The sequence below is a fragment of the Cajanus cajan genome, chromosome 1 (genome assembly GCF_000230855.2).
Source record: "Cajanus cajan strain Asha chromosome 1, NIPB_CcT2T_4, whole genome shotgun sequence".
In the NCBI taxonomy this organism is placed as follows: domain Eukaryota; kingdom Viridiplantae; phylum Streptophyta; class Magnoliopsida; order Fabales; family Fabaceae; genus Cajanus; species Cajanus cajan.
In genome coordinates, this window is record NC_138517.1 from 5625835 (window position 1) to 5697923 (window position 72089).

The following is a 72089-nucleotide window of genomic DNA, read 5'->3' on the forward strand; positions in this document are numbered from 1 at the left end:
ATATATATATATATATATATATATATATATATATATATGGTTTGATTTTTACACATTTGTAGCTGCAACTTTATCATCTATTTTTTCTTATCATATCTTTTATTTTTTCTTTTTCATTCTTATATATTAGGAGTTTGTTTAGCATCTCAAATCTCTTGTATATCTATATGTACACAACATGAAAAAGGCAAATTTTCGATAGAAATAATCCGTCAGTAAAAAGGAATATTCGTTAGAAATAGAGAATTTTTTACGGATTTTTGACAGAGACAAATCCGTCGGAAAAAGAAGGGTCGAAAAAAAAATCTGTCGGAAACAATTTAATCTGTTAGAAATTTTTGACGGACATTTTCATCGGTAAGTATTTGTCAGAAATTGTTTGAAAATCTTTATGTGATTCCGACGGATAAATCAAGGTCACCTGTGACACCCTTACTATCCCAACACATATATATTGTAATAATGTAATTAAACTAAATAAATAAATTTTTCAATATTAGCAAAAGGGTTCACATAAAAAAAAAACCTTCATAAATATTCTTCAATATCCAAAATGAATAAAAATTGAAAAATAAAACATAAGAGTTTACAAATTGTTTTAGAATAATAAGTACAACTCCAAATTCATATAAAAATTTCATGTCCTAGAAGTCCTCTACCCCGATGTCACAATATCAGAGTATACCCACAATTCAACTGTTGGCATTCTAGATGACATTCATAGCCGGATCTTCCTCACCCAAAACATCCACAAATTATACGGTGAGAAAAGAAAACATCTATATGTAAAGCACATACAAACACACCACAATGTAATATCATCATAACTCATTACATAATGAAATATTTACAATCATTTCTACATATCATAGTTCTATCAATCATGCATCAACTTCACATCACAATTTCACAATCACACAAATCTTATAATTAACACTATGTCAAGGCCACGCCACAACTAACATAAGTGATACGGGTCAATTGCCTCACTCATCCCACACTATGTTAGGGGCACGTCGTCCTTGTAGCATCACTTACCCAAGGGTCGCACTAGTGCAAAAACAGGCTTTTACGTCACGTAAATTACGTCGGAAATAGGAAAAGGCGACGTTATAAAAATGCGGTGGCAGTATCGTAAATATAGAGAGGCTAATTTACGTCGGACAGATGGGGGTCCGACGTAAATTAGCTATTCTACGTCGGACGAATATCTTAGCCAACGTAGATTGGCTAATTTACGTTGGATCCCATCTGTCCGACGTAAATTAGCCTCTATTCCTGCCCCACCTTTCAATATTCTCATTCCCACGCGCCCCTTCTACTCTAAGTTACGAAAGCATATAATATCTCTAAGTTCTTCTACGTACTCTAAGTCTCGAAGCCCCTTGTTTGCACACATTACTCTAAGTCTAACTCCTGTAAGAGTCTGCACTGAGGTAACTTTCGTCTACCCATTATTTTGTTTATTTTCTATTTTATGTTCATCTGGAACGGGACGTTCTGCTTCATTTTTTGTTTGTTAAATGTTAATCTGGAACGGGCCGTTCCGGAACCAGAACGGGCCGTTCCAGATAAACAATTAACACAGAAGTTTTGTAGCTGGAACGGGCCGTTCTGATTTTACAACGGGCCGTTCCAGACGCATAAATCTGTGTTAATTGTGTATCTGGAACAACTCGTTCTGGTTTCAGTACGGGCCGTTCCAGATGCATTAAAGAAGGCTTTTTTTATTAGTTATTTTGTTGTTATATTGTTATTATCTTTTTTACTTTAATTGTCTATTCAGTTAATTCATTGTTTTAATAATGAAAGTTTAACTTTTTCAGGATTATGGAGGATTCAGGGTCTGGCAGTGGAAGGAGGGAAGGTAGATCTGTCACCCGATTGTCTGGGTTGACAACTAGACGCATTGCCAAGGAGAGGACACCGGTTGAGGTGGATCCTCGTTCTGGCAAGGCATCAGGCTCAAATGCTGCCAAGTTTAAGAGCTATTTGGGAGTCCTAGCTCGACGACATGTTTCTATTATCATTCCATCATGGGATGAGGTTCAGGAGGCTTACAAGAACCTCATGTGGCAGGATATTCAGGTTTATACTTTCACATCCCTTCAATATTATATAACTTGAATACATTATTTATTATTTGTTGTTATTTTCATAGCAAAATTTTGACATTCCCAACACTGAGGTCATGAGGAGGAAGATGTTATCTACCCTTGCCACCAGGTGGAGAGACTTCAAGACTTTCTTGACACGGGAGTATGTATTTGGAGAGAGACAAAATGAGACTCCCTGTCTAAAGTACCAGATCACTGATGAGGAGTGGATGCAATTTCGTGCCACTCGATTGGACCCTTCTTGGCAGGTTAGTTATTGATAACTCTTACATTGACACAAATACTTAAGTTATATTTTAATTAATCTCATTTTCTTTTTTGTATTATTGCAGGACAAAAGAATAACTGCCCAAGAACGACAGAACAAGAATGATGCACCCCATCTATTGTCAAGAGGGGGATATGAATTAAAAAAAAAACAAAATGAAGAAGGCTAGGGCAGAGGCAGCAGGGGTTGAGTCTGCTGACCGTGTGGAGTCACCTCCCTGCCATGAGATGTGGATAGCAGCCCGGACAAAATCAGATGGGCAAATGACTTCTGAGTCTGCAAGGGTCGTTGTTGATAAAATAGTAAGTAAAAATATACAAACTAAGACTTTTCATTTCAACTCATTTAATTTATAAGTGTAGTTTAGGGTATACTTATTGTTAATATGTTGCAGTAGGGTTTAGTTGAGCAGACCACCCAGGGCTCATTTGTTTTCGATGGTCAGAATGATATCCTCACAACGGCCATAGGAAGGCCAGAGCACGTAGGCCGTGTGCGTGGTGTTGGTGGTTCTTGGAGCCACCGAGATTTCTTTGGTGCACGATCATCGAGGAGCACTGTTGACTCTTGTAGTCAAGAGGCTATGCAAAGAATGGAGATGTAATTTGAAGAGAAATTGAAGAACATTCAAGAAGAGTTTGAACAGAAATTTGAACTTTTGGCTCGTTCTCAACAACAGACTGCAGTTGCTCATGATGGTGTTCGAGTCAGCACTAAAGGGAGTTGTGCTGCTCCAGATCCCTCATCGGAACAGACTCACACTAATGTACCAAACCAGTGTGAGTTATATGTTGAGGATGACCCCCCACAGTTATTTGAGGGTGGCTCAACCATCCATGGTGTCCCTCTACAGCCAGACTGGACACGGGTTGTGGTTGACCAAGTTCAAGATGCAGCTGCTCCAGTGCCTTTGCCCAATATAGAGTTCAACTAGTGGGGCAGGCAACCGACACATTCTTAGCTTGGCCAAAGCGTTTGGTCATGCTGCTTTCAGCACGGGCAAAGGTAATACTATTATTACTCTTTTATATTCTTATAATTATATTATTGTTTAACTAATTTTGATTATTTCTTTAGGATTTTATCAATCGTGGTAAGGAGGTCATGCGAGAACCTCATGTTGATCATGCTAATATCACAGAAGTTGAGGATGATCCCATATCTAGGCTTCTATCCATATTACCACGATTAAAGAAGAAACCAATTCAATTGTAGTGGGACATTAGAGTTTTTAGAGTTGATAGCTCTGATGTTCCACTATACATATCCCTGCCTGATGCATTAGAAATTGTTGGCGGAAACTCCATGTTAAATATATCTATCATACAGTTGTGGGCCATGTAAGTCATATTTTCTTTTATGAGTCTAAATTTACAATAATTACCTTTAACTTATAATAATTATTTGTTTTAGGTACATGGACAAATTGAGTGTGGAGCAAGCACAAGCAGAAGTATATGTTTATTGAGCCTCAATCCATCCAAAAATCAGGAAACACTTAGGTCCATATCCAACAATATATGCAAACATGGATGAGTGACTCACGAAGAGATATATACATGGCTCCATACATTGACGAGTTAGTTTTTTAATTGGTTTTTTAATCATGGTAATTTTATACCTAATTTGTTTGTCATACAATGTAGGTCTCATTGGCAGTTAATGGTAATCATTTCTAAGGAATACACCGTGGTGTGGTTTTGTTCACTACATCGAAAACCAAGCCACGAAATTAAATGCCAATTACAAGGGTAACTAAAATTTTTCATTATCTTTTAAAACTGTAATTATATATATTGGCTAACATTGGTTTTTATTTCAATTAATTAGAATCGTGTTTGGAGCTAATATTTTAAGTGAAAGAAGCAGATCATCAAAGACATTGCACTTCATATACTCTAAGGTTAGCAAATTAATTAATACAGCCAATAATATTTAAATTTATTGACTTTGGAAATAATAGTTATTTGTTTCTCATTTTAGTGTAATAAGCAACAAGACTCGTTTGAATGTGGCTATTACATCATGTATTGGATGAGAGCCATAGTTTCTGCGGGTATTACTGATTCTTGGGCGCAGGTAATTCATATCAAAATTTATTTAAGTATATTTACCTTTACGATAATTAACATTGCATATTAATGACACTTAAATTAATGTTTCAGGTCTTTCAAGATCCATCTCCATTGCCCGAAGATGAGATGATCAAGATAAGAGAACAATGGGCAACTTTTTTTCTTCAAAGTATATAATAGTTAGATTTCTAAGTTTAGTTAGTTAGATATTATGTTTATAGTTTGATAGCATTGACAAACATATGTTTTATAGTTTTTTTAGGATAATAGGATTTACATTGTCATAATTTATGCTTTTTAAGATTTATATATTATTTTCTTTTTGTCATTCAATTTTGAAATATAATTTGAATTTCTATTCTGGACTGCCTGATTTAGGTTTGATATTTTGGACTATATATATATGCAGGTGTTGGGTATATCAAAAAACAATAAACGTTTTAAAAAAAATGCCAGAATTTACGTCGGACAAGACCATGTCCGACGTAAATTTATGTCAGGCCTAGCATTGGCCGACGTAACGTCAGACATGGTCTTGTTCGACGTAAATTCTGGCATGTTTTTGTCCTTTTTAGGCCCCTTTTTGCGTCGGGCTAGGTAAATCTCCGACGTAAATTTACATCATCTTTGACAGGCAACGTAAATTTATGTCTCCCGTATTAACGTCGGATGCTTTTCCGACGTAAAAGGCTTCAAATACCCAACGTAAAAGGAGTCTTTTGTACTAGTGTCGTCTCATCCTTGGTCATATGTGTGAGGAACCACAATCACATTCACAATCCACACAAATCTTACAATTAACGCTATGTCAAGGCCACGCCACATTTGACATAAGTGATACGTGTTAATTGCCTCACTCATCCCACACTATGCCACGGGCATGCCATCCCTGTAGCATCACTTACCCAAGGGTCGTCTCATCCCTGGTCATATGTGTGAGGAACCATAATCACATTCATATTCATATTCAATACAACATCCCATCTCATAACTCAAGTTCCATATTACATACAGATAAGTCCACACAATACACCATGAATACACATATATAACAATAATATAACAATAATATTTATAAATTAATATAAAACCCAATTAATTTACCAATTTAATACAATATTAATTCAAATAGTAAAACTCCTAATTTTTCCTAACTCACCGGCACTTTTCTACAATTTCGTTCTCTCTCCTAGATCATCATTTTCAAAAATTAAATATATATTTCTAATCCTCAATACATGTAAAATCTAATGGGATCATCAATTCCTCAAACAGAAATAATTATAAAATTACCTTCCAAAACTTAACTCACAGACACTTTTCTACAATTTCGTTCTCTCTCCCAGATCATCATTTTTAAAAATTAATTGCATATTCCTAATCCTCAGTACATGCAAAATCTAATGGGATCATCAATTCCTTAAATAGAAATAATTATAAAATTATTAAAAATTCCACAGGAACTCTTCTCCATCCATTCTCTCATGTGACTACATATAAATCTCCCCTTTTCCCCAGTACCTGGATAATAGTAGCTGAAACTAAGCAGGATCTGGTTGGTCTCCTTCTCTAGGTTCCCCTCGGCCTTCAGATTTTTTGACATATTTGTATCCGTCGAAAATATAAATTTTCTGATAGATTTGTATCCGTTAAAAATTACCGACGGATATATCCGTTGGAAAAAAAATTTCCGTTAAATTTATATCCGTCGGTAATATAACTTTTCCTACGAATTTTTTTTCCGTAAAAATATAAATTTTCCAACAGATTTGCATCCGTAAAAAATTATTCGTCAGTAATTTGCATTTTTCTTATAGTGTATGTACTCACTCTTCAATGTATGTAATGGAAATACATTTTTTTTAAATGGTATTAGAACATAAGTCCTAAACTAAGAAACCTATTTAGACTTTTATAATATTAAAAAAATTAAGATAATTTTCATATTTTAGAGTTTAATCTAGAGATATTTAAGTTTTATTTATTTTTATATTTTTATACAATATTTTTATTATTATTATAATATTGATGTGAAGATTTTTAAACATGTCTTTTATTTCATTGTTTTTGTAATTTTGTTGCAAACATAATTACATTTATCTCTCTATTTTGACAAAATATGTAAGTATTGTTGTTTTTTCAAGTTTTTTTCCTTTTATAATCAAGTATCTTTATTTTTTTATATTATGTTAATATATCTGCATTAAAACTATAAATCGTTTATTATCACTATTATAATTTCTCTTATTACATGTGATTTTTCTTTCGAATTTTTCATAAAAATTTGCAGGAAACGTTGTTTTTACAAATTTTTCTGCGAAATTTTATCTCTAGGTAATACCTTCCTGGATAATATGTTTCTGCGAATTTTAAAATTTGCAAGAAATTTTCCTGCGAAAAAATTCGCAGAAAAGATTTTTTGCGAAAAAAATTTCGTAGGAAAGTTTTATAGAAAAAAAAATTCGCAAGAAAGTTTCCTGTGAATTATCCTACAAATTTTTTGCAAGAAAAAAAATCAAAGAAATTTTTTTGCAAGAAAAAAATCAAAGAAATTACTATTCAAAGGTAATTTTTGTATAATTTTTATTATAATATTCTTCAACTTCAAATGCTTACAATGAATTCATTTGAAACATGTAAATTATAGGTCTAACACTCAACCATACAAAATCTACTTGTAAGGTGAGTGTTGTTCCATCTTATATATATTTTTAATTGTTTTATTTCTAGTCGATGTGGAACTTGAGGTAAATCTGTTAATTCTTAAACTTATATATATATATATATATATATATATATATATATATATATATATATATATTCCTGCGAATTAAAACTGACAGGAAAATTTGCAAGAATAGTTACCTGCGAATTTTTTATACCATTTAGTAAATATTACTTGCGAATTTATTTTTACAAGAAAATTTGCAAGAAACAAGATAAAATTCTTACAACATTTTATGCAAATTTTTATCATGGAAAAAATTTCTATGATCATTAAAATTGTAGCAAAATTTGCAAAAAAAATAATTGTGAAATTTTTCATATGAAAATTTGTAAGAAATTTCTGTAAATTATTTTTCGCAAATAAATTTGTAAAATTATTATTACAAGAAAATTCACAAAAAAAATCTGCAAATATTTTTTTGTAGGAAAATTTGCAGGAAAATGACACTTTTTTAGTAGTGTATTAATCTTGGTAAATGATGCAAATTTGCAAATATTATATAAGAAATTCTTAGCACAATTACATTTTTTGCTCCTAAATTTTCCTCGTAGATTGTGTCCTTAATTTTTAAAATATGAATCTTGTTTCACGTGGAAAACTGTAGCATTTAAAGATTAAAAAATATTATCACAAAATTATCTTAATTATGATGATTCAAGAAAAAATAACCACATTTTTTTTAATTATGACACCATTTTACGTCAAAATATAATAGATAATAGTTTTTCTTTTAAAAAAATAAATTAAAACATTATAAAAACATAATTGAACTAACTAAAGAGTTCCCATATTCATCTCAATAAAACTTTTAAAAATAATCAAAACCAAGTACAAATTGCTTGCTTATAGAAACTCCAATAAAAATAAAATTGCTATAAAATAGAATTTACTATAACTATAAATGCAAAATAATAAATTATATGTCCTGATGTCACATTATCAGAGCAAGAACCCGAAGTAACCATGGAAGTCCTAAGTTTTTCCTTCATTTCCTCCTCTTGTAGCTGATCTAGTCCTACAAGTGGCGATCAATCCAAACACACACGATAACAAACAAAGAGTGATAATACATCTCATCCATGTATAGCACATATAAGACATAGGATCACACTAATAAAAACATAAAAACAACTTTAAGATCATTCATACAAGTACATTCATGATCACAACATCAAGCCTCATTCATATTCAATTACCAATCATATCACATATACTCATGATCAACTACAATCATTCATTCTACTCAAGATATTCTAGTTATAAAATAGTATTCTTACAAATGTATGTAAATATGCATGTGATACCAATCACCTCATCATCACAGCATAAGAGTCATGAAATGGAACCACCACACACTGGGTGATCCCCCTGGTCCATCCTCAACAAGGGGACACCTATTAGGATACATTCAAAGTGTTACAATCGACCACAACTACCTCATACTGCCTGTGAGAAGTTATCTACCATAATACCCAAGGTCTAGGTAGATGATCTTCGAGACCCTCCTACATAGACTCATACTACCTTGCAAAAAAATGTATGAATGGACTTCACAAACAATAACAATACAACACTATATATGCAACAAATATTAGGTGATACTTGCCAGACTGCAGCCCTAGAGTTATCAACAACACACCAAGCTTTACTTAGATCACAATATTGTCAATCTCAAACCAAAGTTACATACGTAGCCATATGTTTTCACATTTTCTAGAGAAGTTGTATGTTGATATGTGTAAGACAGACTTTAACAACTTTTTCTACTATACAAACTAACTTTGTTGTCTAAGAATTTTTTGTCTATACTTTTGGAATTATCGACTCCATTTCTAAGCCATTAAGAACTTATTGTGATGTTTAGCATATATCTACTTAGGAAATGCTTGTTGATCCCCTAATTGATGGGCTTATACTTATTGTGATTATGAAACATTTTAAGAATGTTGGTATTATAAGGTCATTATTTGATGTATTTAGTTAGTGAGAATCATAATAATTATTAAATATTTTATATTGAGATGATTTAGTTCCTTTTGGGAATTATTTCATGAGAAACATGATTTATATATAATCTCCTTGAGAAGATTGGTTGTGCTTTCCTAGAAAGACACAATATAAGATCCATACACAATAGCATGAAACGATCACGTGAATTATGCTATGATGTGTACCTGCATTTCACACTTGTGTTATGATCATGCTGATGAGATTGTTAATTATGTGATCATTGGCGAATTAAACTTTGAATAATTTGTCCTTACCATGGTTCTTGGATTGTGATTTTATGAATGGTAATGATCAATTTTATGGTAATTATATTCAAGTTGTTTTATGGCCACACTAGCTCAACCCAAGGGTTATTTTCAAAATGAATTTTCAAAATAAATAAAACTCAATTAATATTGGCCAATTGAGAGATTGTTAAAATTTTTATTTATTTGGGCTACTATGAATTGGTATAATTTTGTTTTATAAAAATAGGTTGATTGTTACTTAATATATATTTTCCCTATAAACTCATTTTATTAAGTGATCTATTTTGAATTTGGGAATATCATGTAAGTATATTTAATTATTGAGTCAATTCCAATAAACAAGTGTGTTAAGTTTTTTATTTTTATTTTTATGGGAGATCTAATTGATTTAATATCTCTAATGAATAAATTATTATTACGTTGTTGTTTCAGAAATTGAAAGGACATGATTCCATTATACTTTTATAAATTCTATGACCGTCATTTTTACTCCTTCAAAGAAATAATGGTGACACAGAAGAGTTCTGGTGGAAGAATTATTTTTTATGTACCCAAATAAATACATAATCACATTATGATAATATATTCACTATGAAATATTTACTAAAATAAATAATTTATAGCAATTAATAAACATATGATATTCTATGTTTAAATATGCATCCAATGTATAATCTATCATTTATTTATTGTATATGTAATGTTTGTTGATCACTATTCTACATATGCTTGGTGTACCGTATAAAAATAAGTTATATGTACTTTCAATTCAAATCTCTTGTGAATAATACTTCAACATTTCCATTATTACTTTGTTCATCGATAACCATGGTCATGAATTCTTGAAATTAAGAACTTTTCTATTAAATATTGGAATGAGTGATCACCTCACATCCCCTCGACACACTTAGTTGGATTAAATGGGATAGTTAATAAAAGACCATAATTAATTATATTGTTGAGACGGGCCAAATAATCCTTCACCATGCCCACTTACCCACACATCTTTGGAACTATGTCTTTCTCACAGCCACCTATTTATTTATAATTTGCATATTCACACCAAACCTCAACATATGCTCACTATTTTTATTTTTATTTTTATTTTGTTAAAAAATAAAGTCAAATGTAAACTTAAATATTTGATATTATCACATTAGAATATACAACTTCATTAAATGGATAGATTTGAGAAAATAAACCCCCTATATATACTTATAAAAACATTAGAGTAAATTATATAATTATCGTTATAATTTCATGATATTACACAAATACCCCATATTTGTTTACTCCTATGATAACCTATTAATCGTTAGAAAAACAATACACTAGCATGTTAGAATAGATGATCTATTCAAGAGAAGGGTGCGTTGATATCACTCACAATTGTCTTATGGATCTTTTAAAAATAATTTTTAATAACCATCATAATCTTCAAGGAACTTGAGCAATTGATCAACAAATGAAAAAAAAAATTCTTAAAAATCTATGCTTTTAAAATTCTTATTAATGCACATGTAATGACAATGATAAAATGCAATAAGTTTAAAGTGTTAAAGGAAAAGAAAAGGAAGGTTAAGAATTTCGAACTAGCTTATTTATTACAATCATCGAGAGCTGCATCCAATCAACAATAATCCACTGAGATTTTTCCACTAGAATTACAAGAATTCATTACAATTAATTTCAAGCTAGAAATTTGATTAAAAACTCTCAAACTCTATGAGAAAGTCTTTTTCCTTATCCAATTGAAAATCCTATTCTATCTATGCAAAAACCTTCAAAGGAATCAATTCTCTTAAGACCAATAGCTAAGCTCACTGCAAGGGTACAAGGAAAGAAAGTACCCGATCGTATAGACCTTCCTCAATGATAACTCTTGTACTTTTACTTTTAGAAAACTATTAAAAAGTTCTGAGGTAAAAATGATGATCAGCTATATGAAGTCATGATTTTTTTCTTTAATCTTGAAAAACTTTAGAAAATGATCCTTGAATTATTTTTTATAATAAAACAAATTCGTAACAAATTACTCAATTAAACTATTTTATAATTTATTAATTTGATCATCATAATAAGTTACACACTTGTTATATAATAGTTTTAATTAATTAAACCACCTTGTTGTCGATTAAAACAACAATGAGTAATTTTTCAAAGAGTCAAATTGATCGATTAAAATAAAACCGTAATCGATAAACTTGTTCTTCCAATAATCGATTCATAACTCTCAACATGATTTAATCAATTAAAAATTAATCATAATCTATTAAAATATAACACCTTAGATTTCAAATATAACAAGACTTCACTTAATTGATTAAAAACATTTGTAATCAAATAAATTTGGAAGTAATGAATTTCACAAAACGAAAAAAGTTTTCAATTATTCGATTAAAAACATTTCTATAAATTGATTAAACGATGAAACATGTTTTTTTTTTTAAAAACACATTTTAAACATTGTACTCCATTAATCAACCTTGTAATCAATCGATTTCTCTCTGTTTTTGGAAACACATGTTTATTAAGTAAACATTATTGGTTTAACTTCCTGAAACTTTTGTGGGCTCGATTGAATTTAACTTGATGAAAACTTATTATTTTCCTTAGTTTGAGTTTTTAAATGTCATTCTAGCTAGCTTTCTTTGTTTCAAGCACGCACACAACCTATCTAAACTAAGGACTAGCACCCACCCATATTAACAACTTGAAACTTACAAAAGACAAAAAATCCAGAATCACTAGTTAAAACTAGTTTATGTTCTCCTCTTTATCTCTTTTTCTTTTATCGGTGCCAACTTAGCATTCCTTAGACCATACAATTACCCCCTAAACAATTTGAAAACATTTCACCGTCATCTTGTTATAAGGGAGATTATGGTAAATGTTATAAAGTAGGGAGTGTCGGTACAATTTAACAAAATTTGATAAATACCAATTTAATTTACTCAAAATATTAATATATTAGATGAAAAGAAAATTGCCATGTTTTGAAAATTGAATTGAATTGATTGGGCAAATAAAAAATTAGTGAATTAATTCGTTAAAAACTAGTTCAAATAAATCACAAAAATGATCTTGAGAAAACCCTATCAAAGAATTGAAAAAAAATGACCAAAAGTTGACCAAATCAGTTAAATATATGCAATTGCGTAAATACTCATATGGGTGACTTTGTAGTCCAAAGTAATCTGAATCAACGGAAGTAATATTACTTCCTACAAAAGAAGAAAAAAAAAGTAAATATAATAATATTTTTACAAGAAATAAAAATATATATAATTAGTTTAAAATTTAAAATGTTAATCATTTTTATATTAAAAAATACCTTCACTTATCACTATAAAAAATATTATATACAGTGACATATAAAAAATATCATTATAAATATAATATATATAAATACAAATCTATTTAATATATACTTATACATAATTTAAATGTTAATTTTAAATAAGATTCAACAACATATTTTGTATATTACTATAATTTATATTTATACTTCTTAACAATATACCAATATATATTATATGTATGGTGTAAGTAAAAATAATTTTTAATAAAAAGTAATGTGTTACTATGCAAACTTTTTTGTTTTTTGTTTTTGTTTTTTAAGTATATTAATATCTCACCTAAATACATATATAGTTTCGATATACATTTCAGCTCTTTTAGGAAAGATATGTTTTTTTTTAAAGATAATTATTTTAATATTAATTTGCATAGTCAAATTTTTCTTCTAAAAAACAAATAATAAGAGGGAAGGAGTAATTTATTCATGAGTAATTTTATATATGTCTAGTGATTTAACATTATAAATTATTTTATTAATTTATTTGATAAAAACAAAGATATATAATAAGTTAATTTCGCAAAGTTTTTCCAAAAGTTACAATAACAAATTAAGCTTAGACAAATGATAAGGTGGGCCAGGCCACTCATAGACATAATTTATATCCCTTAGATTTACCTAATCATCAAATTATCAAGTTGTATCTTATATAGGTCACTTTGCATCTTAGATTCTTATCATCTTTTCTTCTCCCTAGTCATGACTACCATGCATCACTGCAAGAGCTAGCATTGCCATCCACTGTGTACCACTACTGAAGACGATTTTTCATTCCCCTTTTCACTTCTTTCCTATCCCTCTTTTTCTTCCTCTTACCCTCTTCGTTTTTGGGTCTGGTTTTATTACCAGGTTTGACGCAAAGAAGGCATGGAGTATCATGTGCTTGTCTGGTATAGTAGTTTCGTTGATGAGTTATGCTATGTAGTATTTTTGGCGAAGGTTGCCAGAACAATTGAAAATAGACCATAAATGGAACCATAGGTTATAACATAAGACTGTGGAAACAGGCAAAAAAAATTAGAAGATGTAATTTATTTATTTTGGAAGTTTGCTAGAGCCATGTCCTTGTATCAGGATTTTCTTGTTGTCTTCAATTTAATCTTGCTTCGTTTCAATTGTCAGGAATCTGATATGAGAATTAGACTACGAATCTTCCTTGGAGTGCATGGCGAAGTAAGCTTATGTAATTTCTAAAGTGTTTGATATGCTTTCATGCTCGTATATACAACCAAATAGTGCACAGTATATAGTATAATTGATAGAATTTTCAACTAAAAAGTAAAAAACTGTTATACATCTTTTTTATATAAAAAATATTAACATTATTAGTTATGAATAATGTTTTGATTTTTTTTTAATCAACAAAAGACTAACCTTTTTAAAATGCATGGCATCTTTAGCCCGATTTGAACAATGGCATAGACATAGATGCAAGTATATATTATTGGTAATAACAAGAAAACCTAATTATCCATTGATTTTCATATCAGAATCACACACCAGACGTGAAATTAGTCCCGTACATAATATTGTAACAATGAAGACCGAATTGGATTTAATTTAGCTTTAGATTGAAAAAGACTTGCAACTTCAAACAAGGACCACATACATCTAAGGAGAATGTCCAAAAGTCAAAGTTGACCCAATGAAAGTTAACATTAGATAAAATATGAGCGAGTTCATCCCCATTTTGCGAGGCTGGAATTTACGATGTCTTCCTTTTATCGTAAAATCTATACAAAGATTTTCTACAGTGTATTGTAGTTATATGTTGTCATGAGCTACACCCTAGCTTTGCACGTTCTTGAATGTAGCTGGCATTACTAATGATAAGCTCTATGTTGAGAGAGATACCATAGGATGCATGTCGTACATATAATAAATAAATACAATAGTTGAAATTAATGTAATCGGAGTATACTCCTTTGTTTTTTTAAAAAAAAAATCAGAATTCACTTTAGTTTTCAGTTATAGAATTCTATTATTAATTTAAATTCATGCATGACTTTAAAAAGTCATTTATTTTATTTTTTTTTATATATATTTTTTACTGATGTTTTATATTAAAAGGCTAAATAACATTTTTAATCTCTTACAATATCTAATCTATGATTTTAATTTACTAATTAATTTCTTACTTAAAATTTTGAATTTTAAATTTTATAAAATCTACAATTTTTAATTCATTAATGATTAAATATTTATTATCAATTATTAAAATTACAAGAATAATAATGATATTAAGTAAATGATCTGATAATAAATAATGTTAAATGATATTGAAAGACTTAAAAAAATATTAAAAACTTGAAAGGAATTTTATTATTGAGATGAATTTAAGTAGAAAATATTCATAATTTATGAAAAAATATTAGCTAGTTGAAGACTATTATTATAGAATGCTTGTTCACGTATGATCATGTAGTTGAGGATTATTGATTATCTCCAACAAATTGAAATTTTGAGTACTTATGAGGTAGAGATGGAATAGAGTACTTATGAGGTGGAGATAGAATAGGATCATAAACAGGTGGTGATAGTATAGAATTAGCTAATAATTTATGGGAGTGGACTAAAAGTTAGAAAAAGCAAAGAATGAATTAATTATTTAAAAGTGTGTGATGGAGGTAATTAATTAATATTGAATGCAAGGCCCTTTAACCCCCGACAAGTTACATCAAATTCTGTTGCATGTACATGGTGTTATTGTGGTCACTGAATCAACATGAATTTCGGGTTTTGATCCATCCCATTCCTATTAGCAGCAGCAGGAACTCGTGACTGCTATATCCCATCTCTTTCTAGTTTCCCATAAAGCTGCAAACTGTGGAGCTGTATGCCATCATGCATGCAATGCAATGCATATATGTACAAATGTAAACTAAACAATCTCTGACCCAATCCCTTCACTTTTGTTGTTTTAATTTCTGCATTTCTAAAACCGTTAGCCATAGAAAGAAACACAGAATATGAATGATATGAATGACAATCTCTCTCTCTTTAACTTTATTTTACTCCTAAGACCTACCCTTCTTAGGCCGGCTGCTTCGTCTTCACCTACACTCTTTCTGTGTATGCCTACTCATTCCTCTCTCTTATTCATCATAATAGTATATATGTAGGCAGAGACAGAGTCAGTCACGGAGACATACTTTATGGGATTTTGTTATATTATCAGTTTTTTCAAATACAATCTAGTACTGTTTTTATTGTTGTTATATTACTATCTGCAACTAATAAGCTGGTATTGACATAAGTGATGTTATATTCAAAATTTTAAGATAAAGTTTTGGACACCAAAGAAATATGTTTGAGAGGAAATATGGTTGAACAAAGTTAATCAACTAAGTTTTTTTTTTATTATTATTATTTTTTATTATGAAGATTAGTGATTGAGATCAACAAAATATAGTTGAAAAGAAAAATCAAACTCACAAATTTATATATTTAAAATATAACATTTATTTATATAATTTATTATAAATTTTAATTATATAATAAATATTTCACCACTCATGTGTTAAAATATGAATTTTAAATTATTTTGTTTAATAGAGTATAGCTAGAATTCTTTTTTCATATACATTAAGATTTATGCTAATTCATTATCCTTTTGCTTAAATGGAGACAGGGTATCCTATAATTTCTTTCTCGACCATTATAGTCCCTTCTCTCTTTTATTTTATTTTATTTTTTATATATATATGATTAGATTTCTAACCTAAACTTACAAACAGTGGTGTTATTTTATAGTTTTCCTTACACTTTTAACTGAGTCTCACTCATGTTGGGATTTGAGATGAAAGCTGTTGCCACGTCCAATTTGGCTTCTTCCTCTTGGCTTATATGGGTATGATTAAATATTCCATGCAATCAATAACTTTTACCCCTTTCAGATTATCATCAAATAAAAAATGACGTATTTCAAATTTCTTTATTTTATAATAATTATTTCAAAAATCATATTTATTATAATTTTTTAATTAATAATATAAAATAAAATTCTATTATTATTCGACTAATAAAACATTGTTAGTTCCAAAATTTGAGATTGATAGTTAGTTGGGTTTGAGTTCTTAGTATGAAAAATTAATAAATTTAGTCCTTAATTTTATTCATTATCAATCAATGCACTCTTCATTCTTGAGATAGTGTATTATAAACGTGATTCACAAAAAAAAATTCTTCGGCCTAACTGACATTTAGTACGAGGATTAGAGTACTTTTATACTATTTTAATTTTAATTATTTTGCTTATACAAAATCACTCTAAATTATATTATTAAAGTTTATTTAATTTATATTTAGATTGTCGTTAATTATGTAAAGTTAAGGATAGATACAACTAAATTAACAAATTAATACAAATAAGCATAAAATTTGAAATTCTCTATCTTCCTTAATGTTTTCCGAGAATCCAACATATTTTGTATATATAAGGATGAAAATAAGTTGGATCTTAAAAATAAATTTATGATTTAATTTATTTAAAGTTCGACCTAATCTCTTAAATAAAAATGTCAAATTTAAATTTAAAAAAAAATCTTTTTTATTAAAAAGGTTATGTTAGTCTTGTAAAAAAAGTTTGTAAGACTTGATAAACCAATCAATTTATTTACAATATATATAATTATTAATAATATAACTAAATAAGTAAATTTATAATACAAAAATTTTAAACTATCAAATGTGATATAAAAATATTTAGAAAGTTTATTTTAATAAGATTATCTTCTTCATTACAACCGGCGTACGTGCGAAAGTGTATGTTAGTGAACATGAGTACACATGAGTTGTTCTTTAATTAATTTTTTTTATCTTAAACACTAAATTTTAATAATAATAATAATAAATAAATAAATTATTTTATCATGCAAATTAAACAAATACTTGCAAGTGTATTTGAAAATATAATTGTTGATTTATTTAAAATTAAATTTATTGACCTATTTAATGTTATTAATGTAAAGCAAATTTTTAAATATAACTACAAGATAAGTTTTTAAATAAGTTAATAAGTAATGTTAGACAACTTAACATATATGACCTTACCTAGGTAAAGTTTCAATTGAAGAAGTTGTTGCTGCAAAGCCCTTGATATATTTTGGTTCATGATATATACATCTCCTTTTTTCTACAAGTGCACATCCTTTTTTTATATATTTTTTAAAATATTCTTAATTTTTAATTTTTTAATTTTATACCTACAATATTTAAGTTAGTACCTTTTTTCTTCACACATCTTCCCTCTTTTTTTCAATTTTCACATGCAGCCCTTACCTTTCCTTCATCCCACCTATTTTGGTAGGTAATTTTAATTCTTTTAGTTTTACATTACTCTCTTTCTCCTTCTTTTAGTTTTCTTACTATTATCTCCTCTCTCTCCGCTTTTAGTTTTCACACACATGCAAAACTTAGAACTAGTTTTCAACATTATAGGTGTGTGTGGCTTTCTCGACAATGTTGATTATATTTTTTTTACATATTATTCCAGAAAGTACTTTCTGGAAGTATGTAAAAAACACAATAGGAAGATTTTTCTAGAACACTATTTTCACTATCCCACACAGTACTCTAGAATAGTGAAAGTATTTTTTTTCATAACACTAAACTTAATATTAAAGTTTTTGTAGGGGTGAAAGGAGAGGAAGTGTTGGAAAAAAATATGTATCTAGTTCAGTAGAAACTGTCGAGGAAGTCATACATACTTACAATGTTGTCGCATACTAGTTCTATGATCTAAGTACATATGAAAAAGTGAAAGAGATGAGAAAAGAATAAAATAATGTAAAAATCGAGAGAGTTAAAACTACTTACTAAAATAGGTGAAAAATTGGAAGAAAACAAGATGATGCATGTGAAAACTGAAAGAGAAAAAAAAAGTGTATAAAAAAAAAGAAAAAAATAGTAAATTTAAAGATGAAGGTATAAAATTTAAAAAATAAAAAAACTACAAATATTTTATACTTTAAAAAAAAATAATGGAAATGTTCTTATAATAAAAAGAATATATATATATATATATATATATATATATATATATATATATATATATATATATATATATATCATGAACCTACAATTTTTTTTTGTCTTCAATCCATTAAATATTAGACTGATCCAATGACGAGTTATCATCTCTGACCCATTGCATGAACCCATCCCTATATGTAATTCTAGCACCATTTAATTTGCCATTCACCGGCAGAGTCTCTCTCTCCTATATAAAATATCATTTTGTTTTTTATTATAAAATCAATCTTGTATATAGCACAACAAGAATAGAATGAACATATGCCACATCGGTACTTTATTTAGAAGCACACTTCTAGAAAATACTTTTCAGAATAATAAATTTACTATTCCTAAATATACTTTCCAGAACAAAAGCTTTATTATTTTAGAAAATACTTTCCGGAACAAATAGTGAGAAGAATTACTTGAAAGAAAAAATGTATATGATTTGACACCTTTCCGCTTTGGCCCACGGCCTCACGGTTTTGCTTCTGGCGATGACACGCATGCCACCCAAAAGGCCTCCACACAAGGAAGGTATCCACACCCATATATATGGCATGCTTCGTTCTCCTTCCTAACCGATGTGGGACTTCACAATACTGAACCCGTTTACAACTTATAACAAAACTAAAAAGGGAAAAAGATAATGCAGAAATTGAAAAGGGAAGAAGGGGAGGTATGAAGGTGCGGAGAAAAAAGTAAAGAAGAAGAAACGTAATGCACAAAAAAGAAAGAATAACAATGAGAAGGGAGGTGTGAATCTGAAAAATTATAAGTTAAAAAAATAATAAATCCGGAAGTGTGACATAATTCCGGAAAATATTTTCCGGAATACTAAATTTAATTTTCAGAAAAAAACTTTTCGAAATTATATAAGAACTACACTTCCGAAAAATACTTTTCGGAATAATAATTTTACTATTCCGAAAAATACTTTCCGGAATGCTAAAATTAATGTTTCTATCGACGTAAATCATATTTAGTTATAAGGATATTTTAAAAATTTTATTTTAAAAAAAGAAATTAGGTGTATTTATAAAAAATAGGAGGTATATATATCATCACCCTTAATGATACCAAGTTAGACGGATTTTGAATCGTTGAAGAGACCGTAACCCATGATTTGAATATGGGTTGGGCCTAAAAATATTTTGTATTTACTACTGAAGTGCAACCGACCTTACACATAAAGAGAAATGTAAATTAGGTTACATTCAGATAGTTTTCCTTTCTACAAGGGATGGAAAATTGTCAATATGAAATCTCAAAATATTAATTTGAAAAAACTACTTTTTATGATAATTTTATTTTGTAGGAGATAGACCACAATTTTATGAATAAAAATATACTTATTGATAATAGATAAAAAAAAAATTTTGAACAAAAAGTGAATTTTTTATATTTATTAAAGCTATGTTATTTACTGAATTTAATGAAATATACTATTTTTAATATAAAATTAGTATATAAAATTTTGAAATATATATTTTAATTTTAAAATATATATTTATTATTTTGACTTATATATACATATAAAATATCGAGACGCTAATTAGAGAAAATTCATAATATTGGATTTTTTCTGGGTCAATTGGCCATTAGAAGAGAAAATGGCAATCAATTAATGGTCCCAATTTATATCTTCTTTTTGATAAAATGGAACCGACAATTACTTGAACTTGATCCAAAACGCACAAGATTTTTTCTCCAGCTTTCTAGTAGTCTTATTTTTTTAAGCTTAAAAAGTTTTTAAACCACAGTTTAATAAAATATAGTTACAAAAAATTAATTAATTAATTAATTATATTTTTTTTCCGTACGATAAACTAGTATATGTAAAAAAACATGTACATGAATTTTAAGTGTAAGTAAAATATAATTAATCTTATTCGGTTTAATGATACAATTCTTAAATTGCTTATTATATTGATTAATATTATATTTAATGGCTATTTTTTATTTTTAATATTAAGTTTCAGTAAGAAAATTAAGAAAATAAATTATTTTTAAGATAAAATAAGTTTAATTATATTTTTAGTCTTTCAAATTTAAAATATGTGTTTGTAATCTATAAAAGAAAAAATTATTATTTTAGTAACTCAAATTTAAAGTTTATCTTTTTAATTCTTATAATTTAAAAAATATTATTTTAGTCAAGAGACAATCAATATTTTTTTAAATTGTAGAGGTTAAAATGATGAATTTTAAATTTGAGAAGCTTAAATAATATTTTTGAAATTATAAAGACTAAAAATAATTTTTTTTTTATTTTTTTAGAGGAAAAAAATTTAATTTAAAAACTAAAAGAATATTTTTCAAATTTGTAGGATTAAAAATAAAATTAAGTCATAAAAATAACAACATTAACTAACTTTCTTAATATATATATATATATATATATATATATATATATATACTTATATTTACTTTTATTCTGAATAAATAAAAAAATATTAAATAAATAAAATGTTCAAGGTAAAAATAAATGAGTTGTACCCTAACAACATCAAAAAGGTCATATGTAGAACCGCGTAAAGACCTATAGCTCCGGCCAAACAAATTCTAAACTAAGTTAGAAGACCTACTCGTCGTATGATTTTTTTAATATATATACATATATGATTTTACTGGTAGCTAGCAACATACATAAAGCAACAAATTAATAAAGGTTACTAAAGTAATTCGATACTTGATGTTTAATTAAGAATAAGGATTTGAATTTTACATTAATTATAAAGTCCGACTGAAAATACTACTATATCTCTATAGTAGTCGATTAATGAAAAGAAATTATATCTAACAAAAAAAAAACCTTAAAGTTTATCAAATATAATAATTTTCAGTCCCATTTTATCACACAATTCTACAAATAAACAAAAAAGAAATTATATCACTTTATACATATCACTTAGTATTTTTTTAACTTGTTAATTGTCTCATATAAGCTCCTCATAGTATAATTTTTTGTCATTTTCTTCATCTCTATTCTTGTTACTAAAATTTGGAATCTCTTGACCTAAGTGCTTCCTGTACCATTCTTGAGCCAATCCACCACCTCTTTCATGCTAGGCCTTTTGTCTGCACTATTATCGGTGCATCTAAGAGCAATGGTGATCATAGTTTTCAATTGCTCCAAATCAAATTTCCCCTTCAACTTTGGATCCGCAACATTGTTGAAGAGACCCTTGTTCACATACGGTGTGATCCATTGAACAATGTCCCTTTTAACTCCCCCAGGAAATTTCTCAATTGGTTTCTTGGCACTAATAATCTCCAAAAGTAAAATTCCAAAGCTGTAAACATCACAACTTTCAGAAACTTTCCCCCACATTGCGTATTCTGGTGCCAAATATCCTAGGGTTCCTTTGACCTTCGTGGTAAGATGAGTTACACCATCTGGTACTAGCTTAGCAAAACCAAAATCAGCAACCTTGGCTTGAAATTCATGGTCTAGAAGAACATTGCTTGCCTTTATATCTCTGTGTATGATGTGAGGAGTTGACTCATGGTGCAAATACCTTATCCAAAAGGAAATTGATGGACAAAGTTCAATAATATAAACATTAATCTTAAATGACGCATGAATGAAATGTTTTCAAATGGAAGCAGTTAATTTTGATCTAGAAATAATCTTTAAAACAAGTCTATCAGTTTCAAAGTGTATGTTTGGATACTAATTTAAAATCATATTCAATGAAAAAAATATATATTCCAATACAAAAAGAAAAATAAAAGCTTATGAGTGTAACTTTTTTTTTTTTTTTAATTATTATTATTATTATTTCAATTGAATTGAACTTAACTGATTTCCAAATATATCCAAAGAAATTATGAGAAATTTTATCAAATTTTCATTTGGGTTTAACTCAATTTCTAAAGTTATTTTGTACACTTATACATATACTCCATTTACACATTTTCTTTTTTAACATATCCCTAGTTAATCCGAGTTGTCCAACACTATTTAATGGAACTTGTTATTTGATTTCTTACATCATGCATGTATATATATTTTCATTTAGAAAGTTTCAACCAAAACATGAAACTAATAGACAGTGCTGAGGATTCTCGATTTTAGAAAACAAGGTCTTAAATAACAGATAGCAACTATAATGACAAGCTTTTTGAAATCTCTAAAACAGTACCTGCGATTGCATCAGCTACATTTATTCATATTTGTCACTGTTATTCATCAACCACATTTATTCATATTTTTTATAAGAGTAATATAAGAATTTTTAGCATATCATTTTTATGTTTATTTTTCCCTGTCATTAATAGATATAATAAATGATACGATGAAGAATGTTAAAGCCAAAAAATGTTGTATAAATTGTTATGTTATATATATTTCTTTTGTTTTACAAATATCATTTTTCTAACCGGAATTTAAAACCTTAAGATGAAATATAGGGAGGGAAGGTATACTTACGCTAAACCTTCAGCAGCTCCAATTGCTATGCTCATTCTTCTAGGCCAATCTAGTTGACATTCCTTAGCAAGTGGACCATGCAAATGGGTGAGCAAGCTATGGTTAGGCATGTAATCATACACAATCAACCTTTCATCTCCTCCTGCATAGAATCCCCTCAACCCCAACAAATTCTTATGCCTCACTCTTCCTAACACTTCCACTTCCACTGCAAACTCCATCTCTGCCTTTGCAGTCATTGTCTTCAACCGCTTCACTGCAATCTGCAAATTCCATTATCAGACACGCAAATTTAAATTATTCTGCAAGCAAAGAAGTGTACCATACTAGCTTAAACTTATAGATGAAATTTACATGCAATATTATAGGAGTTGTTAGGGTTAATCTTTAATCAGAATTGAAATTTTAACTAAATAATATGTATAATAAAGTATTTCGTTAGATGTTAATGTGTATTAGTTGAGTAAAACTAAAAAATTCTGCTCAGAAAACAATATTAACGGTACCTATGATACTGTTTTAAGTTTTGTCCTATACTTTATTATGATAAACAATAATTCAAATTGAGGACTAAAAGATATTATGAATATAATAACCTGAACGCCTTTACTTGTTCGACCAAAATAAACACTTCCAAATCCACCCTCTCCGATCTTATTATCTTGATGAAAGTCTTTTGTTGCGCGAAGCAACTCCTTCAAGGTGTACATTTCCCATGGATAATCCCTACTGTTCTTCCTGTTGGCAATCCGAGTTTGAGAAAATCAAATTAAAAAACACAAACACATTATCTGGGGCAAGAATAAAATTAACAAAACTAATTCACGAATTTTTTTTGTATGAAAATAAAGCAGATATAAGTTTGATGAAAACCATACTGTATTTTGCCTTGTCCTTCATCTAAAAAGAAACAACAGCATTGTTTCAAGTTCATTTCTTCGAGGAATAATCTGTAGAATCTTAGTTCTCTTTGACAGAAGAAGAAAAAGTTGGAACTTTGGAAGGGTTTGAGGTAGGAAAAAAAAAAAGCTCAAATGCTGCAAGAAATTAAGAAGCTAAGGAAACAGCCAAAGGCAAAGAAGAAACAAGATGGATTATGGTATCGACAAGAGGCTACCTTGGAAGTCAAGGACTCTGAATTAGGGTTAATATAATGGTGCATACGCAAGCCAATTTTTTTGTTTATCATACGACATAAATTTTGTCCTTTGTTAATGTTTGCTAGCTTTCGTCAAGCTTCTTTTTTCATTGGAAATGTCACACATTTTGATAAGCATATAAATTCTCTTGATAACTTTATAATGATAGACCAATAATTCTATATTACATGTCGTTAGCTGAATTGATGGAGCAATTAGAATTTGATTTGAATAATTTTAATGGATGGAAAGTGACGATTTCACTGTCATCCCCACTTATGATCAACGGCTAAAATTGGCCACATGGAGGATTCCAAGCTTGGTACAAACCAAGTAGAATTTTAATTAAGCCTGTAATTTTTTTTTGGTTTTCTTTCAGTTGACAAAGTGTCTTAATAAAGCATAATTATTATATATTTAGCTGTAGCCGGTTCATATTATGGAATTCCGTTCATAATAATAATAATAATATTATTATTATTATTATTATATGGAATTGAAAAAGAAATCGTTCGGTACTGAAATGAGTTTTGTTTCTTTAAATAAAGTCTTTTTCAGTTGCATAGTGAGAAAATCAATCTATTGTATACATACTTAATATGATGAACCTTATTGGTAAAATATGTATTATTTAATCATTAAATAATACTCTGGCTTAGTTTGTTATATTTTTTTTTATATTTATATTCTAATTTTACTACCCCCATATATATTAATTTGAGGTATTATGAGAAAAAGTGTGTCATAAACATTTTCTAATAATTAACACAAAGCCACTATAAGTAATTAAATTGCTTCGTCTAATTACCACTGTTAGAAAAAACAAAGAGGAAACACGGCATGAGAGAACTATTTAAGTTAAAAAAATTAATTGGTTTAATTCTTTTTAACTTGTCCCTTGCGTCTAATCAAAAGCGGAGTCGTTGACCTCTTAATTCCTGTCATTTGATTAGTTGTCGGTTCCATGTCATAACTTTTATATATATAAACGATCAAATGATTTAAAAAGTAATTTTAGATAAAATTATTTTACTTAATAATTTATAATATATGTTAAATTTTAATGATCAAAAGTTAAATTATATTTGTAAATTTTAAAATATTTTAAAAATTATTTAATATTTTATTTTATTAATTCAAATTGATGGATAATTTTAAAAAAAAAATTATATGCTAATTTGAATTTATATATGATTTTTAAAATTTTTAAAAATTTATAGACTTATCTATATATTAAATTTTTTAATTTAACAATTGAATTATTAAAATTTAATATAAAACATGAATTATTGAATGAAATAATAATTTTATGAATAGTTATTCTTTGAGTCATTTGATATCTTATCATATATACATATATATGAGGGGGTTATAATAATACCGATGTAACTTTTACAAAATATTATATCGCTCAATAATTTTATATTAAATATGAATTTTATAAACCTAACCGTTAGATTGAAAGTTCATATCTCTTAGACCATATACAAAATTTTATATTAATTCAAGATGATTTGATACTTCATTTTTATAAAACAAAATTGACGTAATATATTCATTTCAAAATACACTAAAATATGAACACTTTAATTACCTTCAATTTGTTATCCAATTTTAACAAAATTTGATATACACGTATAAAGTGATATGAACTTTCAATCTAACGGTTAGATTTATAAAATTCATAATTAATATAAAGTTATTGAGCAGTGTAATACTTAGTAAAAGTTACACCGGTGTAATTATAACCCCTCTTATATATATATATATATATATATATATATATATATATATATATATATATATATATATATATATATATGAAAGATCTACTTATTTCAAAAGTAAATCTACTTAGATTTATTTCACTCAATAACGTATGTTTTACATCAAATTTTAATGATTAAATCATTAAATTAAAAATTCTTAATATATAGATCAATTTTGAAAAGTTTTTTTAAAAAATTAAAATTATTTGATAATTTGTTTCATTAATTCAAATTAATGAATATTAATAAAAACATTTTATATGTCAATTTGATTTAATGAAATAAAGTAACAAATATTTTTTGTATTTTTTTAAATTAAAAAATTTGATCTATACATTAAAATTTTTAATTTAATGGTTAGATCATTAAAATTTGATGTAAAAAGTAAGTTCTTGAGTGGAATAAGTTTAGGTAAATTTACTTTTGGAGTAAACGAATTTCTCATTTCTTTCTTCTCCCTCTCTCTCTCTATATCTATATATATCTATCTATCTATCGATCGATCTATTTATTTATTTATCTATCTATATATATATATATATATATATAAAGAGAGAGAGAGAGTTTTTGATTCCTCTAATATTATAATTATGCAATTTTGATTCCTAAATTTTAATTAAACAAATTTAATTACTCAAGTATAACCCTTGTATGATTTTAATTCTATGAGTATCACAATTATACAATTTTTGATACAGTTAAGTTACATATATTATAAATTTTGTTCAAGAATTAAATGATATATATATATATATATTATTACTTAAATAATAAATATATATTATTTAATAATAAAATTTATAATATATGTATTTTCAATAGGTAAAAATTTATATAATTATGATACTTGATAGACTAAAATTACACTATTATGGTACTTTAAAATCTAAAATTTCTTAATTAAAATTTAAGATACTAAAATAACATAATTTTTATACTTAAAGGACAAATACGCATTTAAGCCTATATCTTATCTTCCTAACCACGAAAATTGTTGTAAAAATATGAAATGAGAATAATTAATATTGCTCAATTATAAATTAATCATCATAAATGTTTTAGATATTATGTAAAAACATAGTATAGTTAATTGCATTTCTAATTCTTCAAGAGGTATTTGTAAATAATGTACATGAAACTGGAGTGGAAGAAGGCTTTGTCTCATTAATTATATGCGTGTTACTGCTCTTCAGTATACGTAAAGGAAGAATCATATTTTTTGTTCTAATTTTTATCATAACCTGTGCTGTGCAATCAGGGAGAATAACAAAGTAAGATTAGAGGCAATGAATAATTCAAACCATACCTCAAAACACACATTACGAAATATGAAACACGATGTAAGTTATTAATTCTTTAATAATAAAAACAATGGCTTTCGGCTCCCACGAAAGCCAAAGTAATTTAGGGATCATAAGTTAAAGTCAAACACTTTGTCTCCCCTAAACATAGAGAAAAGATACTCCTTAATTGTTTATAACCTTATTTTGATTGTCAAATTTATCTCTCTCTATAGATATAAATATAACACGAATAAAAAGGTTACTAAGGCCGATAAGATAGAGCAAGTTCAACTTCACATTAATATAAAATAATTTCAGATACACCCAAATAATTATCCTATAGTCGCTATCATTTTCGTCATTTTATTCTTCTCCATTCTTGTAACTCAAACTTGGAATATTATCCTTTTTCTCCTCCATATACTAGGGGTGTGCATGGTTTAATTTTTCCAAAAAATTACATTGAACTGAACCACACTATTTTATTAAATTGAATCAGTTTATAAACCATTTGAATCACTTTAATAAATCGGTTTAAAACTGAATTATTTTAATAAATAGGTTTATAATCGGTTTAAAATCAGTTTCAAAACTAAACCAGTTTTTAAAATTGATTTTAAGAAATAAATTAATTTTAACCTATTTTAAGAAATGTACTCGTTTTAAACAATTAATTTTCCTATATTCTTTCTTCTATATAAACATCAGAAACTAGTTTATTTGACTTTTCTTATATATTAAACCAATTTCAAAGCCTATATTTTTTTTTTTCTGCTAAAAAAATCCAATTGCAAAACTATCATAATATAGTACAAGTGCAGTAGTTCTACTAATTAGTATTTCTTGTTTAGTGTTCACTAAATTCGTAATGCAATTGCAAAATTATAGTACACTACAAAAAAAATATTGCACGAAATAGAGGCTCTTTTAGTTTCTAGATTTTTTGCTAAAAATTTTGTCCAAAAGAATTTTTTTAAAATCCTGGTATCTTTACTAAACATATAGACAAGAATTGTCCAATTGAGAATGAGTATAACATGGAGGTGCAGAGACCGATTACGAACTTATTATATTTCCGTGACAGTATAAACTGAATTTTTTTAAGTGAACCGACGCTCTTAAAAAATAGGTTCGGTTTTTAAAATTATATTAAAAATATATATCTAATTCATTTTTTTTACAATTGGTTCTAATTTTTTTAAAATGGTCCAGTACAGTTTTAAATCCAGTTCGGTTCTTTTTGATTTTTTTTAACACCCCTACCATATACTACCCTTAGCTAGCTATTAAGCCATGCCTAACATTTAAGAATGATAGGTTCTGTATCTTGCAACAAATTAAAATTTCCCTTTTAACTTTTGCTTAACAATATGATAGAAGATACTTTTGTGGTCATGCACATCTGACCCACGATCGATATCATTATTCAAATTGGTTTCTTGCCACTAATAATCTCATATATCAAAATCCTAAAGCTTTAAACGTAGGATAAAAAGGAACCTTATCCCCTCCATGACTATTTTGCTGGTGTCACATGTCAAGTGGTGCCGGCCTTTAACACTTGTGCCAAATGGTTACATCATCTAGATATGCACTTATTGGCAAAACCATAACCAGCTTTTCTAAAAGAACAATGCTTATTTGGGAATGCGTGGTGGTGGAAATGCCTTGAACAAACATAAAAAGATTTGTGTCCCTAAAGTAGAACACCACTAATTATAAACAATGGTATAAATTGAATTTTTTCATGTATTAAATTGACGTTGTCTAGCTATAATTATACAAATACTGTTGAAATTGACACTTGACAATCAAGGACATATTTGAATGTAAATTCGAAATTCATATCCAAATTACATCAATTAAAGGAAAAATTACCTTTTGTTATTTGTGTTGTATGGGGAGTGAGAGTGCTAATCCACATTTGCAATTTAGTTCCGAATACACTAAAAATCTAAAAGAAATTTTGCATCAATCATTAATGAGATATATTAATGGTCAATCACAAACATGTGACATAAAATGGATTGTTTTTAATTTTTTATTTATAGAAATTGAACTTGGTAGTAAGGAGTTACAACAATTATCACATACATTATTCAATTGAACATACTTAGTTAAAAAAACTGAGCAATAAAAAAATGGACGAAAATCATAAATTGAAAGGCAGGACAAAGAAACTTCATTTTTATTATAAATATAAATATGCTGATTCTATTCCCCAAAAGAGATGGAAAAATGGATGCTGATGTTGAAGACGTAAAAGGTGGAATCCAAAAGTATATTTTATTAACAACTATCACCGGCGCACATATGTCTTTATTCTTTTAAATAAAATATAATGTTGAAATTTTCATAAAGAAACTTTTCAAGAATTAAATCGTAGTATTTTATAATCCTACTCTTGTCGTTTACGAAGCCCAGAAGACATCAATGTGAACTTTTCTCAGCATCTATAAAATAAGACAAGTACACAAAACTAATATAAATTTATTGGGTTTCAATATTGGGAGAGGCCATGAGAAAAACTCTGGTAAGAGAAATGATATAACTAAAAAAAAAAGGAGATGTTAATGGCCTCTTGCTGCTTAAACTCCAATAAGAAAATAAGCTTTATAATTTTAAATTTTGTAAGTTTATATTTACCTAGTATTTTATCTTGTGTAATGGCACATTATACAAGTAAATTAATATTTATTATATATAATTAAAATTTAAAATAAATTATGTATATAATAATATAAATTATGTTTTAATATATAAATTATATTAATTTTTTTATAAATAGATGTTTTAAAAATATAAATTATATTTTAACTAAATGATAAATGATTTAAATTATAGAAAAAACTTAATTTTATTTATTGATAATTTATTATAAAATATTAATATTTAATTTATAAATAATTATGATAAATAAAAAATAAATTAGATAAGAAATTAAAATAATCTTTACAAACTCTTTTATTAAAGAAAATAAATTATAAAAAAAGTTTAGATAAACTTACTCATTTTTCTCTGATTAGATAGTTCAAAATTAATATATGTATAATAGCAAAATTATCCTTAATTTGTTTTTCTTCCTTAATGTACCATTTCTCTCAAGTGCCAAATTATTCTAAACATGATTTGTTGTTATAGCAAGTGATTTTTATTATCTATTTTTCTTCTTGCATAGGATATCTATTTAGAATATATTTGGTTTTAATGTTCATTATTGATTAATGGTTATGAATCAAAGGAGGCCAGAAAGGCATATTTACTAAGACAAAGGAGTCGGCTTCTCATGTATGGATGATGCCCGGAGCAAGAGCTTTTCATGGTGACATACAAACTAGCACACAAGGTGAGCTATTACTTGAATTTTTGTATAGCTATTGACTCATGATATATGTTACTTTAAACTTTGATATTCTTGTGGACTCATGTAATTTTTTTTTCATTTTATTTTAATTACAACGGGTGTGCACACTCTTGTAATTTTTTACTCTCTTAATTGTGTTTTATCCGTGCAGGTTGCTCTGTTTGGCTGTAGGTATGGAAAATTCATGACATTGGTGGCAATAAATGTGGATGTAGGTATGGAAAATTTATATATATTTAATTTATGCCCATCATTTCCTTATATATATATATATATATATGAGGGGGTTATAATTATACCGGCTAGTGTAATTTTTACTAAGTATTACACTGCTCAATAATTTTATATTAAATGTGAAGTATCAAATTATCTTGGATTAATATAAAACTTTGTATATATGATCTAAGAGATATGAACTTTCAATCTAACGATTGAATTTACAAAATTCATATTTAATATAAAGTTATTGAGCAGTGTAATACTTAGTAAAATTTACATCGGTATAATTATAACCCCCTATATATATATTGTCATTTATAGATAATAATAGATAAATTTTTTATTGTAGGATCTCAAGAAAAGAAACAAGTGAAAAATCAAGAATTTTCATTTTTTTTCTAATAAAAAAATGTACTTTATATAAAGTGATACCCTTATTAATTCCATAATACTTTTTTTTTATGTACAACCCAAAAAAATGTAGTGTTTATTTATTTTCTATTTATATAATATTATTAGATATTATAAAATTTAATAATATTGATACTGGTAACTAGATCACAAAATTGTTGCTATAGGTATTTTTTTTTAGCCAATATCAGTATAACTAAAAAATATAAATCTAATGGTATTATTTAAATAAACAATAAATAGATAAAAAAGGAGAGTATTTGAGGACTAATCAGGCTGCCACTTTATATATGTGCATTTTATGGCTTTGGACTTGTAATTTTGTTGTTTTACCTCATACAAGATTAAAAAAGGATTCTATCTTAGATATTTTTTTAATGCAGATTTATTATGAAATAGCGTTGAACAAAATCAATAATAAAATGATCACTAAGATCAACAAAACGATTATCAAGATCAGTCAACAAAATGAGTAGCAATAATAGTAGCAACAACATGATAAATAAGCAAAGAACTAGCAGCAACAAGACTTCAAATTATGATGATTATTAGAGTCTTAAAAACACATGATTTGTGGTTTTAACATTTTTTAATTCTGAATGGCTAGACACTTTGATAAATTTATTACTATGATGGTTTTGAGTTATGAATTGTTTATCAACGGATATATTGGGTGAAAACTTAGCATGTATTACTGACAAATTATCTATCAATATAAGACGATTATTAGTTTATGATCGAATATCTATTAGTAATTTTAGGCAAGAACAATTGTCAATAATTATTGACGAGTACTTTCAACAAATTCATTCGTCAAAAATTTTTACGGATAAAAATTTATTGATGAAATATTTTTTTTGATGACCATATATTTCTGATGGATTTTTGCTCATCGAAAATCTAGAAATATCGATGAATTTTCATTGTTATTGATGGATTTTAATTATTGGTAATTACTATTTTCTTGCAGTGAGGAGATGTTTGTATTGAGGTATTATATTACATTATGAGGAATCATTCTTAAGAATATTTTAATTCGAATATTATTCTTGGACATATTTAGAAAATATGTTTGTTTGTATTTTAATATTCTTTGGAATATTTTTAAAATTGAAAATAATTTAAATAAAAAGTAATTAAAATGAGAAGTTGTGAGTGTTAAAATACAACTTCTCATATTTTCATGAGAATATCATTTTTCCATTCTCTCAACAAGGAAATAAAAGTGTAAAAAAATATGGTGGGATACTTTTCCAAAAATAAATATTACCTAAAAATAATTTTTTAAAAACTTGTAACAAATATGAACATAATACATTCTCATATTTACAATTTTAAGTATAGTTATAAAAATCGGACGGTCATCAAACAGTTATGATATTGAATTAGTAGATCAAATTAAGGTTAAATTAGTAAGTCACCAATCAAACAATATGACCCAGTTTTTATTAATTTTTTTAAAAAAAATATTTATGTTAAATATATTTTATACTTATAAATTTTACTAAATTCATATCCTATCTTAAATTTTAATTTATATCTTATTTAAAATTATCTTTATTTTTATTTTATATAAAGAAATACATGAAAAAGTTGCATGTTAAACTGTATATTAATATAAATTAAAAAATATAAATAATATATATATATATAATATATTTGTAATTGATATCACAATAATATAATATGTATATATATTAAATATATAATTTAAAATTAATAATATGCTATAAAAATTATTTAAATTACATATATTATAAATAAATATATTAAAATAAATTGAAAAATTGACTGGCATTCTGACCTGAGACGAATTTTAAACTTATAATCCGTAAAACAATCTTCCGTGTTAAGTTTTATGAACTAACTATTTCGGGAAGAGTTTTGATTTGCTTTTGAAACTAATTCAACCAAGCTCATTATTTTATTTTATTTTATTCTTCTTTTAATTTTATTGATATTATTTTTAAAATAAATTAAAAGAATTTTTATATTTGTAAGAAAAAACGAAAATAAATTCTCTCTTGTTGATTTTTATTTATTTTTGCATTAATCATATACAACCAATAATTTTACCTCTTTTAACTCGATTATAGTAAGTTGGATTGAAAATCGTGCTGCTAGCATTTCTGTCGCTTAATCTAACCTGTCTTAAAACTTCATTAATTTGATGGGTTATTTTATTTATTTATTTATTTTCTCTTCCCAAACCTGATTCAATTTATGAGAACTCAAGGGAAATGAGAATTATGATGAGCACAGCTTCAACATCTCTCTCTCCCTCTCTCCAGCAGTTTTTTTTGTCAATTTTGCTTCATCATTATTTATTTTTCTTTTTGTCAACCATTATTTCTGATCTTTAGTATAATGCAATATGTTTGACAAACTCTCGTAGGCCCAAACAATTTTTTTTGGGTTCAAAATAAAGACTAAGGATACGTCCATAACACCTTACTTATTGGCCCAATCATTACTGCATTTACTTTATAGACAAAAAATGAATACATTATCAACAGGAAAGACAAAAAAGCATAGTGTTTTTGTTTGTTTGTTTTTTGCTTTATATCGCACTCTTTCGAATTTCTATCTGATCTACATGTGAAATACGAATCGTCATCCTACATTCTTTTGCATTTTTATTTATTTATTTATTTATATTGTAAACTATTATTGTATAGCAAAATTTTATTAAGAAGTATTGTGAAGATCTACTCCAGCCATAATAGTAGTCTTAGAAGACAAAATCAAAGAGTATAAAGAGAAGCTACAAGATCACTTGGAGAAAGAGCATTTAGCATTGCCTATTTTTGCCGGAAACCATGTCCATAACATGGCCTTTATCAAGTTCAAGTTACCATTGAAGTCAAAAGAAATGACTTCAAGCAAAATATTATTTCACAGTATCCAAGTAGACCATATCACAACCAAAGATGACCAACAAGATGAAAATTTATCCCTCTTAAATGAAAACTAAAATGAATATAACGAGCCAAAATATCATAGGCAAAATCTGAAAATAACCCAACCATGCATAAAGTGCATTTCAAAGTTGGGCGTCATTGGACAAGTTAGGTATAAGTGATTATTATTTTCTTCAATAAAAACAGACAACACACTATTTTATACAATACTCCTCTTTTACAACTAAACAACGTATCTAAAATGACTTATCAAGATAACCCAAACACTTTTTAAAAATAGTAAAATGAGAATATTTTGAGAGCACCATCACAAGAAATTAATACTATAAAGAGATGCGAAGAATCATCCCTCCACATGCACTCATTGATCTAATGCACCTCTACTCAAATAAAATTAAAATAAAAAACATTTATTAAATCTACCAATAACCATTATTCTCACTCAAATAACACTTTGAACTTAAATTCTTATAAATATGTTTTTGATCATCACTCAAAAATTCTCCTACTAATAAAAATTTTACTTGTTTTATAATCCTATCTATATTCTTTTTTCTTTAAGATGTAAGACTTTGTTTATCTTCCAACACATTTCTAGACCTTGAGTTTTTGTACTGCCTTTTGTAGGGATGCTTTTTTATCCATTCTGACGAGATTACAATTGAAAAAAGATAAAATTTTCCTGTTTAATTTGGCATGCAATTATATAATAGTTTCTATGGTTGTTGATGAATGATAGTGTTTAATGATGGGAAATGAGACTCCACTTTAGATTTGATTAAAGGTAGATCATGACACTGGTTTAAGGGAATGAGTTCTTATTTTCATATTATGTATTAACTCTTTCTGTTGTATAGCTTAATTAATCCTCAAACTAAATACTTTAGCATTGTAAAAGGGTTGGAGTACCCTTATACTCTTTTTCACAATATTTTTTTATTATAAGAAAATTAATTACTTTTTTCTATGAACAATTTAACCACTAAATTGATAGTCAAAATTAAACATTAACTTGGTCACTATCTCTATATTCTCAGTGGGTTGTAATATCGATTGCTAACAGATATAAATTGCTGTCAGTCACTAAATTTGATCGTTAATCCCTTTTTTTCTAGCTTGAAGTGCTACCTACAGTTGTTAATCCACAAAAAATTGTGGGAATCTTTACTTAGTCTTTTATGACATCCAGGCAATTATATATAACAGCTTTTACTTATTTGAATTTGATACGAACTGTATTCAAGTCATACAGCACATTGCTTTTGGTACAACGACCTTGCATTAAGATATTTTATATCTCTATAATCCTGAAAACATTTAGTTATATATATTAATAATAATGCATTAGATTAAGAGTAACAACACGTTTATCTGAATATTAAAGTGATGAGGTTGCAAGAAGATTCGAGATATATATGATAAATCATGATTTTGTTAGGGGTACTAAAACTATTCTTTGGACTTTCCTTATTTTAGAGATACATCCCCACCTACCTCTAGTCTTTCCCATCATATATATGGAAGAATTTGTCCCCCATGCTGCTCACTTAAATACAATCGACGAAGATAGTAATAAAGGTGATTGAGATGCTTAATTTGGATCAATAATCCAAAGATATCCATTGTGACCTAAGACACTACTCTTCAATTAATATGGTAGTGGACTAGTAGGGACTAGCTACCTGCTACGCCTATCTAGTTCTGATTCAAATTCACTATTTGTGGACCGAATTTCTTTCCCTGTGTTTTGGTCATATATACCAGCACATCCAAATCTGATATGGGTAAGCTTAATATTAATTAACCCCCACATGACAATAGCCACAATTATGTACTAATTACGAATTGTTTTATAGTGCAACATGGAAAAAACTATAATGTTAATATATATGACTTTTTTCAAAACAATTACATTGAATTTGCAGGACTGCGGGAGGAAACTGCTAAATTATTCAGTCATGAAAAAGCTAGAATTTTATTTTTGGAAAACATGAAAAGGAAGCTCATCATGAAGGAAGATATATTGTTCGAATTAGAAAACATATACTAGTTTGTTTATATTTGTTTGCTTTGAGAAGATTTGGATAGATAACAGGATATCATACAAGCTATATGGACACTACTTTATGACATGAGACCACAAATACTGAAGATGCTGTCGACATTAATGTCTTTAAAGCATTGTAGCTAAGATTAGCTTAGTTGTCATATCTTCGCTTCCCTCCTATAATGATACTGATCCAGTGGTTAGAACTAGAATTTTGAATTTGGAGTTCCTAATAATATATTAATAAAATAATTGCGTAATGGGATATTGTTGGGTTTCATATCCGTTAAATATAGTTGCTTTGATTCACGACCAAGTCTTTTGTTGCACAATGGACCCGGATATATACCATGAGTACAACCACTTCAATTGAAATTATTTTGAACTAAATTTTGAATTATGAAAAATCTAAAAAGAAATTTGAATAGATCATGTTCATAACGGTTTGTGATCAGGTGCAATATAATGGGAAGGACCAATATATTATGGCTTGAGTTATATCATATACCACATGTTGAATCACAGGCTGTAGCGCATCTATGCCCATTTGCCCAATCCAGAAAAATACAGGAAAGAATGAATGGAAAAGAAGCCAATGTGAAATTCTATACTGCAATTCCCTCAATGACTATAATTAATAATTTTAGAGTTAATAAATAATGCTTTAAATTCAATAACTGTATCAAATTATATACTCCATCAACATTGAGAGAATAACCTTAATACAATCAGATTTTAAGAGAGATTAACTTCTGATAAAATAAATAGATATTTCCTTCAATACTATGCTATAATATAAAAAAAAAAAAAATTATACACTCCATATAAATAATTAAATATTAATTTTTATTATCTACGCCTAGTGTAGGGTCAACACATGGTTTGTTTGGCCTCTGCATGCAGGGATGCTTGTAATTTTAAAAAATAAATTATAATTTCTCCGAATCAATTATGCATTCTTCTATCTGTTGCAATTATGCGTTATAGGAGTTTCTTAAAACCGCAAGTTTGAATTTTATTATGTTTCAATAGTAGTCTTCCTTTTGTTTTTGTACTAATTAAGCGCTATAAAGTTCACCTGCTTCTGCTTGGCTGCTTCCGTAATTTTAAAATGTTATTATTGCAATATCTTAATAATATTTTTAATCACTAGCTAGATGCCTATACCTTCTTCCATTGGTTCTATGATGTGTCTCTTTAATAGTTATATTTTGTGTACATATGTGTCTGTATCTTCTTCCATGATCTTTCCACCAACTTATCTATATATTAGTAAAGAGTCGGTTCACATAGTTTTAACAGCAAAAATCCTCAAGATCTCAAGGGTATTCTCATGCATCACTGATGTATAGAAGTGCATATTGTCATATCTACTCAAATGATTTTTATCCTAGAGATTTAGCTCCTTATAGAAATACAAATGAATTTATAATTAATATATTTCATCCGAAATATAGTTTAGAATTTAGCATGCTCTCTTCTTTTCTATTAAAGGTCAAAGTCTTTTTAAATATGGTCTGCTTGGTTGAAAAAGAAATTTCAAAAGTATCTTTATTAGAAAAACAAACGTTTGCCATAAAAGACTGCAATAGAAATGTACTAAAACTAAAACAAAGAATGAACACACGTCTATGCGTTTCCCCAATTAAGTTTTTGTCGAGAAAAGGTTTTAAGTTATGGTTAGAATTTCATTGCAATCCTTGATATCGAATAAAACTACGGACAAATGCAGCCATGCAACTACAATTTCAATCGTGGTACATCACAATGACTCCAAAAACATACTTGGTCATAAGTATCACTATCAAGTATCAAAGCTACAATTATTGTAGGAACTGAAGTGGAAGAAACGATAACGGATGAAGAACATTCTAACACTTGTTGTCATGATGCAGAAGAAGTAAAGTAGTGCCAGCATAAACCACAGGAAGTTTAAATTTTATGATGTGGTTATTGAAAAACAAGTAATGTGCACAAAAGTTAATTAAATGCAGAAACGTACACAAAGCATTGAACATCACTATGATTATCCATGACTTCGGTCTCACTTCGAAAAAGATCAAAGACCTCGAGGAGTACTAAGAAATTGAATCATCAATTAATTAACTACCCTTTGTACTGCACCAACAATTGTGGCATATATAAATAACAAGTACACTGCTGTACAAATCACTCAAGTTAATAGTACATGCGATCAGAATCATCACGTAATAATAAAACTTTTCTCATATTAGCAATTTTCAGGTTCAGGTAAAGTCTCTTGCAAACCTGCAAATGGTTAAATAATTGTAACTATTATTGTACTATATATGAATACTCAGAAGAAAGAAAACATAAACAAAATTCTTGTGTCATGCACAAAATATTTTATAGTACAGTTGTTACTTGAAAATGATACTGCCTCCATAAGCTTTATTTGCAGTTCAGAGTAATCAGTGGCAATCATATTCGGGTGAAATGGATCCTTCAAAATCAGTTTACACAAAAGAATAATAATAATCAGTTTCAAAACCAGTGACCATAATACTCAGTGACAATTAAACTGACATGATACCTCTGATTGAATAGTGTGTACAAATCTACCATCTCTTTTGATGGAAGTAGTGCTAACCACGTTAAGGCCTTCTTTAAGCAGAATGTCCAACACTCTTGACATAGGAAACACACTTTTCTTGAAGCTGTAACTGCACATAATCTCAAGGCCTCCAGGGAAAGGGTGAACAAAAACCAATGGTGGAAGATGATTAGTAGTACTAGAGCTTTCCTTCTCATCAGGACCAACATTACTCAAATTAGACACCTTTGCTAACTCATCTCTCTTTGCTTGCAATTGCTTCACCTTATTTTGTAGGTGGTTGATATAATTCATAGCCTCATACACATGATCAGCGATTGAGCGCTTTCCCTAATGATAGCCATCAGGATATATATGCAACAAAAGCACCCCCAAATGACTAGTGAGTTTCAAATTTCAATTACTCCTAAGAGTTGTTTGAATACGAGTTCAAGAGTTTGGCTTTTGAGAGAATTTTCTATGAAAATAAAGAGATTTTTTTAATAAAAAAATTCTAATTTTTTTTAAGTCTGTATTTTAACAGAATCTAAAAATCCAAAAAAAAAAAAAATCAAAATGAAGAAACAAAATTGCTAGTTTCTAAGAGCTTATTACCTTAATATATTCTATAGGAAGAAGAGATCTAAGGGTGGTGCAGTGTTTTGCCATCTCTTGCCTTCTTTGTCTTTCGGTTTCCTTATGCATCCATTTCTTGTTTTCATCCATGGCAAGCTTATAATCTTCTTTCTCCCCAACAAGCAAGTGTTTGCTACTCTTTCTCACTTGACTAGTACAAAGAAGATCACTACATCATAGGACCATGCAAGATCTAATGATCTTCTGGGGTTGTTCAGGTCATGGGGAGGGAATAATCAGCAAATTGAAACTGAAAGACCAACTATTCATTACCTGGTGTGGAGAGGATTCATCATTGTGTATGCTATCTTTTTGGGGTGGCAAAGATACCAAAGCAAGAAAATCAAGTGTTTTCGGTTGTTAGGGTTTGAGACTACTTTCCACTCGCCTGATATGCTAGGATTCTGAAATCCTTCCCATATAAGATTAGAATCCACCTCACCTGCCATATCCATCTTGCTATATTTATATTTCCTTTGCCTTTGTAAACTCTGGTGGGGCATAGTGTTTTCTCTCTCTTTTGAATGTGAATAATCATCAACTCCATATTATTTATTTTCATTATTTAATGGTGTGTTTTATGAGAGAAAAAAATAGGTAAAAAATACAATAAAAAATAAATAAGAAAAAATAGGTGAAAAAAAATAAATAAAAAATAGAGTAAAACTTTTACTAAAATAAAAGTATTTTGATACATACATGGAGTTAACATAAAATTTATCATAAGAAGGAAAAAAGTATATGCAAAATTAGTATAAAAAAAAAAAGTATGTAGCTGAAACTGATATCCTGAAAATTTTTAAATCAGATTTAATACTTAATTTGATAATTTTAATTTATTATTATTTTAAAATAATTTTTAATCAGTTTTTATCTATTAATATAAAACTTTTAACTCTTTTCAATTATTTCGGTATTCAGCATCAAAGTATTATTTGCTCCTTATTAACTGAAGTGACTAAGGCTTTTTTGTTAAAATACTTTACAGACAATGATGTGACTGATTATACTAAAACAGTAAGGTTTGAATCCTTAGGATTCACTGTTAAAATGGAGAACTTGTTTTAGATCAATGTTCAAAATCTTTCGACTTATTTTCACTGTTCAAATTACTTGGGATTCTTAATATATTCTTACTAATTAAAATAACATTTTAGTAACTTAGACACCAAGATTCGTGATTGTTAAAATTAGTATTTGTGATTAATTGTCAATATATATTCGCTTATTTTTTATAAGTAATATCTTAATAATTATAATTTGGATTATTCAAAAATAATCGATTTATAATAATATTCATTTTAAAAGATAAGTGAATGTATATTAACTATTCCTTATGTACGTGTATTTTTTATAACATGCGCTAAAAAGATAAAACAAAAGACGAAAATATAAGTTACCAGCTGATTTGGTATCAACAAAATTTGTCAGCGACCACATCTTTTTATTTCTTATTCACATCGTTTTATTTTTATTTTTCACAAATTAGTACAAAAATAAATAATATACATTTAAAATTCAATTATATTCGACTAAAACGTTAAAAATCTTTTACTCATGCAATTTTTTTAATTTATTCAAATAAATAAAGTTTCTATTTAAATACGTTTTCTTTATAAGTTATATAATTTTTTTATTTAAATGATTAAAATAAAAGATAATTAATAAAAAATAATTTTAAAATACTTTTATTTTTTATTCTATTATTTATTTATTTATTTCTCTTCTTATATATATGTATATTATTTGTTACTTCTTTTTCTATCTTACTAAACATAGATAATATCATTTTTTTAATTTTCCTTTACCTAAGTTCAAATTATAACTCACCAAGGGACGATAGCAACAAAAATACACACCTTAATCACTTGTAAATGGGTTTTGGTATCCCTTATACCTATTGATATATTCCTTGTTTGCTGATAATAAAAAAATACTCAAATAAATTGCTTGGTATACCTAATAGGGTACCATTATTAAGAACATATATACTTTTCTAATTCAAGAATTCTAGAAAAAATTCTAGCATCTTACATATGAAAAAATACAAAGCTTATATGACCTTAAAGAATACAAAAGATCTATGTTTAATCACTTTGACATAAGTGTTACATGCAAGGATGAGCTTAAGGACTGGTTAGGTCAAGTTATGCTTGACCCTAACTTGTTCGTAAACTTTGATTGGTCAAAATTTTACATCCTAATCCATTTCTAGACCCAGATGAACCTAATGTTTTATATATGTTGAATTAATTAGGACTACATTTATTTAATATAAGATTGAGTTGACGTGAAATATAAGTAATAAATGTTTGTCACTTTTTATTAATGTAATTGAAAATTTAAGAATAATTTGTATCTCATTATTATACATGATATTATGTAAATCAAAAGATGGTTACTTATTACAATCTTCACAAAATAAAAAAAAAATAGTTTTGACATTATTATAGAAAATATAAAATGAAAGAAGTTAATAAGCTAGAACTTTTAGTGATGAGTTATGTTTGACCCTAATTGGTCCCTAAATTTTGATAGGATCAATTTTTTAGACCTTAACCCATCCTTAGATCTAAATATAACTTAATAATCTACATGTTAAATTAGGGTCAGCCAAATCGGGCCATTGGGTTGGCTTGGGCCTTTTCACCCTAGTTACATGTATTGTAGGAATTAATACAAAGAAGACTTATGAGACAAGAAGCAATAAAATGATGGATATATATTTAACCAAATTGAAGAACAATGATGACAAAAATAAAAAGGAGTCATTCCAAGAAGATAAGCTAAATAATAATAGTCAATCTTTTTTTATCATGTTTTTATTACAAAACTACTAATCATCTAGAAAAGTGATGTCAATGGAGGCCTGGCCAAGATGTTATAAATCCAATCAATTAGGACACAGAAAATATGTGATGAGTCTCAATAACAACAAAAAAATAGGCCAACATTGTTAAAAATCAACAAAAATAGGAAACAACTACTTTCAATGTCATGTTTTACAACTAACAAAATCTACAAGAGCTTGTGATGATGATAGAAGTGACAGTGGCAACAATAGTGACAATTGTGATAGTGATAATGATAACAATAATTGTGATAACGATAATGATATAGGAAATCACAATAATAACATTATATATGTGGTAGTTTTGTTTATATAATCTTTTAATCTAATTAAGTTGTCTAATTTTGATTTAAAGTTTGTTATTATTTGTATGATCTAAATTAATTTATAATTTAAAATACCTCTCACCTAATGTCTTATGTAAGTTCACCTTAGTCATCCTTCAAAGTCTTGTTACAACCTTTCTAACACTTATGGTGTCTGTAGGGGAGGTGATTTAGTAGGGAATGTAGAAGAAAATGAAGAATTACCAAGGAATTAAAAAAAAATGTATATTTAGAAAAGATGATTTAAGTGAATTTGTGAGGAAATTGTGGATTTAATTCCACTGTCTTATGGGTGGGTTTGTGTGAAATTTTCCACAAAAAAATGCTTAGACAAGACTACCACTACACTATTGTTTAAATAATTAGTAAAGAGTAAAAATATAATTATTTAAATAATATATTTTTACATAAAAATCATAAAATACAATTTTAAAATACCAATTTCTCTCTATTTCTCACATAACTCCACTCTACTAAATAATTTCAAATTTTACATTATTTCGTATCAAATCAATTTTCACCTATCTTTTTTCATTCCTTCCAATTCTTTGCCCTCCTCCAAACAAAGCATAAGAAAAAATGTACTTTGATCTAAGCTAGGGATGTCAAAAAAATCTATACATGCGAGTATCTATGGATAAAATATACAATTGGTAGAAAATGAAATTTCTAAATGGATATCCGCAGGTAATGAGTATGGGTATTTTTGATACCCGCATGTTAATAAGGTGGGTACAAGAATCATAGTATCCGTCTCTGTGTATACTTGTACTTGCTAATATTCAACCTACATAAATACTTATATATATATATATATATATATATATATATATATATTTGACTTTATTGTATTCAACTCGTTAATATTCTAATTCTTAAGATGCTTTTAAGATTGTGTTGAATGTGATTTTATTGACTTTTATAATTTTATTTGAACTTGTATGAATTTAATTTTATTTAGAATTTGTTTAGACTTATAATAGTTAAGTGTTCTACTTTATTATCTTTTATTTTGATTTATGTGTCAAAATATTTTATTTAATTTAACAATTATTATTTGAACTTTAAATTTGTGTGATTAAACGTTTAAATATTAGTTTCTGAATCCACTTATTTTTTTATTAGTATAATTGTAAAGAATATATGAATTTTAATTTTATATTCTTTAAAAAATTTTATGTAGCTTTTATTTGAATTTTAGTTATAATCTTCAAACTTTTTCTTTATGCAAATTTATTTTGTAAATTTTTATAACTTTCAAAAGAAAAAAAAAACTGCTACAAATAACTAGAATGTATGGATAAAATATTTTACTAAATATTTTTAAGATAATTTTTTAATAAATACTCATGAATACTTATAAATATTCACAAATATGGAAAAATATGTGGATATCCACTTAACAAATACTCACACAAATATAAAAAAGAGTATGAGACAAGCATTTTCCAATGAAAAAGATAGTAAGAGACTACTACTTATATCTATCACATCGCTTTGACACCCCTAATCCAAACTCACACATATAGAAACAAGTTTGATGAAAGATCACGGAAAATAAATTTTTTAAGGTGAGCAAGAGGTTAAGGATTGGAATTTTTTTATTTTTTTATTTGAAGTTAATGTTGGGGGTGTATAATTTTAAATTCCAAAATTGATAATAATTGTGGGTGCGGATGTCAGAGATCATGAATATCTTTTCTCAATAAGGTAAATGCAAGGATATGTATAGATAAATTTTTCTAAAAATTTTTATAAATAAAAAAATAGAAAGAAAAATAAAAATAATTTTTTTATAAGTTAACCTAACTTATACATGAGTTGAAAATAATACTTTTAATAATAGAAAAAAATTTATAAATTAATTTATGCATAAATTAATTTTAATTTATTAAAAACTTATTTTATTTTATTTTTATAGTGGTCCAAACAAATCCTAGATAACAATAATGTTACTCGTCTTCATTTTGAAAAAGAAGAATTATGATAATCTTGTCTCGTTTCATTAGAGAAATAATATTTTCCTGGTAATTAAGTTTTTTTTTTTTTTTTTTTTTGGGTTCAATCTGGGCATTTCATGGTTAAAAATACTTAAAGAAAACGTGGCTTAAGTTGACTGCCTGGAAATGTAACACTACTTACTGTTGTTAATAGTTTTTTATTACCAAAGATGAAATTTAGTAAATTTTTTTTATAATAGATTAATAATTTATGCACACTTTTCAACTGATTGAATTAAATCCCTTGGCATTTAAGCATTTCTATTTTGTCTTGACGCTGAAGAACTAGCTGTAAAAATAATATATCTTACACCAAACGTGGATTTTTACTGTTGCCTTAGCGGCTGCATATAATAAATATATCTGATCAACCGTTATTGCTGTAAAGCATCTTTGGGAGAAAAACAATGCTCAAAGACGGAGAATAATTGATGAGAATAAGTCACAATCATTTATTTCAACTTTTTACGAAATTTGTGTGTTTTATTACTGAACATAAATATTTTAGAATTATAGTATTACGATCACTCGAAAACGATATTTGTGACACTTAAAATACAAGGGAATTTTTTTCAATGGACCCATTTTTGTGTCCACACATTTTGAGAACAGAAATTAAATTTTGCTTAAAAGGCACCCAAGGACATTGGACAATAAAGAAAAGACTAATGAGTAATTAATTAATAATGATCAGGACAACAGATCCCTTGCGTACTATGTTCAAATAGTGCATTTGGCAACTATCGATGTTGGAATAGTGATTCTCTAATTTGGAGAGATGCATGATTAATTATTCAACTGTTTGTAATGTAATGTCATTATAATATAATGTAAGTCGTTCTCAGTCAAAGTATGTAACTATAACATTTGTATAAAATTATATATTTGATTATATATTTCATTGTTGTAATTAGTAATTACAAACATCAAGTTGTACCTTTTTAATTATTTATCAATAAAAAATGTGTTTCATAAAGTTATTTTAATTTCAAAATTTTATTATCAAATTCTATGCTAATCAACATAATTTTTATTAATGAAAACAAATTATTGTCAAACCTATAAAGTTCAAGATTATATAATAAAAATATGTTATTACTACTTTTTTTAATATACTTCTTTTAATATAGTCAATAAAATAAAATAACATTTATTAAACTTGTGGTACTAGAATAAAAATACATATTTAATTTATGTTGTTGGCTAGACTAATACTATAAAATAATTATATTAACTATTTATTATTGAAGGACTATTTTATGTAGTTAAATTAAGTGAGTGTTAGATCACTAAATTAGATGATATGAACTTTAATGAGTATTGATCTATTAGGGAATAATGAAAACTCACTTAGTTTAACAATCCATAAAAGATTATGATCCCCAATATACGGTATCACTTCATATTTTGATGAAACTAGCTTGGAGATGGTTGATGCTTCCCTTCAACTAGCTTCAACGTGTGTCAAATCTTCTTCTATGGATCATAAAACTCAAAAGAAAACTTCAAATGATGGAGGAGAAAGGAGAAAGTACGTGTCACTTCCTGTGAAGATAAGCAAGAATGTGAAGAACTTGCTACAAGGAGGAATGATAAGTGCTATGATTTCATTAAGTTTATGAAGTTAGATGAAAAACACATAGAAGGAGGGGGTTGAATATGTATGTGTATGTGAACAGAGGAATTTTAAAAACATTTTTGCAAGAAGGCTCTTTTTTGTCTAGTAAAATAATATTAGTGAATGCTAAACTGGAACTGCCCAGAATTGATTCAACAAACTACTTTTGCGTCTCGGATTTTATCGTCTACTTAAGGAAAATGCTTCTTAAACGAAAATCATTCTTTAAGATAACAATTTGAACAATTGTGGTTTTCGTCTGAAGATAGTTTTAATAGACGATAAACATTAGACGGAGTTTTCAGTAAATTAAATCATTTAAATAAAAGTGTGTTTGAAAACATTAAAGTATAGTGCAAATATTTTATATTGGTTCACTCAAACTAAGCTACATCCATTCTCCTTCAAATGAAGGGTTTCACTAGATATTCGATGAAATACAAGTATTGTTTGTTCAGCCTCTTCAGGCTTGTAGTGAGTATTATAGACCACCCAAGTCACGGCCACTCCTGGTAGGCCAACTTCACTCATTGGTCCTAGTATGCTTTAATCAGTCTCTTTAGGCTAGTAGTGAGTATTCTAGACCACTCAGGTCACGACCACTCCTAGTCCAAGTATTCTCAACCACTCCTGGTTCGTCAACTTCACTCGTTGACGCTAGTATTCTTTGCTCAGCCACTTCTAGCTCTTAGTGAGTATTATCGACCAACTCCTGGCCCGCTAACTTCACCATTAGCACTAGTATTCTTTGTTTAGCAACTTTTGGCTCTTAGTGAGTATTGTCGACCAACTCCTAGCCCGTCAACTTCACTCATCGACGCTAATATTCTTTGATCAGCCACTTCTGGCTCACAATGAGTATTCTTTGACAAGCCTCTCCAGGCTTTACAAGTATTCTTTACCTAGCCTCTTCAGGCTTTACATATGATGACTAAACATATTTAGTTTGAGTATTTGGGTTACTCTCATAGAGAGGATACATAAGTTTGTAGATTCACTAAGGTATGTAACCTTAGTCTTACAACGATTGAGTGTATGGTTTACTCTCACGGAGAGGATACAAAAATGAATACACTCACTAAGGTTCATGTTCCTAAGATGCACTTGGAACTCCTTAGTTTACAATACACTATGGTACATTTGACTCTATCCACTCTATCTCTGGGTTCGTTGCTTTGTGGGCTTGATATTACTCTTGTTAAAAATGCAAAAAGCAAACCTTTCAAGGTTTGAGGTAGTGATATATATATTGTCCTGTAGAATTTTTCTGTTGCAAGTGTCCGTTGAAGTAGATATAGTCGTTCATGACTAGTTTGATTTTCTCATTTAATGCTTGAGATCTCGCATTAAATGTTGCTTCCTGTTATAAACATTCCATGAAGTCTTCTTTGCCTTGTTAGCAGTTGTGTCTGAATTTAGCAGAGACCTAGGAACCTTTTTGTCATTTTTCGGTCGAATAGTTGTAGAGTGTTGTCCTTATCTGAAAAAGTGATGTACTTTTTCTGACACATGTATGTTTTTGTGTGCTTTTCTTCTTCTTCTTCTTCTTCCTTCAATCACGCTATCATGCTGAGGGCATTCAATTCATCGTAGATGGTACCTTAATTTGTCCTTTAAGACTTAATTCTTTAAGTGCTTTGCGTGGCAATCTTCGTCTGCATCTGTTAGCCCTATGCGTTTCAATCTGTGATTTTCGTCTAAGCATTTGAGTTTAATGCTTTGACTTTCTTTCGATCTGGTAAACATTACAGATGGACAGACTTTGTTTTTGTCTGAAATATCTCTCAGTCTGTGCTGTCCTTCGCCTTATGAATAGTTGACTTTCTTCTGTTCTTTGACTCATGCTTCGTCTATTTTCTTATGTTGCAATGAAGGTTGTCCTTGACACACCTTCGTCTGATATTAGACTTGTATTCGTCTAGCGCACATATCATACTTTATCTATTCATTTGGCCTTGTTTTGATTTATCTTTATCTAATACTTGAAGCTTTCGTCTTTGGTCTGTATCGTTTGAAGCTTTGAAGTTTTACTTTGCCTTAAATGATACTTCAAGACTTTGACTAGTAGTACGCTTCATCTTGTATTTGTTGTCTTTTCGTCTGGCTTGACGCTTTTCTTCCTTAATCTTGGCATATGCACATTTTCTATTCTTCAACTTGCCTGTAATTATATTTTTTTGAAACACTAACACACTTGTTAGAAATAACAACATATATTATATTTGTCTCATTCAAAACCTTACTAGGAATTGCTTCGTCTGACTTAACAATTTATGGCCCAATTTGAAGTTCTTATATCAATTTTCCTTGCTTTAGATCTTGTTTTTAACTCAAAACATATCTAAATTGTTAGGTGATTACATTGTCTTTGAATCATGTTTTTAGGTAACTTACAAGTATTTGGTTGTTGCTTTGTAGTTTAGGAGAAAGCTAGGAAAGAAGGAAGGAAGCTAAGGACAAAGTGGGGAACTCAAAGTAGAAGGAATTTTTGGTTAAGTCTCCAGGCTAAGCCTCAGATCCACGCTTAGCCTCAGCTTGGCAGAGAATCACTGAAACAAACTTCAATTCTCAACCTGAGCATGGAATTGGTGTTGAGCGTGAGAGTCCCAGAACATCATTTCTTTCCAGACCTATCCTCAAGCTTAGCGTGGCATCTCACGCTTAGCCTGGATTGTGCTGACATGTCATTATTCACATAAGACAAAAGCTTTTATGACCTAAAAGAGAGATTTTCGAGGATAGAAAGAAGAAGAATCATTCTTGGAGTCTGTGTGGCGGCTAGAGAGCTCTGGAACCTTCAAGATCAAGCTTCTTCCTTTCTTCATCATTTTGTAGAGTTCTAGATGTCTATGTGTAGCTAATCTCACCCTTGTTGGGGTTTGATGTAATTAAACCCATTCTCATGTGTAAACTCTAAGTAATCAATTTCAGTTGTTATTCAATTTTATTGTTCTGTTTCTGTGCATAATGCTTGTTATGGCTTGATCACCCTTAACTTGAACTTGAGGTTTTTAAGAGATTGAGAAATGATTTTCAACCTTTGAAATGAAATAGAGAAGCTAATGGTGCTTATTGCTAGAGATAGAGTAAATGCCATTAGTCTTTCTTAAGCTCTAGTTTTTAAAGCTGGTTTCTTGGTTAAACTATGCAAGAGATTGATAGTTTAAGTTGGCAACTTAGATGCCAACTTGTAAGAGATTGAGGTTGGTTATTTTTTAGAGTGATTGATAAATTTTGAATGATGACTATTGTGAGCTTAGTGATAAACATGAGGGGAAGGTTTAGTAAAGTCAAACCCCAACATTTATTAATATTGCTTTAGAATCAACTTTTGCACCTAAGTGTTTACAAAAATGGCAAAAAGAATTGTTATAATAGTAGCATTGTTTGTTTACATTATTTACTACAACAAATCAATTTCTCATTGCTTTTCGGTAACTTAGTTAGTATAACAAGTGAATTTGTAAAGTGTTGCACAAGTTCCTTAAGAGACGATACTCATACTTTCATTGAACTACTTATACGATTTGATACACTTGTCAAGGGAGATAACAAGCAATTCATTGATAAAAATTCAAAAAGATATAATTTCTCTGAGAGATAAAACTAGACTTTTGGAGAGAATAAATCTGAATTTTATTCTCAAAGTGCTAAAAAAAGATTAGCTAAAATGAAGAGAAAGAATATATAGAAATTTGGTTAGCTTATGGTCTTAGGTATATTAACCTTGGTTAAATGTAACCAAAGTTAGTTAACTTGTACTCAAGAAAATCAACTCTAATTACATGGTTGGAATGTCACTATCCTAAGACTAAAAGAACCAATGTGAACTTGCCACATGGCAAGATGCCAAAGGTTGATCAGACAAGACCGTGTGATTTGTTGGAGTCTTACATGGAATTAATTTCTTACATTACTTAACCAAAAAATACAAGGTCAAAATTAAGAAAATATTTACAAAGAAGAGAAAACAAGCTACTAAAATTAACCAAAACTTAATAAAAGCTTGAATCTTCTTCCTTTAAGTCTAAGTCACTCCTCGTGGATATAGCCCCTTGGCATGATGTCATCATCTCTTCCCTCTTCAAAAGGATATGTCCTCAAATCATATATCTATTCTTCTACTTTAACACCTGTAAAAGAAAGTAAATTGCAAGTATTATAATTGTCACATTCATAATGATTAAAGGGGTCTAGCCTATTATTCCTCTTTAAATGGGGGATGGACCTATCCTTATATTTTTTTGGGTTCCTCTTGAACCCCTATAGGTCTTAACACTATCTACACTCAACTATATTTGTCTAAAGGAGGGTTGTTACTGAATTCTAAAAGACTTGCCTTGGGTGTCCTATATGATCACAAAGGATCCTTGAAACTAAACTATTTACAACCGGGATTCCTTGCCTTCCTAAAGATTGAGGTGATCTACAACCCATGACTAAAGACTTCTTCGAAATAAAGTGTTGTCCCTAAGATTGGAAGACTTGGAAAAGAGCATAGAACTATTTGTCATACATGGGATAGTTGAAAGTGACACTAAAAAGAGATATTTTCAAAGAAGTAATAGGGTGTCTACCCTACAACAAAACAACTTGCATACCTAATCCAAATGCAAAATATTCTAACTCAAAATTTTTAGAAATGTTTGGAAGAGCTAGAGCATATGTATTGGAGAGTCATCTTGTATGGGTTGAAAAACTTGCTTAAGCTTTCTGTCCTAAAAGGAGAGAAAAATGTTCTTCACCCACTCATTAAGTGGTGTGACATATGATTTCTTAAGATAGAGAGTTCTATGGATTTGACTTTTTAGAGAAAAATAACTCTCTTTCTTAGTAAGTACTTAAGAAGAACCATTTTCCTCATTTTCACTCCTCTCACCCTCTAGGAGTTGTTTCCTTTTCTCTTTTATTTTCTCATTTTCTATTTCCTTCATACATTTCATTTGTATTTGATCCTCTACCACTTGGGTAAGTGTAAGAGGATGCATACACATTTCTTGTCTTTGTGCATGAGGGATAATTCTTTAGTAAGGCCATCATGGATTTTTTTTTATCAAATTCTCACTCCCTTCCTAATAAAATATGGCAAGCTTCCATGAGAATTATATCACCTAAAACTTTATCCTTGTAATTCTCAATAGAAAACTTGTCTTTCACTTGTTGATTCACTATCATATCCTCTTTTTCACTAAGCCATTGAAGTTTGTAAGGTTTTGGATGAGGAATCGTAGTGAGGCCTAACTTAGCAACCAACCTTATGCTATAACAATTAGAGCTTGACCACTATCAATAATGAAAGAACAAGTTTATTTTAAAATTTTATATCTTGTATGAAAGATATTCTCTCTTTGTGAAGTGATAATTTCACAAGGTTGACTTCCAAGAATCCTTCAAATCAATAAGAGATCACCATCACCAGGATAAACATTCTCTATCTTAGAATTTGTCCCTCTCCCACCCCTTCTTCTTTACTTCCACTAGAGGTGGAGGAGGAAGATGTAATATTTTCTTAACTACTATAGTAATCTAGGCCTCTCATGATCATAGTCTTCTTGGTGGACATTTAAAGGCAATGTGACTTCTCCTTAGAAACTTAAAACACTTAATGCTACTAGTCCTAAAACTAGTGTTAAGGGTTTCGTTCTCATGTGAGGGTTTTATTTTTTCACTCTTTTCTTTAGATGGTTCGCTCTTAGATTAATTCTTAGAAGAGTACCCCTCTTCTCTATGGTTCTTCCTATGATATGAAGATGATTAGGATTCCTTCTTGTGAGAAGTTTTTCTCAATTAATAATTGTTGCTTTACCTTGATGCACAAGTGGATCAAGTCATAAAGTTCCCTATATGACAAGAGCTCAACTTTATTTCTAATCTCAATGCTTAAGTCGCTAAGAAACCTTACTATGATGGTTCTTTCTTCCTCCTTTATATCTTTCTACTTATATGTTGGTGAGGTCTCCTTAGTATGATGTCATCATATTTTATTCTCTCCATCCGAAAATAGACTAAGGTTCCATGAGGGAGAACTTGAGATTTATTTGAAAAAGAATCATAAAGTCATTTGTTTCCCCTTAACTGTGATGATAATTAAACATTGCAACTGTTAAAGAACGCTTAAATCAGAAACTAACTTTTGGATCCATATATTTCTCATAATCTTAATAATCAATCATGTTGGAAATCATAGGATAATGGTATATTATTTTAAGATGTAGACTTGTGAACTTTATCTTCCACAAAAAAAAATAAAGAATATAAAAATTATTAGGACTGAAATTTCTAACAAGAACCCTTTTTAATAAGATCTATATATTAGTATAATCTTTGACTCACGAAGTACGTATCATTATTTTCAACTCACTTGCAACCTTCCACACATGATAATTGTATTTCTTGGGATCAATATACTATACTTTTTCTTTTGGTAGGTGATATTTGTTGTCTTTATTAATAGTAGGAAGTTTCTCTATAGTCTTGATCTTGAAATTAATGGATTCTATTTATCTTTTTTTTTTTTTTTGTTAAAAGAGATTTGTTGTACAATTGTATGATATATATGTCGTACATTTTCGGATGTCATTAACTTGGTACTTAAAAAATATAGAAGATGACTCTGCACGATTTAAATGTGATTAATTAGTTAATTACTCCAATAATTAGAGAGATGCTGTCTATTTAATTTCTTACTTTAGTTTCCTTTTCATACGTGAAGCAAGCAAAAGTTAATTATAATTTATAGCATTGTCAAGCACTATAGAAACTCAATATGTTGGATTTTAAATTCTTGACTAAAGAACGAGAAGAGATTTACATATCACCTCAAGAATCAATTTCCAAATGCATTACAAACATGGGAATAAACTATAATAAAAGTTTTCCCACTTAATTTTTCTTCTTCTGAGCACTTACGACCACACGAGTCCGAGATGCTCAAGTAAAAATAAAATATTGTATCACATCCCAACAATATTGTGAAGAGCAACTATAGCTGTTGAGAATTTGCTGCTGTTGTCTGTTGCGGGGATGGAAAACTTTAACAAAGAATAAAAATTACAAGTTGTTATAGAAAGTTTCAAGATAAGGATACGACTCTTGAGCATAGGAAAGTCGAGGAAAGCAAGCACCTAAAATAAGTCATGAACCAACAGCTTAAAAAATGCCTATAATTTTGGATCAAAATGGACACCCAAAACGAACACATTACAATCAACAATTACTAAAGCAAGCAAATGACAGGAATTATTCACAGTTTCCGACGATAAATATTTCATATTTATATTATAATTAAAAAAATTGTGAATTTTATTTATTTGTTCTTATTTTAATTATTTGGTTGTCGTCATATCATTCCGCCACTGAAATATATATTAATCTTCGGCTCATGCCACAATCGTGTTCCACAATTTTTTTTTTTAAATCATTTTCACTGAGAAAGGGGTCCTATAGGGATTCCCAGCCTCTCTGGTCTGAATATTGTAAACATAATAATATATTGAGTCTGAAGAAGTCTGCCTCATTATTATAAGCAAAACGCATCAACAAAACGTTTGCATTTCATTATCCTGAAAAGTTGTTAATGGAATTTTTAATGGGTTCACTTCAATTATTATGGAATTGAAAATTCTTATTTAATTGATGAGAGATTACCGGAGATTTGCTTAACTTAGAAATATTGAGCATTAAAAACATCCTTCCAAAGGTTATGAAAATAATATAATTTCTGGCTGCCATATGCATTAACGGATGCTTGCAGGCTATGACTACTGTAGGGTTTCCAGCTAGCACATACAGCCCTTTTGACCATAACACTGCCCTATGATGTTCGATGCCATGCTTCTTGTTTAATTCACTATTAATTTAGTCACTTAATAAATAATAGAATTATATAATTAATTTTTTAAAGTATTTTATTTGATTTTCCAAAAGATTTAGATTAAAGATAAGGTATAACATGTATAACTAGTTTAGGGTTTAGAATTTAGGATTTTGATGACATGTTTCTTGTTTAATTCACTATCAATTTAGTCACTTAATAAATAATAGAATTATATAATTAATTTTTTAAAGTATTTTATTTGATTTTCCAAAATACTTAGATTAAAGATAAGGTACGGCATGTATAACTAGTCTAACTATTAAGTTTTAGGCTAATTAGTTATCAATTTCTTTGAGAATTTTTAATGAAATTACATATATACTACATCTACAAAATATAAAATATAAAAGGAAATTAAATTCAATCACAGATCATAACTAATAGGAACAAAAAGACTTAATAATTGTAACACTCTTGTATGACTTTTACTTTTAAAGTATTTAATATTCATTAGTTTAGCTCCTGAATTAATATATTTTACTAAAGTTTAGACATCAATTTGATAAAAAAATTTAATACTTTGAAGACTAATTATTACAATTTCTAGTACTTGAGGGTTTATTTATATTTTTTTTGCGCTTTAAATACTAATTAAGAAGGAGGTAAAACTCTAAGGATGAGATATAGGAATTAAAAACAAGATATTTTTTTTAGAAAAAGAAATAAAGATATGCAATCAACCATTAATAAATATTTTTGTGTATAATATAAAATTAAAATAATATTATTGTTACGAAAACATGATTTAGTGGGCGGGGGTGTTGGTGGTTGTGTAAGTACTCCTAAATACATGGTAGTAACAACCCTTTTGTTTATCTTGATCTGCCAACTACCTACATTTCAAAATCCTGATAAACATTATCCAAAAGGCATTGAATATGTCTAAATCATGGTCATCATGTGAGATTTTGTGTGGATCATAAGCGGTTGCGAAGGGAACCTTCAAAGAATCTCATTGCTTTGCCTTTTGTGTTTTGAACAGTAGTTCATATTGCTTTGCTGGAAAGCCAAATTTTATTGGCCTGTTGTGGCTGAGTTTTCTTTATTTAGGATGTCATTGAAAATTGTTGACACTCCGAGTTTATATATAAATATGTTTCTATTTTGTTATGATATTGTTTATTTTAGGTTTAAACTCTTATAATTTTGTATTTCATCATCTCTCAAAAGATATCATATCAATATAGGTTATGTGACATTTATAAACCTTTATTTCTCTTTATGATCTAATGATATGAGACTTTATTTCTATTTTAACAAATTTCCTTTCAAATAAGGAATCATGGTTTAATCTCCCTTTAGCAGGAATCATTTTTTTTCATATACAAATATTAAATGGTGATCTTTAGAGCTTTAGCCACACACCTGTCAGCTATAAATACTTGCACATTTGTTAGCTATCAGAGCAGGTCGATTCAATCGGCCTTGAGTTATGAGTCTACTGTGTTTGTTTGGTAAATGAATGATGTGATAAAATTGATTGTTGAACTTATTGATAATATGAAGATAAATTGAATTTATTGTTTTAGAGTATGATTGTTAACTTTTTGGGGGAAAAACAGAAAAACAATGGCAGGAGGTAGAAATGATCAAGCAATTGCCGATGCTCTACAAGCAATGGCTCAGGCTCTGGGTAATTTGAACCAACGACCAGAAGTTGATTGGCTAGAAAGATTCCAACGAAATAATCCACCAAGTTTTCGTGGAGGCTATAATCCTGACGGAGCTACTGACTGGATATTTGAAGTTGAAAAGATATTCCAAGTTATGGGATGTCCTACGACACAGAAGGTGACTTTGGCTACCTTTATGCTCTCTGGAGAAGCTGGCATCTGGTGGCAAAGTACTTGGCAAAGAATAATGGCTCTAGGAACCCAAGTAAGCTGGGATATTTTCAAGCGACTCTTCTTGGAGAAATATTTTCCTCGAGATATAAGTCATAAGAAACAGGTGGAATTTCTTGAATTGAAACAAGGAGAGGATTCAGTAGCTGAGTACGTAACTAAATTTGAAAATTTGGTCAGATTCTGCCCCATGTATGACGGTGTGGGTAATGAGGAGGACAAATGCGTAAAGTTTGTGAGCGGTCTTCGCCCAGAGATTAAACAGGTGTTCAATTATCAAGGGATCACGCACTATCATGACTTGGTAAATAAGTGCAGAGTTTATGATGAGGACAACCAAGCAAGGGTGACTCATTATAAAAGTGGAGGACCAATGAGAAATAATAAGTTTGGTTCATCCAATAAAGGAAAACCTTATAACAAGCCTGTTGGAAATACGAACACTAAAGTAAATAATCAGGACTTTGTGCAAAGGAACCAAGCTAGTCAACTTTCTAGAGGTGGAAATGGGAGTATTATTCCACACAAAAGCTGCTACAACTGTGGAAAACCAGGGCATAGGGCAATTGATTGTCGGATACCAAAAGCAATAATATGCTACAAATGTCAACAGAAAGGACACAAGGCTAGTGAATGTCCTCAGAATAGGAAAGGGACAACGGAGATTGAAGGGAACGCTAGCAAACCTCGAACCACAGGAAGAGTATTTGCTTTGAGTGGTGCTGAAGCTACTCAATCCGAGGACTTAATTCAGGGTATGTGTTTCATTAATGGAACTCCTTTAACCGTTTTATATGATTCTGGTGCAACTCACTCTTTTATATCACACGCATGTGTGTCTAAGTTAAAATTACCTGTCTCTTCCTTATCTTTTGAGTTAATTGTCGAAACACCCACTAATGGTTCTGTAATTACTTCTGATGTCTGTCCAAAATGTCCTCTAACTATTGAAGGTAGAGATTTCCTGGTTGACTTAATTTGTTTACCTCTAAGTCAACTAGATGTTATTCTGGGTATGGACTGGTTATCTTCCAATCATGTCCTTTTGAACTGTGCTTGTAAATCTATTGTTTTTGGTGAACCTGTTGAAAGAGTGAGTAAGGATTATTTGACTGCCAACCAAGTTAAGGTGTCTATGCAAGCGGATGCCCAAGTGTACATGTTGTTAGCTTCTTTAAATTCTGAGAAAAATGTTTCAGTAAATGAACTGCCTGTTGTATGTGACTTTTCGGATGTCTTCTCTGAGGTGTCTAGCTTACCACCTAGAAGAGAAGTAGAATTTTCCATAGATTTAGTTCCAGGAGCAGGACCTATTTCTATTGCACCTTATAGGATGTCACCCATAGAGTTAGTGGAACTGAAAAAGCAAATAGAAGAATTGTTGGAGAAGGGGTTTGTGAGACCTAGTGTATCACCTTGGGGAGCACCCGTACTCTTAGTCAAAAAGAAAGATGGTAGCATGAGATTGTGTGTGGATTATCGCCAGTTGAACAAGGTGACCATTAAGAACAAATATCCATTACCTAGGATAGATGATCTTATGGATCAGTTGACAGGTGCTTGTGTGTTTAGTAAGATTGATCTTAGATCAGGATACCACCAGATTAGGGTTAAGGAAGAAGATGTACCTAAGACAGCCTTTAGAACTCGCTATGGACACTATGAGTATCTAGTAATGCCTTTCGGTGTGACAAATGCTCCTGCAATTTTTATGGACTACATGAACCGGATTCTTCATCCATACTTGGATAAATTTGTAGTTGTCTTTATAGATGACATACTAGTTTATTCCAAGACTAAAGAGGAGCATGAGGAACACTTAAGGGTAGTACTACAAACTCTCAGGGAGAAACAACTTTATGCTAAGTTGTCCAAGTGTGATTTTTGGCTAGAGGAGGTGAGTTTCTTAGGACATGTAATTTCAAGTGGAGGAATAGCAGTGGATCCATCTAAGGTTGAGGCTGTGCTTAATTGGGAGACACCTAAGTCAGTTAGTGAGATTAGGAGTTTCCTTGGATTGGCTGGATACTATAGAAGATTCATAGAAGGATTCTCTAAGTTAGCATTACCCTTGACAAGTTTGACTAGGAAAGGAGTTATGTTTGTATGGGATAGTAAATGTGAAGATAGTTTCCGAACCCTTAAGGAAAAATTGACTAGTGCACCTGTTTTAGTATTGCCTGATCTTAGTAAGACTTTTGTGGTTTACTGTGACGCTTCTAAGATGGGTTTGGGTGGTGTATTAATGCAAGAGGGTAGGGTTGTATCTTATGCATCCAAACAATTGAAGGTACATGAGAGGAATTACCCCACCCATGATCTTGAATTAGCAGCTGTGGTATTCACACTTAAGATTTGGAGACATTATTTGTATGGTTCAAAATTTGAGGTGTTTAGTGATCATAAGAGTCTTAGGTATTTATTTGACCAAAAAGAATTAAATATGAGGCAAAGGAGATGGTTGGAATTCCTTAAAGACTATGATTTTGATCTTAATTATCATCCAGGAAAAGCTAATGTGGTAGCTGATGCCTTGAGTAGAAAATCTTTGCATCTGTCTTCTCTTATGATTAGAGAGATGGATCTTTTGACACAATTTAGAGACTTGAGTCTGACTTGTGAAGTGAACCATAATAGTGTAAGACTAGGTATGACTCGGGTGACTAGTGAGTTGTTGGGGGAAATTAGAGAAGCACAGTTAATGGATTCATTTCTAGAGGCTAGACGAAAGGATATAGGACAAGGGATTGGAGAAGAATTTACCTTGGGTGCAGATGGAGTGGTAAGATTTAAAGATCGAGTATGTGTGCCTAGTAACCCTACACTTAAACGACTGATACTAGAGGAAGGTCATAAGAGCAAGCTTAGTTTTCATCCAGGAGCAACTAAGATGTATCAAGACCTAAGGAAGATATTCTGGTGGCCTAGGATGAAGAAAGATATAGCTGAATTTGTGAGTGCCTGTCTAGTATGTCAGAAGGCTAAGATAGAGCATCAAAAACCTTCAGGACTACTTCAGCCTTTGAGTATACCCGAGTGGAAGTGGGATAGCATTTCTATGGACTTTGTAGTTGCTTTGCCTAGGACTAGGAAAGGGCATGATTCCATTTGGGTTATAGTTGATAGGTTGACCAAGAGTGCACATTTTCTACCTATTAACATTAGGCATTCTCTAGAGAAATTGGCTAGATTGTACATTGATGAAATTGTGAGATTGCATGGGATACCATCTAGCATAATTTCAGACAGAGACCCTAGATTCACCTCTAGATTTTGGGAGAGCCTACAACAAGCCTTGGGGACCCAACTGAGACTTAGTTCAGCATACCATCCTCAAACTGATGGTCAGACTGAGAGGACTATTCAGTCTTTAGAGGATTTGCTTAGAGCCTGTGTTTTGGACCAAGGAGGAAGTTGGGATAGCCTTTTACCTTTGATAGAGTTTACCTATAATAATAGTTACCACTCTAGCATAGGTATGGCACCCTATGAAGCCTTGTATGGTAGGAGGTGTAGAACTCCTTTGTGTTGGAGTGAGCCTGGAGACAATGTCATCTTAGGACCTGAGATTGTGCAACAAACCACTGAAAAAGTTAAATTGATACAAGAAAGGATGAGGACATCTCAGAGTAGACAGAAAAGTTATGCTGACAGAAGAAGAAAGGATTTAGAATTTCAAGAAGGTGACCATGTATTCTTGAAAGTCACTCCATGGACTGGGGTTGGCAGGGCATTAAAATCCAGAAAACTTACTCCTCGATTTATTGGTCCTTTTCAAATTCTTAAAAGAGTCGGCAATGTTGCCTACCAAATTGCTTTGCCTCCTAATTTGTCAAATCTTCATGATGTCTTTCACATTTCTCAACTTCGAAAATATATCCACGATCCTTCGCATGTGATTGAGTCGGATCATATTGAGGTTAAGGAGAACTTGACGGTGGAAGCTACCCCGATAAGAGTCGAGGATCGAATGGTAAAGCAACTTAGAGGTAAAGAAATTCCTTTGGTAAAGGTTATTTGGGGAGGAGCTATACCTGAAAGTGCTACTTGGGAATTAGAGGAAAGGATGAAAGCTTCATATCCATTTTTATTTGCATCAGGTAATTTCGGGGACGAAATTTCTAAAAGGAGGGGAGTAATGTAACATCCCAAAATTTTATTTTTATGTATTGGGATTATTAAAAGGTTTATCATATTTTTATTTAAGTATTTTACTATTTACGTATTTTACTATTCATGTATTTTACTATTCACGTATACATTTTTCACTATTCATAAATACGTATTTACGTATTTGTAAATAGTGTTTTACTGTGCACGTGCACAGTAACTGACGGCTGCGAGGGACGCGGGTTCAAATTTTTAAATAAATTTGAATATAATAATGAATAGTGCATAGTAATTTATAATATTATTTTAATGAATAGTGCATAGTGCATAGTAATTTCAGAATTTCTATAAATAGGGGCTAGGGGCTGAAAGAAATTCATAACTTGAGATAAGGAAATTCTGGAAGAGAGAAAGGAGAGAGAGAAAGAGAGAAAGAAAGAGGGGAGGTTCTGCTTTAGTTCCGGTCCTGGTTTAATAGAAAGAAGAGGAGGTTCTACTAAAATTTCTATTTAATCAGGTACGGGGGAAAAGAGGATTATTTATATGTAGAATACATGAGGGTATTGGGTTGAATTTCTTAGAATAACGTTTGATTTATGTGAATGGACGGCCAAGCCTCCTATTAATTTATAATTTGGAATTTATGTGAATGGACGGCCAAGCCTCCTAATAGTTTATAATGTTAAATTTATCTGAATGGAAGGCTGAGCCTCCTATTAACTTATAATTTAGAATAATTAGGGATCTTACTGTTATTCTATTAATGAAGGGAATTGCTGTATTATTGATTATTAAATGAATGATATGGATGTAATATGCTTGAGGGATATGTAAACTCTACTTTGTTAAGTTTATTTGTTGTATGAAATTATATACGTGTTATAAATTTGAATAATAGGATGAGATGTTATATGATTGAGATATTGATTGTGATTGTGATGTCTCACATCGATGACTAGGATAGCACGGCTCTGTATAAGTGGTGCTACAGGGAAGGCGTGACCCTAGCATGGTGTGGGATGAGAAAGACAATTAACACCATCACTTATGTCAGTTATGGCAGCCCTGGCATAGGGTTAATTGCAATAGATTGTATTGATTGTATGTGATTGTTGTTACTCACACTGAAGGATTAAGGATGATACGAACCCTGGGTGGTGGATGATTCAGGGACGAGCGTACTCCTCGTAGATCAGGGATGATACGAACCTTGGGTAGGTGATGCTTCAAGGACGAGCGTACCCCTGGTATGGTGTGAGTAAGGGAGGCAATTAACCTGTATCACTGGTGTCAGATGTGGCGAGGTCTTGGCATAGTGTTAATTGTGATATTGATGTGAATTGTTGGATTGTGAATGATGAATAATTGATACTGTTAATTGTGAGATTGATATGAGTTATGAATGTAGAAATATTATCGTTAAATTATGAAAGTGATATGAGTTATGGATATGGATGGGGAAATAATTGTATGATTGGCATGTATTATTGATGTGATATTATTAATTGTGATATATTGTGAAAATGATGGATAATTGATAATTAAATACATGTATACTTGTATGCATTATACCGTGATGTGTTTGTATGTATTTTGCATATAAGTAACTTTTCTTTTCTCACCGTATAAATTGTGGATATTTTTAGGTGGAGAGGATCCAGCTGCAATTGGTATATAGTATGTCAGCAGTTTTATTTGGGAAAATGCTCTGATAGTGTGACATCGGGGCAGAGGATTTCTAGTTTAAGATATTTATGAAAATTCTGTAATATTATTTTGAAAACAATTTTAGAAACTCTTGTATTTTAGGTTTGATATTTCTATTAATGTGGTGTATTGAATTTTTGTTATGTGAACCCTTTTACCAATTTCAAAAGTTTATTTTCTTTAATTTTGTTATATTATTTCGTTATATGTTTTGGGGTAGTAAGGGTGTCACATTTAGAATGTAACAGCCCAGCAACCCGCATGTGGATATTGTCCGCTTTGGCCGCAGCCCTCACGGTTTTGCTTCTGGCAATGGCACGCATGCCACCCCAAAAGGCCTCCACACAAGGAAGGTATCCACACCCATATATATGGCATGCTTCGTTCTCCTTCCTAACCGATGTGGGACTTCACAATCCACCCCCCCTCAAGGGTGTGCCAGCGTGACCTTCCTCTAGTATCAGTCGTTTAAGTGTAGGGTTACTAGGCACACATACTCGATCTTTAAATCTTACCACTCCATCTGCACCCAAGGTAAATTCTTCTCCAATCCCTTGTCCTATATCCTTTCGTCTAGCCTCTAGAAATGAATCCATTAACTGTGCTTCTCTAATTTCCCCCAACAACTCACTAGTCACCCGAGTCATACCTAGTCTTACACTATTATGGTTCACTTCACAAGTCAGACTCAAGTCTCTAAATTGTGTCAAAAGATCCATCTCTCTAATCATAAGAGAAGACAGATGCAAAGATTTTCTACTCAAGGCATCAGCTACCACAGCTGCTAATTCAAGATCATGGGTGGGGTAATTCCTCTCATGTACCTTCAATTGTCTGGATGCATAAGATACAACCCTACCCTCTTGCATTAATACACCACCCAAACCCATCTTAGAAGCGTCACAGTAAACCACAAAAGTCTTACTAAGATCAGGCAATACTAAAACAGGTGCACTAGTCAATTTTTCCTTAAGGGTTCGGAAACTATCTTCACATTTACTATCCCATACAAACATAACTCCTTTCCTAGTCAAACTTGTCAAGGGTAATGCTAACTTAGAGAATCCTTCTATGAATCTTCTATAGTATCCAGCCAATCCAAGGAAACTCCTAATCTCACTAACTGACTTAGGTGTCTCCCAATTAAGCACAGCCTCAACCTTAGATGGATCCACTGCTATTCCTCCACTTGAAATTACATGTCCTAAGAAACTCACCTCCTCTAGCCAAAAATCACACTTGGACAACTTAGCATAAAGTTGTTTCTCCCTGAGAGTTTGTAGTACTACCCTTAAGTGTTCCTCATGCTCCTCTTTAGTCTTGGAATAAACTAGTATGTCATCTATAAAGACAACTACAAATTTATCCAAGTATGGATGAAGAATCCGGTTCATGTAGTCCATAAAAATTGCAGGAGCATTTGTCACACCGAAAGGCATTACTAGATACTCATAGTGTCCATAGCGAGTTCTAAAGGCTGTCTTAGGTACATCTTCTTCCTTAACCCTAATCTGGTGGTATCCTGATCTAAGATCAATCTTACTAAACACACAAGCACCTGTCAACTGATCCATAAGATCATCTATCCTAGGTAATGGATATTTGTTCTTAATGGTCACCTTGTTCAACTGGCGATAATCCACACACAATCTCATGCTACCATCTTTCTTTTTGACTAAGAGTACGGGTGCTCCCCAAGGTGATACACTAGGTCTCACAAACCCCTTCTCCAACAATTCTTCTATTTGCTTTTTCAGTTCCACTAACTCTATGGGTGACATCCTATAAGGTGCAATAGAAATAGGTCCTGCTCCTGGAACTAAATCTATGGAAAATTCTACTTCTCTTCTAGGTGGTAAGCTAGACACCTCAGAGAAGACATCCGAAAAGTCACATACAACAGGCAGTTCATTTACTGAAACATTTTTCTCAGAATTTAAAGAAGCTAACAACATGTACACTTGGGCATCCGCTTGCATAGACACCTTAACTTGGTTGGCAGTCAAATAATCCTTACTCACTCTTTCAACAGGTTCACCAAAAACAATAGATTTACAAGCACAGTTCAAAAGGACATGATTGGAAGATAACCAGTCCATACCCAGAATAACATCTAGTTGACTTAGAGGTAAACAAATTAAGTCAACCAGGAAATCTCTACCTTCAATAGTTAGAGGACATTTTGGACAGACATCAGAAGTAATTACAGAACCATTAGTGGGTGTTTCGACAATTAACTCAAAAGATAAGGAAGAGACAGGTAATTTTAACTTAGACACACATGCGTGTGATATAAAAGAGTGAGTTGCACCAGAATCATATAAAACGGTTAAAGGAGTTCCATTAATGAAACACATACCCTGAATTAAGTCCTCGGATTGAGTAGCTTCAGCACCACTCAAAGCAAATACTCTTCCTGTGGTTCGAGGTTTGCTAGCGTTCCCTTCAATCTCCGTTGTCCCTTTCCTATTCTGAGGACATTCACTAGCCTTGTGTCCTTTCTGTTGACATTTGTAGCATATTATTGCTTTTGGTATCCGACAATCAATTGCCCTATGCCCTGGTTTTCCACAGTTGTAGCAGCTTTTGTGTGGAATAATACTCCCATTTCCACCTCTAGAAAGTTGACTAGCTTGGTTCCTTTGCACAAAGTCCTGATTATTTACTTTAGTGTTCGTATTTCCAACAGGCTTGTTATAAGGTTTTCCTTTATTGGATGAACCAAACTTATTATTTCTCATTGGTCCTCCACTTTTATAATGAGTCACCCTTGCTTGGTTGTCCTCATCATAAACTCTGCACTTATTTACCAAGTCATGATAGTGCGTGATCCCTTGATAATTGAACACCTGTTTAATCTCTGGGCGAAGACCGCTCACAAACTTTACGCATTTGTCCTCCTCATTACCCACACCGTCATACATGGGGCAGAATCTGACCAAATTTTCAAATTTAGTTACGTACTCAGCTACTGAATCCTCTCCTTGTTTCAATTCAAGAAATTCCACCTGTTTCTTATGACTTATATCTCGAGGAAAATATTTCTCCAAGAAGAGTCGCTTGAAAATATCCCAGCTTACTTGGGTTCCTAGAGCCATTATTCTTTGCCAAGTACTTTGCCACCAGATGCCAGCTTCTCCAGAGAGCATAAAGGTAGCCAAAGTCACCTTCTGTGTCGTAGGACATCCCATAACTTGGAATATCTTTTCAACTTCAAATATCCAGTCAGTAGCTCCGTCAGGATTATAGCCTCCACGAAAACTTGGTGGATTATTTCGTTGGAATCTTTCTAGCCAATCAACTTCTGGTCGTTGGTTCAAATTACCCAGAGCCTGAGCCATTGCTTGTAGAGCATCGGCAATTGCTTGATCATTTCTACCTCCTGCCATTGTTTTTCTGTTTTTCCCCCAAAAAGTTAACAATCATACTCTAAAACAATAAATTCAATTTATCTTCATATTATCAATAAGTTCAACAATCAATTTTATCACATCATTCATTTACCAAACAAACACAGTAGACTCATAACTCAAGGCCGATTGAATCGACCTGCTCTGATACCACTAAATGTGACACCCTTACTACCCCAAAACATATAACGAAATAATATAACAAAATTAAAGAAAATAAACTTTTGAAATTGGTAAAAGGGTTCACATAACAAAAATTCAATACACCACATTAATAGAAATATCAAACCTAAAATACAAGAGTTTCTAAAATTGTTTTCAAAATAATATTACAGAATTTTCATAAATATCTTAAACTAGAAATCCTCTGCCCCGATGTCACACTATCAGAGCATTTTCCCAAATAAAACTGCTGACATACTATATACCAATTGCAGCTGGATCCTCTCCACCTAAAAATATCCACAATTTATACGGTGAGAAAAGAAAAGTTACTTATATGCAAAATACATACAAACACATCACGGTATAATGCATACAAGTATACATGTATTTAATTATCAATTATCCATCATTTTCACAATATATCACAATTAATAATATCACATCAATAATACATGCCAATCATACAATTATTTCCCCATCCATATCCATAACTCATATCACTTTCATAATTTAACGATAATATTTCTACATTCATAACTCATATCAATCTCACAATTAACAGTATCAATTATTCATCATTCACAATCCAACAATTCACATCAATATCACAATTAACACTATGCCAAGACCTCGCCACATCTGACACCAGTGATACAGGTTAATTGCCTCCCTTACTCACACCATACCAGGGGTACGCTCGTCCTTGAAGCATCACCTACCCAAGGTTCGTATCATCCCTGATCTACGAGGAGTACGCTCGTCCCTGAATCATCCACCACCCAGGGTTCGTATCATCCTTAATCCTTCAGTGTGAGTAACAACAATCACATACAATCAATACAATCTATTGCAATTAACCCTATGCCAGGGCTGCCATAACTGACATAAGTGATGGTGTTAATTGTCTTTCTCATCCCACACCATGCTAGGGTCACGCCTTCCCTGTAGCACCACTTATACAGAGCCGTGCTATCCTAGTCATCGATGTGAGACATCACAATCACAATTAATATCTCAATCATATAACATCTCATCCTATTATTCAAATTTATAACACGTATATAATTTCATACAACAAATAAACTTAACAAAGTAGAGTTTACATATCCCTCAAGCATATTACATCCATATCATTCATTTAATAATCAATAATACAGCAATTCCCTTCATTAATAGAATAACAGTAAGATCCCTAATTATTCTAAATTATAAGTTAATAGGAGGCTCAGCCTTCCATTCAGATAAATTTAACATTATAAACTATTAGGAGGCTTGGCCGTCCATTCACATAAATTCCAAATTATAAATTAATAGGAGGCTTGGCCGTCCATTCACATAAATCAAACGTTATTCTAAGAAATTCAACCCAATACCCTCATGTATTCTACATATAAATAATCCTCTTTTCCCCCGTACCTGATTAAATAGAAATTTTAGTAGAACCTCCTCTTCTTTCTATTAAACCAGGACCGGAACTAAAGCAGAACCTCCCCTCTTTCTTTCTCTCTTTCTCTCTCTCCTTTCTCTCTTCCAGAATTTCCTTATCTCAAGTTATGAATTTCTTTCAGCCCCTAGCCCCTATTTATAGAAATTCTGAAATTACTATGCACTATGCACTATTCATTAAAATAATATTATAAATTACTATGCACTATTCATTATTATATTCAAATTTATTTAAAAATTTGAACCCGCGTCCCTCGCAGCCGTCAGTTACTGTGCACGTGCACAGTAAAACACTATTTACAAATACGTAAATACGTATTTATGAATAGTGAAAAATGTATACGTGAATAGTAAAATACATGAATAGTAAAATACGTAAATAGTAAAATACTTAAATAAAAATATGATAAACCTTTTAATAATCCCAATACATAAAAATAAAATTTTGGGATGTTACATTACTCCCCTCCTTTTAGAAATTTCGTCCCCGAAATTACCTGATGCAAATAAAAATGGATATGAAGCTTTCATCCTTTCCTCTAATTCCCAAGTAGCACTTTCAGGTATAGCTCCTCCCCAAATAACCTTTACCAAAGGAATTTCTTTACCTCTAAGTTGCTTTACCATTCGATCCTCGACTCTTATCGGGGTAGCTTCCACAGTAACTGACGGCTGCGAGGGACGCGGGTTCAAATTTTTAAATAAATTTGAATATAATAATGAATAGTGCATAGTAATTTATAATATTATTTTAATGAATAGTGCATAGTGCATAGTAATTTCAGAATTTCTATAAATAGGGGCTAGGGGCTGAAAGAAATTCATAACTTGAGATAAGGAAATTCTGGAAGAGAGAAAGGAGAGAGAGAAAGAGAGAAAGAAAGAGGGGAGGTTCTGCTTTAGTTCCGGTCCTGGTTTAATAGAAAGAAGAGGAGGTTCTACTAAAATTTCTATTTAATCAGGTACGGGGGAAAAGAGGATTATTTATATGTAGAATACATGAGGGTATTGGGTTGAATTTCTTAGAATAACGTTTGATTTATGTGAATGGACGGCCAAACCTCCTATTAATTTATAATTTGGAATTTATGTGAATGGACGGCCAAGCCTCCTAATAGTTTATAATGTTAAATTTATCTGAATGGAAGGCTGAGCCTCCTATTAACTTATAATTTAGAATAATTAGGGATCTTACTGTTATTCTATTAATGAAGGGAATTGCTGTATTATTGATTATTAAATGAATGATATGGATGTAATATGCTTGAGGGATATGTAAACTCTACTTTGTTAAGTTTATTTGTTGTATGAAATTATATACGTGTTATAAATTTGAATAATAGGATGAGATGTTATATGATTGAGATATTGATTGTGATTGTGATGTCTCACATCGATGACTAGGATAGCACGACTCTGTATAAGTGGTGCTACAGGGAAGGCGTGACCCTAGCATGGTGTGGGATGAGAAAGACAATTAACACCATCACTTATGTCAGTTATGGCAGCCCTGGCATAGGGTTAATTGCAATAGATTGTATTGATTGTATGTGATTGTTGTTACTCACACTGAAGGATTAAGGATGATACGAACCCTGGGTGGTGGATGATTCAGGGACGAGCGTACTCCTCGTAGATCAGGGATGATACGAACCTTGGGTAGGTGATGCTTCAAGGACGAGCGTACCCCTGGTATGGTGTGAGTAAGGGAGGCAATTAACCTGTATCACTGGTGTCAGATGTGGCGAGGTCTTGGCATAGTGTTAATTGTGATATTGATGTGAATTGTTGGATTGTGAATGATGAATAATTGATACTGTTAATTGTGAGATTGATATGAGTTATGAATGTAGAAATATTATCGTTAAATTATGAAAGTGATATGAGTTATGGATATGGATGGGGAAATAATTGTATGATTGGCATGTATTATTGATGTGATATTATTAATTGTGATATATTGTGAAAATGATGGATAATTGATAATTAAATACATGTATACTTGTATGCATTATACCGTGATGTGTTTGTATGTATTTTGCATATAAGTAACTTTTCTTTTCTCACCGTATAAATTGTGGATATTTTTAGGTGGAGAGGATCCAGCTGCAATTGGTATATAGTATGTCAGCAGTTTTATTTGGGAAAATGCTCTGATAGTGTGACATCGGGGCAGAGGATTTCTAGTTTAAGATATTTATGAAAATTCTGTAATATTATTTTGAAAACAATTTTAGAAACTCTTGTATTTTAGGTTTGATATTTCTATTAATGTGGTGTATTGAATTTTTGTTATGTGAACCCTTTTACCAATTTCAAAAGTTTATTTTCTTTAATTTTGTTATATTATTTCGTTATATGTTTTGGGGTAGTAAGGGTGTCACATTTAGTGGTATCAAAGCAGGTCGATTCAATCGGCCTTGAGTTATGAGTCTACTGTGTTTGTTTGGTAAATGAATGATGTGATAAAATTGATTGTTGAACTTATTGATAATATGAAGATAAATTGAATTTATTGTTTTAGAGTATGATTGTTAACTTTTTGGGGGAAAAACAGAAAAACAATGGCAGGAGGTAGAAATGATCAAGCAATTGCCGATGCTCTACAAGCAATGGCTCAGGCTCTGGGTAATTTGAACCAACGACCAGAAGTTGATTGGCTAGAAAGATTCCAACGAAATAATCCACCAAGTTTTCGTGGAGGCTATAATCCTGACGGAGCTACTGACTGGATATTTGAAGTTGAAAAGATATTCCAAGTTATGGGATGTCCTACGACACAGAAGGTGACTTTGGCTACCTTTATGCTCTCTGGAGAAGCTGGCATCTGGTGGCAAAGTACTTGGCAAAGAATAATGGCTCTAGGAACCCAAGTAAGCTGGGATATTTTCAAGCGACTCTTCTTGGAGAAATATTTTCCTCGAGATATAAGTCATAAGAAACAGGTGGAATTTCTTGAATTGAAACAAGGAGAGGATTCAGTAGCTGAGTACGTAACTAAATTTGAAAATTTGGTCAGATTCTGCCCCATGTATGACGGTGTGGGTAATGAGGAGGACAAATGCGTAAAGTTTGTGAGCGGTCTTCGCCCAGAGATTAAACAGGTGTTCAATTATCAAGGGATCACGCACTATCATGACTTGGTAAATAAGTGCAGAGTTTATGATGAGGACAACCAAGCAAGGGTGACTCATTATAAAAGTGGAGGACCAATGAGAAATAATAAGTTTGGTTCATCCAATAAAGGAAAACCTTATAACAAGCCTGTTGGAAATACGAACACTAAAGTAAATAATCAGGACTTTGTGCAAAGGAACCAAGCTAGTCAACTTTCTAGAGGTGGAAATGGGAGTATTATTCCACACAAAAGCTGCTACAACTGTGGAAAACCAGGGCATAGGGCAATTGATTGTCGGATACCAAAAGCAATAATATGCTACAAATGTCAACAGAAAGGACACAAGGCTAGTGAATGTCCTCAGAATAGGAAAGGGACAACGGAGATTGAAGGGAACGCTAGCAAACCTCGAACCACAGGAAGAGTATTTGCTTTGAGTGGTGCTGAAGCTACTCAATCCGAGGACTTAATTCAGGGTATGTGTTTCATTAATGGAACTCCTTTAACCGTTTTATATGATTCTGGTGCAACTCACTCTTTTATATCACACGCATGTGTGTCTAAGTTAAAATTACCTGTCTCTTCCTTATCTTTTGAGTTAATTGTCGAAACACCCACTAATGGTTCTGTAATTACTTCTGATGTCTGTCCAAAATGTCCTCTAACTATTGAAGGTAGAGATTTCCTGGTTGACTTAATTTGTTTACCTCTAAGTCAACTAGATGTTATTCTGGGTATGGACTGGTTATCTTCCAATCATGTCCTTTTGAACTGTGCTTGTAAATCTATTGTTTTTGGTGAACCTGTTGAAAGAGTGAGTAAGGATTATTTGACTGCCAACCAAGTTAAGGTGTCTATGCAAGCGGATGCCCAAGTGTACATGTTGTTAGCTTCTTTAAATTCTGAGAAAAATGTTTCAGTAAATGAACTGCCTGTTGTATGTGACTTTTCGGATGTCTTCTCTGAGGTGTCTAGCTTACCACCTAGAAGAGAAGTAGAATTTTCCATAGATTTAGTTCCAGGAGCAGGACCTATTTCTATTGCACCTTATAGGATGTCACCCATAGAGTTAGTGGAACTGAAAAAGCAAATAGAAGAATTGTTGGAGAAGGGGTTTGTGAGACCTAGTGTATCACCTTGGGGAGCACCCGTACTCTTAGTCAAAAAGAAAGATGGTAGCATGAGATTGTGTGTGGATTATCGCCAGTTGAACAAGGTGACCATTAAGAACAAATATCCATTACCTAGGATAGATGATCTTATGGATCAGTTGACAGGTGCTTGTGTGTTTAGTAAGATTGATCTTAGATCAGGATACCACCAGATTAGGGTTAAGGAAGAAGATGTACCTAAGACAGCCTTTAGAACTCGCTATGGACACTATGAGTATCTAGTAATGCCTTTCGGTGTGACAAATGCTCCTGCAATTTTTATGGACTACATGAACCGGATTCTTCATCCATACTTGGATAAATTTGTAGTTGTCTTTATAGATGACATACTAGTTTATTCCAAGACTAAAGAGGAGCATGAGGAACACTTAAGGGTAGTACTACAAACTCTCAGGGAGAAACAACTTTATGCTAAGTTGTCCAAGTGTGATTTTTGGCTAGAGGAGGTGAGTTTCTTAGGACATGTAATTTCAAGTGGAGGAATAGCAGTGGATCCATCTAAGGTTGAGGCTGTGCTTAATTGGGAGACACCTAAGTCAGTTAGTGAGATTAGGAGTTTCCTTGGATTGGCTGGATACTATAGAAGATTCATAGAAGGATTCTCTAAGTTAGCATTACCCTTGACAAGTTTGACTAGGAAAGGAGTTATGTTTGTATGGGATAGTAAATGTGAAGATAGTTTCCGAACCCTTAAGGAAAAATTGACTAGTGCACCTGTTTTAGTATTGCCTGATCTTAGTAAGACTTTTGTGGTTTACTGTGACGCTTCTAAGATGGGTTTGGGTGGTGTATTAATGCAAGAGGGTAGGGTTGTATCTTATGCATCCAGACAATTGAAGGTACATGAGA

The 72089-nt window shown here is 30.3% G+C and overlaps 1 protein-coding gene and 1 pseudogene across 5 annotated transcripts; both read right to left on the minus strand.

Moving 5' to 3' along the window:
• Positions 1 to 21635: 21635 nt before the first annotated feature.
• LOC109791324 (PTI1-like tyrosine-protein kinase At3g15890) lies at positions 21636 to 24515 on the minus strand (annotated as a pseudogene). The gene is made up of 4 exons (XR_014433543.1): positions 24133 to 24515; positions 23851 to 23992; positions 23255 to 23517; positions 21636 to 22340 (listed from the first exon to the last, which is right to left on the minus strand). The product of XR_014433543.1 is annotated as a PTI1-like tyrosine-protein kinase At3g15890 (transcript).
• A 13990-nt stretch (positions 24516 to 38505) lies between these two features.
• Positions 38506 to 40067, minus strand: LOC109791323 (transcription factor bHLH118). 4 transcript variants are annotated; one of them, XM_020350612.3, is made up of 5 exons: positions 39871 to 40067; positions 39577 to 39766; positions 38962 to 39312; positions 38793 to 38871; positions 38506 to 38675 (listed from the first exon to the last, which is right to left on the minus strand). In XM_020350612.3, the coding sequence occupies exons 1-5, from the start codon at positions 40050 to 40052 to the stop codon at positions 38638 to 38640; spliced, it is 840 nt and encodes a 279-aa protein (XP_020206201.3). In that variant the 5' UTR covers positions 40053 to 40067; the 3' UTR covers positions 38506 to 38637. The 4 variants fall into 4 exon arrangements, with proteins under 4 accessions (XP_020206201.3, XP_029125679.2, XP_029125678.2 ...); XM_029269846.2 differs by having other exon boundaries at positions 38784 to 38871; XM_029269845.2 differs by having other exon boundaries at positions 38506 to 38871; positions 39577 to 39748.
• Between the last annotated feature and the right edge of the window lie 32022 nt (positions 40068 to 72089).

Excerpts from the sequence above, each read along its gene's own strand:
- LOC109791323 (XM_029269844.2), bottom strand. The coding sequence starts at position 40,052 with ATGGATATGGCAGGTGAGGTGGATTCTAATCTTATATGGGAAGGATTT. Across the intron at positions 39,767-39,870 it reads ATGAATCCTCTCCACACCAG|TGATCTTCTTTGTACTAGTC; the intron begins GTAATGAATAGT and ends CCTATGATGTAG. Across the intron at positions 38,872-38,961 it reads TACACACTATTCAATCAGAG|GATCCATTTCACCCGAATAT; the intron begins GTATCATGTCAG and ends CTGATTTTGAAG.